The 70,531-nt window shown below is 37.6% G+C and overlaps 6 protein-coding genes and 1 non-coding gene across 10 annotated transcripts; 3 read left to right on the plus strand and 4 right to left on the minus strand.

The window, feature by feature from the left end:
* Window positions 1-9,388: 9,388 nt before the first annotated feature.
* Window positions 9,389-17,007, plus strand: LOC122036902 (amino acid transporter AVT1A-like). Of its 2 annotated transcripts, none has more exons than XM_042596334.1 (12): window positions 9,389-9,752; window positions 12,203-12,477; window positions 12,671-12,885; window positions 13,009-13,032; window positions 13,129-13,309; window positions 13,388-13,607; window positions 13,700-13,835; window positions 13,927-13,946; window positions 14,048-14,193; window positions 15,881-15,924; window positions 16,431-16,493; window positions 16,717-17,007. In XM_042596334.1, the coding sequence occupies exons 1-12, from the start codon at window positions 9,580-9,582 to the stop codon at window positions 16,807-16,809; spliced, it is 1,590 nt and encodes a 529-aa protein (XP_042452268.1). In that variant the 5' UTR covers window positions 9,389-9,579; the 3' UTR covers window positions 16,810-17,007. The 2 variants fall into 2 exon arrangements, with proteins under 2 accessions (XP_042452268.1, XP_042452269.1); XM_042596335.1 differs by having other exon boundaries at window positions 13,765-13,835; window positions 14,046-14,193.
* LOC122036899 (glutamate receptor 2.7-like) lies at window positions 16,987-20,186 on the minus strand. Of its 2 annotated transcripts, XM_042596332.1 has the most exons (5): window positions 19,816-20,186; window positions 18,486-19,740; window positions 18,109-18,422; window positions 17,637-18,040; window positions 16,987-17,559 (listed from the first exon to the last, which is right to left on the minus strand). In XM_042596332.1, exons 1-5 carry the CDS (start codon window positions 20,081-20,083, stop codon window positions 17,098-17,100), a joined length of 2,703 nt encoding a protein of 900 aa, XP_042452266.1. In that variant the 5' UTR covers window positions 20,084-20,186; the 3' UTR covers window positions 16,987-17,097. The 2 variants fall into 2 exon arrangements, with proteins under 2 accessions (XP_042452266.1, XP_042452265.1); XM_042596331.1 differs by having other exon boundaries at window positions 18,109-19,740; window positions 19,816-20,185.
* Window positions 20,187-22,516: 2,330 nt separating this feature from the next.
* LOC122036901 (protein ecdysoneless homolog) lies at window positions 22,517-29,316 on the minus strand. The gene is made up of 7 exons (XM_042596333.1): window positions 28,978-29,316; window positions 27,564-27,629; window positions 26,043-27,458; window positions 25,463-25,792; window positions 25,062-25,198; window positions 23,260-23,423; window positions 22,517-23,027 (listed from the first exon to the last, which is right to left on the minus strand). Exons 3-7 carry the CDS (start codon window positions 27,188-27,190, stop codon window positions 22,833-22,835), a joined length of 1,974 nt encoding a protein of 657 aa, XP_042452267.1. The 5' UTR covers window positions 27,191-27,458; window positions 27,564-27,629; window positions 28,978-29,316; the 3' UTR covers window positions 22,517-22,832.
* A 9,961-nt stretch (window positions 29,317-39,277) lies between these two features.
* Window positions 39,278-41,610, minus strand: LOC122036910 (WASH complex subunit 3-like). 2 transcript variants are annotated; one of them, XM_042596345.1, is made up of 3 exons: window positions 41,390-41,608; window positions 41,218-41,300; window positions 39,278-39,617 (listed from the first exon to the last, which is right to left on the minus strand). In XM_042596345.1, exons 1-3 carry the CDS (start codon window positions 41,525-41,527, stop codon window positions 39,488-39,490), a joined length of 351 nt encoding a protein of 116 aa, XP_042452279.1. In that variant the 5' UTR covers window positions 41,528-41,608; the 3' UTR covers window positions 39,278-39,487. The 2 variants fall into 2 exon arrangements, with proteins under 2 accessions (XP_042452279.1, XP_042452280.1); XM_042596346.1 differs by lacking the exon at window positions 39,278-39,617 and adding an exon at window positions 39,842-41,080 and having other exon boundaries at window positions 41,390-41,610.
* Window positions 41,611-42,076: 466 nt separating this feature from the next.
* On the plus strand, window positions 42,077-42,147 carry TRNAG-CCC. The gene has a single exon. It is a non-coding gene; the product is annotated as a tRNA-Gly (tRNA).
* Window positions 42,148-45,253: 3,106 nt separating this feature from the next.
* On the minus strand, window positions 45,254-49,155 carry LOC122036905 (NADPH--cytochrome P450 reductase 3-like). The gene is made up of 17 exons (XM_042596339.1): window positions 48,695-49,155; window positions 48,548-48,607; window positions 48,375-48,451; window positions 48,156-48,297; window positions 48,014-48,050; window positions 47,801-47,870; window positions 47,504-47,698; window positions 47,318-47,410; window positions 46,944-47,172; window positions 46,770-46,853; window positions 46,543-46,694; window positions 46,362-46,458; window positions 46,119-46,268; window positions 45,957-46,034; window positions 45,753-45,875; window positions 45,555-45,668; window positions 45,254-45,464 (listed from the first exon to the last, which is right to left on the minus strand). The coding sequence occupies exons 1-17, from the start codon at window positions 49,028-49,030 to the stop codon at window positions 45,384-45,386; spliced, it is 2,118 nt and encodes a 705-aa protein (XP_042452273.1). The 5' UTR covers window positions 49,031-49,155; the 3' UTR covers window positions 45,254-45,383.
* A 19,236-nt stretch (window positions 49,156-68,391) lies between these two features.
* Window positions 68,392-69,231, plus strand: LOC122036903 (fasciclin-like arabinogalactan protein 3). Its single transcript, XM_042596337.1, has one exon. The coding sequence runs from the start codon at window positions 68,392-68,394 to the stop codon at window positions 69,229-69,231; it is 840 nt and encodes a 279-aa protein (XP_042452271.1).
* Window positions 69,232-70,531: the final 1,300 nt, after the last annotated feature.

The raw sequence follows: 70,531 nt of genomic DNA on the forward strand, positions 1-70,531 counted from the left end.
AGTTAGAGCTTAGCAATTGACTTTGTTAGTTGCTTACCAAAGCTGAATCAACTAAGGTAATCGATTAAGCAGATTTTGTGAAGTGCACAGAGATGTTCGTAATCAATTAGGTCAATCGATTACGAATGCTTAATCTATTACGACAATCGATTAAGCCTGAATGTTGTGAATGCACAGAGAATTTGGTAAGCGATTAAGCAGGGAAGCTTAATCGCTTATGAGCTGTTCTTGCATGAACAGAAGCATGCATAATTGATTGGAGTAATCGATTACGATTGGAAAACTAGCTGTTGTGCTCCCAATAAAAGGATTTCACGTGCACTATTCTGAAATATAGCTCACCGGCTTTCTTCTCCACTCTCTTCGCCGAGCTCACCAGTTCTTGAAGCTTCTTGGAAACAAGTGTTGTTGCACTTCCAAGGTCAAGAGGTGTTCCCAAACAAGAAGAAAAAACTAGCTAGGATTTCATTTGTGTAAATCTTGTAAGATTTTCCTTGTATTTGCTTCTTTCTTCCTCTCGTTGTATTGAGAGTCGTGTACAAGGTTTCTCCACCTCTGGAGTGTTTCGAGAAGGAGTGTATTCTTAGTGGATGTGTGAGTGAGGGTCGGGTCCTTAAATTAGTCATCTCTTCTTGAGGTGGATATCAAGTAATCCTCTTGTTAGCCTTGGAGAGCTTTTGTGTCGAGTTTTTATCCGCTGCAACATCATCATCAATGAAATGCAAGAAGCTATTCACCCCCCTAGTGTCGAAGTGTCCCAACATAGTAAAGGTATTTATAATATTCATATCTGGTTCTGACATCCCTACGATAAGTTATGTATATGTATCAGTTGACTTAAATTCATAAATTTTGACCTTCTAATCATTGTTGTTAATTAATTACTTCAAGCTAATATCTTTAAGCATATATAAATTACGGGACACTTCATAAACCTGTAATACTTGGAATGAGTATAATCGGAACTCTTTAGATTCATTAATTGATTTCAACTAAAATCCATTAATGGACCTAGGAGATTTGGATTTCTGAGAAGTTAACATGTAATGAAAGAGAATAGTGCAATGAAGGTATTTATGATATACATGTTTGGTTCTCCCTAAGATAAGTTATATATATGTGTGTCAATTGGCTATTTCTGAAAATCATAACTTTTGATTCAGGTATCAAAACAAAACATTCTACGCTCCAAATTGAAACTCGTTTAGAAATTTACATTTGTTCCTAGGTGGAACCCATAACAATCCATGTTTCAAGCCCAAAAAATATCGTTTAAAGCCTATTCGAAGGCTCTAAATAATTTTCAAAGGCGCCTTTTCAACCAGTATCTATTGATGGGCTTAGAGAGATTCGATTAGACTCATCCCAAAGTCTAGGGTCGCTTTTCTTGTTGACGGTGACGCGGTCCACTAGCAAAGAGGGGTTTGGAATCGGCTATTGGCATGCTTGTCACTTGTCACGGTGCTAGTCATACACTGTTACGGTGGTCCAGTGGGCTCTATCATAGCGAGAGGCTGAGAGGTAGTAGATGAAGTGACATTAGCAAGGGTGATGCGCCACGGGGCAAGTATTGAAGGTGTAGGTGGTGTAGTTGGCATGACGATACCAGTTGAGGAAGGTTCATACCATCATCTCCATCTCCTGCGATGAGTTCACTCTCCATGACACTAGCACGGATACAGACACCATCCACAGCCTATTGGTGTCATAGCAGATGGATTGATGCATAAGGCTGGCAGGGTCGAGACTAGCAAGGTTGTCGAAGAGGTGGTGGAGCGTGGCTGCGCGAGAGGCGGCTGAGTTGAGGAGTCAAAATCCTTGACTCATCAATCAAGCCACATGAACTCACACATCTGGTGGGGGCACCACCACAGCTTGATGTACTCCCTATGATGTAGAAGGTAATACTCTTTTTTCATTACGATTCATCCCATCAAATGAGTACATATACAAGAAGGTTTCTTGTCTTACAAGAAATAATATTATAGTATATTCTATATTACCTAAAATAGAATATTCTAAATTATATATCTTCTATAATTTAAATATACAGCTTGCACTTTCTATATTCTATACTCCCCCTCAAGTTGGTGCATAGATGTCTATCATGCCCAACTTGTCAATTGAGCTGTCAAACACTTTTTGAGATACCCCTTTAGTGAGAACATCAGCTAATTGCTCCTTTGAAGTTACGAATGGAAAACGAATAACTTTTCTGTCAAGATTTTCTTTAATAAAATGGCGGTCAACCTTCACATGCTTTGTTCGATCATGCTGAACTGGGTTATGTGCAATTTGAATAGCAATTGTATTATCACAATGTAGATCCATAAGCCTTTGAAGCTTAAAACCCAATTCCTTCAGGACATTACGAATCCACAACACTTCACAAACTCCATAAGCCATAGCTCGAAATTCGGCTTTTGCACTTGATCTAGCAACAATTTTTTGTTTTTTACTACGCCAAGTTACAAGGTTTCCACCCACAAAAGTGAAGTACCCTGATGTAGAGCGTCTATTAGTTTTATCACCAGCCCAATCTACATCCATGTATCCAACAACTTCCAATGTATCATTTTTCTAAATAATAATCCTTTACTAGGTGCCATCTTTAGATATCTCAAGATATGAAAGACTGTATCCATATGTTCTTCACGCGGACAATGCATAAACTGACTAACAACACTTACATCGTAAGCAATATCAGGTCTCATATGAGAAAGATAAATTAACCTTCCTACAAGACGTTGATACCTCCCTTTATCGGTAGGAACTTGATCAGGGAAAATAGCGAGTCCATGATTCACCTCAATAGGCGTCTCCATCGGTTTGCAGTCCAACATCCCTATTTCAGTAAGCAGATCAAGAACATACTTCCTTTGTGAAAGTGAAATTCCTTCAATCGACCTTGCAACTTCAATACCCAGAAAATACTTCAATTGTCCGAGATCCTTCATTTCAAATTTCTTCGACAAATTTTTCTTCAAATCATTTATTTCTTTTGAATCATCTCCTATAACAATCATGTCATCAACATACACAATTAGAGTTGTAATCTTACCATTTGTGTTTGATAAACAATGTATGGTCAGAATTGCTTTGTTTGTACCCAAAGGCTCTCATGGACTTTGAAAATCTTCCAAATCAAGCTCTGGGAGACTGTTTCAGACCATACAAGGACTTCTTCAATTTACACACCTTATCAACTTCTCTTGTCTTATTCTTCATGCCAGGGGGCATATCCATGTACACTTCTTCCTCCAAATCTCCATTGAGAAATGCATTCTTCATATCAAGATGGTGCAAAGCCCAATCTTTATTTGCTGCAAGTGAAATTAAAATTTGGACAGTATTGATTTTTGCTATAGGTGAGAAAGTCTCCTCATAATCAATTCCATGGCGCTGTGTATACCCCTTAGAAACTAATCTTACCTTGTATCTATCAATTGTTTCATCTACATGAAGCTTCACATTAAACACCCAACGACATCCTACAGTCTTCTTTCCAACAGGCTTGCCTACTACCTCCCATGTAACATTCCTTTGAAGAGCCTCTAATTCTTCATTCATTGTTGTTGTCCATTTTGGATCCTTCAATGCATCCTGCACATTACTAGGAATAGATACAATAGATAATTGAGTAATAACAAGTGCATGTGATTTAGAAAGTTTATGGTGAGATATAAAGTCAGCTATAGGGTATTTAGCTTGGGCTTTGGTGTCTGGTTCATATTGCCTTTTAGGAACTCCCTTAGTAACCCTTTGTGATTTCCTAGGTTCAACACTTTCTAACATAGAAGACTTATTAAAGATTAAAGGTACCTGAGGTGGATCATTCTGAGCAAGATCTTCAGTTATTGATGTAGAAGGGGGGATGTCATGAGTTTCAGATACATCCTGATCATTTGTTTTTGCCTCATGAGGGAATTGATCGTCAGGAACCAAGTGATCGATTGCCTACTCATCGGACTTGTTTATTCCTCGAGATAAGTCATTCTGGACTACTACTGGAACAGTCTCGGCTACTGCAGGAACTTCAAATTGTTCCTCCAAGTATTCCAATTCTTCAAAGACATCAATATTAGAAATATGACAAGGATTTCCTTCACTACCACCTTCCCCTTGAAGAGAAGACTTGGAAACTCCCCCTGCGTAATATGGCTCAAATTCATGAAATGAGACATCAAGAGAGATGTACATTTTGTCAGTGAGTTGATCGTAACATTTGTACCCTTTTTGGAACTCTGCATAACCCACAAAAATACATTTCTTCGCACAAGGATCAAGCTTGCTTCATTGTGATTTTGGTATGTGTACATAAGCGGTGCACACAAACACTCGAGACTCCAAATTAGGTATAAACGGATGGGCAAAAGTGTATGAAGCTTCTGATGAGGATTCTTGAACTCAATTACTCGTGAGGGAGTACGGTTAATGACATATGACAATGATTTCATTGCTTCACCCCAATACGATCGAGGTACATTCATACCAAATAGGGAAGTACGAACAACTTCTAACAACTGACTGTTCTTCCTTTCCGCTAAACCATTCTGTTGAGTACCAGAATTGGAGGTTTGATGACGAATTTCATTCGATCGGCAAAACTCAGTCATAAGGCTATTCAAAACTCTCCACCATTGTCAGATTGAAAAATTCTGATGGATTGTTGGTACTGTGTCGCCACCATCTTGTAAAACTCAGCAAATATCCCAAATACATCAGGTCATGCGGGTGCAATCATCAATAAATATTACATAATACTGAGCTCCAGAAAATGAAGAAATTTTTGCAGGTCCCCAAGCATCGGAGTAAATTTTCCTAAATGGAATAGGGCATTTATTAATACTTGGTGAATATGAAATACGGTGGCTTTTGGCCAATTCACAAATATCACAATGAAATTCTGAATCATTAACAACTGAAAACAAATGGGGATGTAACTTCTTAAGATAGCCAAAGGACAGATGTCCTAAACGGCGTTGCCATAGCCACGCCATTTCCTTTGCATTATCGACCCTTATGACTTGATTAGCTTGTCCCAAACGATGCTTGCAGTTCTCCCCAGTCTCAGTTAGATCCAAGTAGTATAATTTCCTCCTTCTAACACCATAGCCAAGAATCTTTCGAGTCAGAATGTTCTAAAACACATAGAAAGATGGATAGAATGTCACAATACATGCAAATTTTAGAATAATTTGACAAACAGACAATAGGTTATAAGATAAAGATGGAACAACTAAGACAGATTCGAGAGTTAGGGTATCAAATAACTTAATAGAACATTATCCGCTAACCAGAGTTAGAGTACCATCAGCAGTAGAGATAGAATTTTGAGGAGAAGCTCTAAAATTTTTCACAAGGTTCGGGTTGTTTGTCATATGATCAGCTGCACCTGAATCAATTATCCATGTGCTATTCGAAATAACGATATCATTCATACCTGATTGTGCTACATTAGCAGAAGCACCATCAAGATGTTCATTCCCAATATTAGCAATGGCCACCTTGCTGATATTCTTTCGTGGCTCATTGGTGAAGTCCCATCAATCAGGATAACCAATCACTTCATAACATCTCTCCTTGCTATGGCCTAATTCTCCACAAACATTACACTTCTTATTTGCTTATGGATTTGATTTACCTATAGGACGACAAGAAGGAGGATCAGAAAAAATCGACAGAGCAACTTCTCTTCTCTGAACAGAGAGAACAGAGGATTCAGTAGATATCGGACGCCCCATAGCTTGTTTCTCATATTGCACCTTGCGGATGTAAGCATAACTCTGCTCCAGGGAGAATTTAGTCCTTGCGTAGGATCTCTCCACGCACCTAATCATATTCTGAATCTAGTCCACTCAGAAACATATGAACATGCAATCGAGACAACATTGAAGTCTCATGGACTACAGCTGCAACATCATTATTCTGAGAGACCACCCTTTGATCAATCTCCTGGAACATGGTCACCAATTCGTTGAAGTAGGTGGGAATAGGTCGACCATTCTGCGTTGCTTCAAAGCACTTCTTGTTCAATTCAAAGATCAGAATCATCATAAAACGTTTTCTCCATAGCTTCCCAAATATCTTTTGCATTAGGAAGACGAATATATCGGTTCATAAGAGAGGTATCCATGGAATCAATAAGCCAGCTTTTTACCTTTTCATTATCTGTGCCCCAAACTTCATATCCTGGAGAATTCATCTGGGGTTCAGATTTTTTGCCAATTAAATAACCTATCTTTCCTCGTGCTCCAATACACATCCGCATGAGGGGAGCCCATATTGTTGGATTTTTCGGGCCGCGAAAACCGCTTTTTCGCGTCGCGGAAACCCCGAATCACCCATGCCACTGGATCTCGTGCGAAAAATAGATTTCAAAATTTCTTGTACGAGTTTCTACTTAGATCTACACTAGATCTACAAGGGAAAAAGGTTATACCTTCGATGTGTGCCCTTCGCAATCCCGCAAGTCCAAGGTACGCCGGATCTCGAAGTTGTCAACGTAGACAACTCTCTAGTGATATCCACACGAACAAGATGTGTTCTCTAATACTCAAGGATGGAGAAGAGAGCACCCCAAGTGTGCTAGCACTTTCTAGGGCTCTCGGGTAGGATTTGAAAGAGATAAAAGAGAGAAAGCAAAAAGGAATCTTATACACTCATTAGTAGTATCCTCCTTTGTGACCTTCACTTTCCCTTATTCTCTTGGAACACAACTCACACACCTTCTCCCTTTCTTGAAACCCACGGCAACAGCAAGAGAAGGAGGAAGAAAAGACCCAAGGAAGAAGATAACATTTATCACACATAATTGCCACAAAATAAAAACCCCCTCTTCACATTAGTGTGGTCGGCCACACAATGTAACTCCCTCATTTAATGTGGCCGGCCACATTAAGTTGTATAAGATGTGTAACCTCCATGAGGTGGCACACCATTATGAGGTGGAAATGATGTGGCAAGGTTAGTCATGCCATGTAGGATGAGTCAACCTTCATGATGTGGCAATACATCAAGTCAAACTTGATGTTTCAACTTCCATTTAGTCAAGTCAAAATTGACCAATTATCTTCCTTGTTGAGTTAAATCCAACCTTTGATTCAAGTCAATTTGAATTTAATGAATCTCAATTCATTAATACAAATTGACTCAATGAATCAAATTTAAATTAGACTTATTCAACAATTGAATCTAATTGAGTCTAACTCAATAAGTCTAATTTGAATTAATCTGAATCCAATCCTTTGTGCATCATATGAACCTAATCTAATTGGTTCATCATATGAACCTAATCTCCATCCACTTGTTCTTTGTGTGTGACCCAATAGGTTCTTGTAACGTTGGCAATGTTTCTAAACTCCTTTAGAAACATAAATAATGAGCGGCATCTAGCAATACATCATTGCTACCCAAGTTACAAGAATGTTGAGATCCAACATCACCTTGTGACTCCTCACAATATATGATATTGTCCTTCTATCCTAGACATCTAGATTGATCAATGTGAGGCATAGACCGTGTCATCCTCATCAATCTAAATCTTGAACTCCAAGTAGACTCACTCGATCAAATGAGCTCAACATCTCATGTTGACTCATTTGGGCATGGCCATGCACTTCGTGGTCTCACTCTATCAAGAATATCGATGTCACTCCTGTCATATGGGAGGGATAGATCCCATCTACATCACTCACATCCCTCTGCATAATTCGTTATATACCCAGAAATCGCCTTTATAGTCCACCCAGTTACGGGTGACGTTTGACGAAACCAAAGTACATAACTCCTTATGTAGGGAACCATGGTGACTTCAGGTCTAAGGACCAATAGTCATACTAATAGTCACATGAGAAAGTATATGACACTCATATAACGATCCATGATACTTTCTCATAGCGGGTCATTCAGTATATATTCTCCAATGCATACCCATGTGTCAACTTGATATCTATATATCCATGACTTGTGAGATCAAGTCATCGAGTTGATCTACATGCTAGTCTTATTGCATTAACATTGTCCCTGAATGTTAATACTCGACTAGGAATGATTAAGAGTAGTGTTCCCTATATCATCTCACTATCGATTCAACCAATCGATTGATATAGGTAAGAACCTTCTACTCAAGGACGTTATTATACTTAGTTTATTTGGCACCAATACAAGTAAGTATAATAACCAAAAACCAAATGTCTTTATTTATATAGAATATAATACAACAAGTTCAAAAATACAATCATCAAATGATTGGCTCTAGGGCTCTAGCTAACACATATGGTATAGTTGGATTCATCTAATAAAATAGTTTTTTGGAAACGCAGAGTTGTCTAGTTGGGTGTAGTGATGAATGACTTGTGAGGATGATTGAGAATCATCAACTACAGACCCGTCCATTGAGGAATTCAGGTTTGAGATTCAAGGATTTGGGGATCAAGGGAAAAAAAGAGGAAAAAATTCAAAACAAGTTCAAAGAATTGAACCTGGGATTTGGTGGCTCTGATACCATGTAGAAGGTAATACTCTTTTTTCATTACGATTCATCCCATCAAATGAGTACATATACAAGAGAGTTTCTTGTCTTACAAGAAATAATATTATAATATATTCTAGATTACCTAAAATAGAATATTCTAAATTATACAACTTGCACTTTCTAAAATAGAATATTCTAAATCATACACCTTCTAAATTATACACCTTCTATAATTATACACCTTGACTCATCGATCGAGCCACACGAACTCACACATCTGGTGGGGGCACCACCACAGCTTGATGTACTCCCTATGTCACTCCCAGAGTTTAGCGTAGACAACGATGTCAAACACAATGTGCTACAGGTTGGTCGCGATTTTCAAGTTGCCAATGGATGAGGAAGATATAATCTTGTTATCGTTTGATTATAGGAGTACGTGGAGGAGAGGTGGATGGAAGAGGAGTTGTCGGAGATGAAAACGGAGGCAAGAGGTAGTGGAGAGAAAGACATTGGCCGGCAGAAAATGTAAACAAAGAGAATGTAAGGAAGAAGAAGGGGAGGGGATAGAAAAATAGAGAAAATATTCTGGTAATTCAAATTATATTATATTATAATTTTAAAATGTATCAAATAAAATAATTAAATTTATAATGTAATTTTGATTACGATTACCCCTCGCCAAATCCTACGGAATTCTTAAACCTTACTCAAGAGACTGCCGATAATGCAAAACGGCGTTAGAATTATTATTTTTTAAATAAGAATATATTTTAATGTTAGATAAATGTGTAAATAGTTTTCATACAGATTTATTTATTTGTTTATTTAAAGAATAGGAATTTCAATAATTTGAATATAGTGAGTAATAATTTAAAGGCCAAAAATAATAAAATTAGATTAGGAAGGATAATATCGCGCTGTCGTCTTCTTCTCGAGCGTTCAATTCAAGTGTCATCGAGGCTGCTCCTTTCTCCTCCTCGCCCTTTCGCTTCGCTGGAGCAGCTGATTTCCGAGAACTCATCCCCGCTTCCGTCCATCCTCCGCAGATTACTCACCTGCCATTACCAAGTCAGTGCTAGGTTTTGACGGAGGGGGCATCGATGGAGAGGGAGAACTCGGCGATCGACAGGGAGGAGCATGACGTGGACTTCCTCTTCGGCGGAAGCACCGACGGCGACAGCGATGCGGGGGGCGGGTCGGACAATGGAGAAGAGGAGGAGGGCGTGGAGCGGTCAGGTAGCATATTCTCTCAGCAGTGGCCAAAAAGCTATAGGTATCGTTATTAGACATATGCTTCTCTCTCTCGCTTTGTTTGTATCAGTGCTTTTCTTTTTTGAAAAAGGTACCTCCTTGGGAGTATTGAACTGAAATTATTTGTTTCTACTGTCCCATTGATCTGTGTAACTGGCTAAGAAGGTAAGCAAGAACGCGGACGCTTTTCGATCTTTCTTTTATGATTCAAAATGATGGAGAAGGGTCCCAGAAAACTTGATTTAATTATTATATGAAAGATCTTTTCTTTTTTTTTCTCCCACTACTTCGAGCAACAAGTCCTGTTCACTGACGCACGATTTTGCAAATTAAAAACATGATTTTTGTTTCCCCAAGAGGACGTCATAATCTTTGGGATCCTCTGAAGCCTGAACTTGAGGCTATAATGTGCGGATGAATGGATTCAATTGATATAATCCATTGAGATGCTTTCCGTAGTTGTCGATGTAGCAATTTTCATTCCAGATGGTGAGCTTGTTGTATCGTTGGGGACTCACTATGGCAGGATCATCGATATATCAGCGTGGGTGGATTGCATCTCTTCAAATTTTTCATCACACTCCTTTGCAGTGTCAAGGCACCCCCTCAGTCAACATACCCTGATAGTTAAGACACTCTTAGATTAGGTGTTCCCTTTCAGTTAGTCACTGAACTCTCTAAGTCACCCTTTAGGTTAGTCGTCTCCTATGCACAGTCGTCAACCTTTGTTAGTACACTCTTTCTGGTAGTCAACACACACTTCTGGGTAAGTATTTTTTAACACTTAGGCATTAAACTTTGTTGGTTTACCCTCATTCAGGTAGATTGACTTGCCTATTTGGGATGGTTGTCACCAATGAATTTATCGTTGGTCGTCAAGCAACCCCTCGGATAATTGACACATGCTTTTCAAGTAAGGTCAGCTAAGGCCTCTTTCTTTAAGACAATATTGCCATTCCTGGGTGTTTATGATTTATCAGTAATCGTCCCCCAAGATATAACGATCTCTTCAAGATCTATTGGAGAGTAACGAAGAAAGAATTGAAGAGGAGATATTACAATTTGAGATTAAGTGATTTTAGTGAGAGATCTAGGGTCCTTATCTAATGATGGAAAGACCTTTATATAGTGATAGTGATGGAAAGGTAGTCGAAACAAACAATGTGGATGAAATATTTTTATTAATGGGAGAAAAGACAGAATTATCTTCTCTTCTCTTTTCTCAACCAAAAGGGGGAGTTGATTTGTTTCATAGTGTTGTTCATCATTGTCATTATCTAACGTGCAGTCAACTATCATATCAGTGTTTACTAACTGAGGAATTTTTTACCCTCAACAATTTTGATCAATAATGAAAATCTTAAATCAAGCCCATTGAGTTAATTAAAAACTTAATTTAATCAATTTAATCTCCTCATATGACATCCCAAATATTGATCCTAAACTAATATATTCTAGCTTAATTTAGGTCCTCCAATTTCTCGCTTCTTCGATATTCCTTGACCTTGGCCCACAAACTAATATTCACGCATACGGGAGTTAACACTCATGTGTTTGCATATGTGGATTGTGCTCATACATGAGCGATGCACTTGATCAATCAAGCCAAACTAAACCAATGAATTTCATGGTTTTCCTTCATCACTCGAACAATTTTGAACATTAATTTCTCATTCACAGCTTGATAGCCCGTTTATGTCTCTATTTGATCACTTTATTGCGAAAATAAATTCCAATTTTCCAATACTTCCGTCTACATTTTTTGTCCATTTTTCTCTTTCTGGATGCTGGAATCATTTTCACTAATTTGTAGTCTATATAATTGTGTCAGACAACTTCTATTTGTTTTTCAAATATCTCATTTTGAGAACGGAAATTACTAGACATGACTCCTTATGAGCACACAACAGAGTGCACTACTTGGTGCTTTGTTTCCTCCTTAACTTGTTGATTCAAGGCTAATCTTTACGCATTGTCCTTTTTGTTAATGGTATGACAGATACCACCAGAACTAAATCTACCTAACTTCATTGATCAAGTTCTCCTATCTGCATATATATCAGAGGCTTATGACAGTTTTAAAAGGCTAAACTTTTACTAGTAAACAACAATTTCAAAATAAAATAGTTTGTTATTTTTTGTCCTATTAGGTTGCCATATGATACAAATGCAACTTAAATGCTTGTGTTGGTCAGCAACCATCTTCAAACCAGGGGGGTCTAATCTGTCTCCTAGTTTTTAGCAGTTGACCATATTTCTGTCATCGACACCTAAAATTTTTTAGGGAAAGCCATTGGCTTGAGGTTTACAAACTATCAGTTAATACAATGATATAGCTTTTTGCCATACTTGAACTCATACTCTTAATGCCATTTTTTTTTTGTTAAATATTCCTTCGTACATTGTGGATATTTTTTGACATTAATGGTTCTCTTGTTCTTTGTAGTTGAAACCTTTTGTCTTTTTTGACAGGGAAAGTGTTGATTCATACACAATTTCGGCATCACCAGCCTTCGGTTATCTTGGGCCTTTGCGTAGTCTTAGACTATCTAGCTCCCTTAGTCAAAGTGGACAAGATTCTGAATTGAAATTGCCTCTTCTGTCCAGTGGCATAAGTGAGAAGCAAGAATCACATGAAAGCATGAGGAAATCTCTTGATTTGGCATCAAATAAGTCAGTATCGTTTTCATTTTCTGGTGAAGGATATGCTCATCATGGATGTAGTGTAACTCAAACAGTCTTTAATGGTAAACTCATCTTCTCAACCAATAATACTTCTGTTAACCTTTCTCTTCTTTTTCTCTTGATATGTGATCTCCATTAGATCTAATTCAACTGATGTAAATTACTCTATTTTTTCAGTTTGTGCAAAATATATTTAGACATATGTTTCCGTATTAGCCATCCTGAAAGATTCTTGTTTTTGCTGATTTTGTTCAGGAGTTAATGTATTGGCAGGAGTTGGTCTTCTTTCTACTCCATTTACTGTGAAAGAGGCAGGATGGGCCAGTTTGGTAATGCTAGTTGTATTTTCTGCGGTTTGTTGCTACACTGGCATTCTTATGAAGCATTGTTTTGAGAGCAAAGATGGCATATTTAGCTATCCAGATATTGGTGAAGCTGCATTTGGAAGATTTGGACGCCTTTTTGTATCTGTGAGTTTTTAGCATTCAAGTTATGTTAATTAGCAAAAATAAAATAATGGTGTCTAAGTAAAGTGAAAATATTTTGGTTTAACATAATCAAGATGACCTAATGCTGATATCTGGATGATGCAGGTTGTTTTATATGCAGAACTATATGTAAGTTTCACTCAGTCAGAGGAAAGGAATTTGCTGTTCTGCATGATTTCATTGTTCTTTTTAGAACATTTACATGTTCTTCTTTTGATGATACAGGCATACTGTGTAGAATTTATTATTTTAGAAGGTGATAACCTTACAAATATCTTTCCTGGGACTACTTTGGATTGGGCAGGGATTCATGTTGATTCTATTCATTTGTTTGGGATACTTACTGCTCTAATTGTCCTACCGACTGTCTGTTTACGAGACCTTAGAGTAATCTCTTATCTTTCAGGTGTGGCTTTGATTTTCTTCTTGCATTTTGAGACTTTTCTGGAAGAACTACATCATGATTTCTTGAGTCTTTTTACAGCTGGTGGAGTGGTGGCCACCTTGTTGATCTTTGTCTCTGTAATTACCGTGGGTTTTACTGATGGAATTGGTTTCCATCATTCTGGTAAAGCTGTGATTTGGGGTGGCCTTCCATTTGCTATTGGTGTGCATGGTTTTTGTTATTCTGGGCACTCCGTGTTTCCAAATATTTACCAGTCAATGTCAGATCGAACAAAATTCACAAGAGCATTGTTAATAAGGTATGACATCTCTTTGTTTTTAATTCAGTTATTTGGAAGTATTCTTCATGTCGTTTCCTGAAAAGAGTATTTCCTCAACCAACTCAAAACAGTTTTACTCTGGTTACATTGATTTATGGTTTGCTTGCTGCCATTGGATATCTCATGTTTGGCGAAGGCACATTGTCCCAAATAACATTGAACTTACCAAAGAATTCATTTGCCTCAACAATTGCAATATGGACAACGGTAATTCTCATATTTAAACTTTGGATTCTTGTATTATTTTAAATTCCTCTCTCACCATTCACCAGTATTGAAATTATATGACTGTTATCAGGTCATCAATCCATTCACCAAATATCCTTTGAGAACTTATAATAGTTATTACTCTATTGGGGATTTTTTTAGTTTGTACTATTTGCTTTGACAGTCATTGTTGTATCCTTAGCTAGAAACAGGTATGCATTATTGCTAAATCCCATAGCTAGGTGTTTGGAGGAGCTGCTTCCACAAGAAACTGCTGATAAACTTTGGTGCTCAATGATGTTAAGAACAACACTCGTTATATCTACAGTGTGTGTAGCTTTTCTTCTGCCATTTTTTGGTACGTGCATTAGACATCATTGAAACATTGATGGCTCAAATTATGTATATTTCTTATTACTAGTTGGTGTTCAGTCTCCATTCCTTTAGTTAGGGACTAAATTAAGTCGATACTGCACTGGTCTAACTCAGCTAGAAACCAATAAAGTGCATCCTCTGGTTGTTTATACACAGTCCATTTCTTTCATTTATCGGATAAAGGTGCTTCACTTTAGGACTTCCTTACATAACCAAACCCAAACAACAGCGTTAACAGAGAATGTCTTTGACTTCTCTGCTTTTTGTGGAGTTTTTATTATTATGTCAAATTGAATTACTTCAGTTCAATGTATAATTTTCTCCAACCTTGCCAGTCCTAGGTGCTGGCATGGTAAAGTCTGGTCAAATTAGGTTAAAACAAAAGTTTTTGAGTTGGTCCATTTCTCCTACTGTAGTCAAACTTTCTTTGCTCTTCTCTACTTCATTTCTATTATTGGATATTCCAGCAAGATTTGTTGTTTCGGAAAGGTCCTTGGATAATTGTGCTTGAATTCGTTAGTGGATGTATGGATTGAAGCAATGTTATTTTAAGATGCCGGGAACTCCCAGGAGCCAAGGTCCTCTTATGGTATTTCCAGATTCGAGAATCTATACCATTAGTTCTTAAATAATGGTGAAATATATTAAGAGATAAATATAATCAGTGAAACATTATCCTTAGTCCTTGGATGAGAGGAATGATCACAATATGATAACACTATTTAACTTATATAATCTGGAATTCTGGAGTACATGTTCATTGCATAGATTGAGTGCTTTGTTTCATAGTTCTAATATGTTGATAATTTTCTATAACTTAATTGACTTTTGAACTTTTATTCTGGTACCATAGCAGGAGACGAAATATTTAAATGAAAACTTACTGCAGTGTGGAGCTCAATCAAGACATTTAGTTTCGTAGGCATGAAAACAAAGTAGATATATATGAGTTTCCTAATACGACAAGGGTTTTTAGTTTAGGTAGGTATCATTAACCGATAGAGTTTGTTATTACAAATCTATTAACCAATAGAGTTTGCTATCACAAATCCAACTGAGGAACTTTACCTTACAAGAGCAGCATATGGCAGTAAATATCAGTATCAGGGAACAGTTACTCCATCCACCTCTTGAGAGAATTTAGTAAGCAGATTGCACTGAACATCTTTTCTCAAGAGAGAAATGAGAAGATGTTGTTCGGTTTGTGGGTATGGTACATTTGTAGGAGGCTAACAAGGTAAGAAGCTACGATTGAATATGGGTATATGACCATGATGTTATGCATGTAGAATGTGGCTAGCCATGGCATTTTTGCAGTTGGCAACTATAAACATTAGGGAAGAAATTCTGTAGGAGGGAAAATCAACTCAAATTGTATGACCAGAAACTGATCCTATCCCCTCAACTAACCTTCACACTGAGGAAGCAAATGGTGCAAAAATGGGGTTCTTGAGGCAAAGTAAAGAGTTAAGCTAGTAGGATGGAGTCTTTCATTCTTCTGTAAACAAGCACATCAATGACATAATTTTAGTTATGATTTCTGTTTGCTGAGCATCTAAGTATCTCCTTTTATCCATCTCTGCATACCTATTTTATTGGGATTAAAAAAATTAATTGTATTAAATTCTTCTTGAACCATATCATTCTAATCTTTCATGTCATGATTGCAGGTCTAGTGATGGCATTAATAGGTTCACTTCTCAGCATCTTAGTGGTATAGTTTTTTTCTACTTTTGTATTTTCTGATCCATCTTAATCAGGCTTCAATTTGAGTTTTTATTTTGCCATATTGTTTAAAGCTGAATATATATCTTTTCTCATAGAAGAACGTAGTTCTTTATTCCACAGAATATGCTATAAAAAAATGGCATCACTAAGCTAATCTACAGTTTGATTTTTCTGCCTTGCATCAAAATATTTGGAAAATGTATGAAAATAAGATCACTAGGCCAATTTAATTTTTGTTGCGAAATTTGGCATGGATGACCGCTGACCTATGATATTAGCGACATACTGCTATGGAATAACTCTAAATAGAATGGTAGCATAAATCAGACAACAATAAAGAGTATGAACTTTCACGAGAGATTGGTCCACTTTACAAACTTCAGTTTCACTTTCTTTTCTTGTTATGAAACCCACATTCTCTTTCTCATTTTTTCCACCAGGAGATTCATTCTTTCATTTATCATAACTCTCTGTTTCTATGTACCTTCCCAGGCCATCATAATGCCAGCCCTGTGTTTCTTGAAGATATCTAGGAACAAAGCTTCACTCATACAGGTACCATGAGCGTACTTCATCGTTCTCATTGTTTCCCAGATCACTAGTGAAGCGACTAAAGTCGATAGTTCAAAAAAGTATACTCCAACCTAAGTTTTAGTTTGAGGCAGTTTAGTTCCACCAGCCTCATCGCGAGATTGAGGAATCTGTTATTCTTCTCAGGCAGCAGTTCTGTCAGCTTCACTATGAATTATTATTATTACTTACCGTCTGCATCTTTCAGGTTGTATTGAGCTTCGCAACTGTGGCAATGGGCACAGTGTGCGCTATCATCGGGACATACTCATCCCTGTCAAAGTTATCAAGCAATTACTGAGGTGCAGTACATGCACTACACCGATCATTCTCCGTTTGAAATGTTGTTGCATTTCAACCATTTCCTTTGCTGCAAATTTACTTCTGTAGTTGAGTGCATCAGCACGCAGAAGATGTTTGATAATACGATTTGTTTGCTATTTTCTAACGAACATGCTATATATTGCGATGCTCTCACTGAATGAAGAAATTTCTACCAGTAGGAACTCTGTTGGTCGTTTGCTTATTTACAGATTAATTCTCCTATCGAAAGCATCAACATCAAGTATGAGAAATGCAGACTTCATCTTCATCTTGCTTGTAAGGTCTCAGCCATGTCATCTGATCTCCTATCTCCAAATGAAGTGTCTGATGGGGTGCTCAAATAAGGCGACCCTACGCTGCCATTGTCTTCCCTCTTCGAAGCCAATGACTGCTGGTCTACATTGTGGTAGAGCTTTGCCACCGCAACCATCTTCTTCCACATGGAGCTCTGTCTGCGAGTCGCAGCTCTGAGCTCATCCCATTCCTGGTAGATGAATTTGGCCAGGAACAGCAGCAATGCGAGCGCTGAGACGGTGCCGGTGATGAGGAAGAGACCGCCGAAGCTCTGAAAGGTAAGGCTAGGTGAGTTCAAGTTGTTGCTCTGACTCGGGCAGTTGGATGGATCGCCAAACCATGCCTTCTCAATCTGACCCATCTTCTCCCCCTCTGTTATGGACAGAATTGCTCTCGATATGTCCGGCACAAGGGAGGAACCCAAAGGGAAGACCTACGAGACGAAAGGTAAAGATCCATGAACAATCCTGATAAAATAACTATTTCTGTGTTTTGGGTACCGAAGCTTACGAAGCCAAATCCGTCGGTTTTGTAGGTCGGGCCGACCATCGTGAAGTCGGTGCAGTGCTCGGAGAGGAAGACCTTGAGGTACGGTATCTCGTCGAAGATTGCGTCGACGCCTCCGTTAGCGCTGCCTTTCAGCAATGCCTCGGCGTACTGACCAGGCGTGCTGTAGTTCTTGAGCTTCTGGACATGGAACATCTCCTGCAGCATTCCTTGGACGAAAGACCCGTCTTGGTATCCGATGTTGACCTTCGTCTTGTTCAGCTGGCTCATGTCGGCCACCGTCGGCTGCAGCTGCTGCACGGTGAGCATCGACGTCAAGCTCGCGGTGTAGCTCGATGACAGGATGAGCACGACGAAGAACCAGATGATCACCGCGAACCTCGTCAGGTTGCTGGTCAGGTTCTCCTCTGAGACAGCAGAAAACAGAGACGTCAAGTAGAAGACGAGCGTGATTTTGGTTGGAAATTGAGCGTACTGTGTGAGAAGACGAGGGTGGAGAAGGCGAAGTAGAAGGTGGTTCCCAACTGGTTGGGCAGATCTCCGGCGAACTCTGTGTTCCCCCGGTGCTCGATTGCCCACACCACGAAGCCGGTGAAGATGAAGAAGCAGAGGCTCCCGAGCCACAACTCCGTGGTCAGTGGCAATAGGAAGATCCATATGTTCTTATCGTTCGAGCCCCGTATCGGCACGATCATCGACACGCCGGACTCTGTGAATGGCATAGTGAACTCGACGTGCTCCGATCGGCGGGCGAGGATCGTCGTGTCCCCCACTACCGCATCGAAGTTCCTGAGGAAGACCTGATCAACAAGGAGATCGTAAGACTGAGAGGAGTCCTCGAAAGGGATGTACTCGAAGCTGACAGCGTAGGGCAGCTCGTGGACGACGGCCTCAAAGACGTCAATGCAATAGCCGGTCACGTGCCTTCGGTTGGTCGTCGGATCGGTCTCCACCTTCACGAACTGGTCGAAGCCATGTTTCACCGGCACGGCTATACGGAGTTTCTTCCCGTTGGTTGGGATCTCCCAGCCTCTTGGCACCGCGCCGGCGTAGCCGGGCCAGAGGACGGGCATCAGCCCGGCTGGTCCGCTGGTTTTTGAAGTGAGCTGCTTAGAGAGGCCGTTCGTCGGAGTCCAGTACCCGATCGACCCCGCGGTGCTGCCGTTGACGTTGACGAACTCGAAGGCGGGCGAGATGAGTTCGCCGTTGAGGAGCCGAAATTCTCCGGCCAACCCTTGGAATCGACCGGCCGAAATAGCATCGCGCAGTGCGAGTCCTGAAGGGCTCACTCCGAGCCGGTCCAAGTCGGTGGAGTACGAGTTGCCGCTGGATTCCGGCCTCCGGAAGGCTGAGTTAATGAGCTCTGTTTTCTCGACGGCCATGGAAACCGCCCATGCTGCATCGTAGGCCCACAGTTGGTAGAACGTAGGATCTGTCGGTTCGTCTGCGGGGTGGTCGATTCGAAAGCGGCGCTTGAATCTGGCCGAGAAATCGGAGATCTTCTCGGAAGTTCTTATGTAAGGCCGCACGCCAATGACGCCCTGCATGGCCTCGGTGTCGTCGACGCCGAGGAGGTCGATGGCGTTCGTTATTCCGTAGGTGGCGATCCAAACGTACCCGGCTGCCATCATTCCGAGCTCGTTCGCCCGGCGGAACAGGCGAACTCCGAGGTCGGAGACCATGTGCACGACGAAGACGCGCGTCTCCATCGTCATGAGCTTGTAGAGCTCGCGGTCGAGCTCTGTGTCGGAGGCGGCGGAGCCAACGATGCTGCGGTAGGGGACGCGCGCGTCGGCGCCGTCCCGTAGAGCGTCGACAAGGTAAGGAAGGACGCCGGCGCCGTAGTTGGAGTCCTCGTAGACGGGGACGACTTGGCGCCAGCCGAAGTGGCGGACGAGCGCGGCGATGGCGGGGACCTGGGCGGAATCACTGATGGTGGCGCGGAGGAAGAACCGGTTGTGGGCGGGGGAGAGGGCCGGGCTGGTGGCGGAGAAGCAAACCACGGGGACCTGCGTCTTGTTGGCCAACTGGACCACAAACTCTGCCTCGCCGGAGGTGAGCGAGCTGATGATGGACTTCACCTCCACGTTCTTCAACAACTCCACCGCTGAAAATTAAAAAACAAAAAGAAGTCACCATGAGAAGAAATGAAAGTGGTCGACAATTGGCAGCAGTCGCTAACCTGCAGAGGCCGCTGCAACGACACCGCCGCCGGAATCTCTGACATGCAGAGCCACCCTCGTCGTGTAATTGCTGTGGCCGGCATAGAAGTCGTCGACGGCCATCGAAATGCTAGTCTGGCTCCGTTTTCCGACCATGGTCCCGGAGTTCAATATCACGCCGACATCCACCGCCCGTGGTTGCGCCGCCCAAACTACAGCGTCATCGCCGGCGAACCACAATAAAAAGAAGAAGAAGAAGGAGAAGAAACGGAGGATCAGGAATTCCATGGTCGAGTCAGTCGTCCTCTGCAAGAATTGTAATAATTGACACAGAATTGAGAGGAAGAAAAAGAAGAAACCTTGAACGAGTCAAACTAATGGCTTGGACGGCGACGTAGAAAGTCAAACAGACGGCTTGGAGCTAAAGCAGAAGACCTAGATTCCTTAGATATAAAAATAAAAACGCGTGAGTTGTCAAATTGTAGTAAATCGTTCATAATAAGAGACAGGCAAAGTAAATTATGATCACCTGGGGAATCGTGAGTGGTTAAATTGATTACGGTAAAAAGGCTAATAACCTTACTGTTCCCGTTCTTCAGGTCTTACTATAAATATGAATGGGTGGTTAAATTGATGAATCCTGAAGAAGTGGACGTACGAAAGAAAATCAACATGTCTGGTATGTGAAAATTACCATCGGAGAGGGATAATTATGTTGATCCTAAATGTTCTTTATATTCCTTTTTTAAATTATGTAAAAGTTGATAAATTATAAGATTAATTTATAGTTGACTGCTAAAGTGCTAAAGCGATGATCGAAAATTGATCCTGTGCCGTTATCACAAATCTAACCTCCTCTAATTAATTAATTAATTAATTAATCATCAAGTGTAGACTAATACGTGTCATCTACAAATTGATAACGAGAGGAGAGGATGTATATATCAATAGTTATTACTTATTAGACGGAAAGAAGACGTTGACTTATTCACGTCACACGCTAAGGATTACTCGTCTATACGTTACTCACCTTGAATACTCTGCCGGAGAATTTTAGAGAATTAGTTTAGTTGAAATTATATAAAATTAAATTCAATTAATATTTCGAGATGATCTCGACAGATAATTTCATGCTGCTAACAGAGCTAATTTTTTTTTTTTTTTAAAGCCCTGAGCGCAGATTATAAAGTGATGGAATGATAAGCCGTCAAGTGGTAGAGTAATCGAGCGGCTAGCAGATAGAGTGTATAGCAGTCGAGCAGACAGGATGGTCGAGGCGATAGAGTGATCGAGCGGGTAAAGAAGCCAAGTAGCAGAGTTACTGAGCTGTAGAGTGGATTGAAACCCACAATAGATGTAATTTTCTTGAAACAGATTTATCCCACCTCCAGCTATACTTCGAGATTTATAATTGTACTTCGATATTTTTTTAGATCATCTGTTTCTCAGAATACAACGATTAACTGTAATACACATCAAATATTAGTGGTCATGACGAACTGAAAGATATCCAATTGTTATCACGAGTATACCATCAAGCAAGAGATGCACGACAAAAAAAGATAGAGGAGGAATGTAGATGGAGAACTTCGGTTTTTCTTTTCGTGTGTTCTTCCTGTGATCACAACCTAGGTGCTTAGACTAATGGATAACATTTAATTATCATTACCTACCGAGCTATGAAACGCCAACGTTTAACTCGACCGTTTATATATTCTATATTAATCTTCAATTTAAATACATTTAAATAGGTAGCAAAATAATTTATGTGACAAAATATTGGTTCATTAGTTTAGGTAAATTTTTATCCCGACCGATCCAACATTCGACATGCGCAGGTCATACTCGCATACAAGTTAACTTATTTCAGTACAATCTGAGCCCTATATTTGTACCTCTGTAAATCTACGCGTGAGAAAAAAATCTCTCCTTATGCATTGTTCACATCATCAATACACATGAATCAATATAAACCAACTAATATACCTTAAAACTTCTTAAATAAAACTAAAATTTCATTCACAATTAAATTTATTTTCTTCTACCACTTCTCCTTAACATATATTTAATAGATTATTATTGCCAGGCGTCCTATAATTTATACTCCAGCAAGGGGTTTGGAATATAACTGAATTATATGTTATTGGTCTGGTAATTCCGATAATAAAATTTTATTATATATTATTGACCCTTTGTAACATTACATTATAAAATTATACGAAACAAAATAATTAATCTTGCAATATAACTCACCAAACATAGCCTAACATTCTGAAATGAATCGTTATCTTTTACCACGTATTAACGTCACCCGCACCACGGGATATACTTAATGATTATTTAATTTAATAAAAAAACAGAGAAATTGGAAGGTAAAGATGTTTAAATATATATTATAATAATAATATTTTATAAAATTTATTCGAACTATTAAAAAATAAATAAAACAACTACCAAGCAAAATGCCAGCAAATTTTTTCTAATGACTATCAACGATTACGACCTCACTTTACAAAGACAATTGAGTAAAACTGCCCCCCATAATCATGATGTGATTGTGAAGGATTTAAATCAAGACTTTTCGTAGGATCAGATGAATCTCCTATAATTAAATTATAAGAATTGAATAAAAAATATATACTTTGTATATATTTCACAAAGACAGTTTTCTCATGTTTCTTTCAAAAGACTAAAAGTCAAACAATTTGCTAGGATTCCATCTAACCAACATTAAATTCTGTTTGACTGTTAATATTTATTAAAATGTTTGTTTAATGTAAAGAATATACAATTTGATAAGCAAAGTAGAATATAAAGGTAACTATCACTAGTTGAGCTCGATAAAAGCTCAAGCTCAACTTGAATTCGATAAAAAAAAAAAAAGGCATAAACAAGTTCTATACGATAAATGATAAAGTTTAAACATCATCAGGCTCAACTTGACTTGCTTGCAGGCCCTTAATGAATCTCTTGAGCAAACATTAATCTACTTCACAATTCACCAAAGTCGAAACGTTTCAGATTGCACCAGATATGTCTATGTATCCTTGGCGTCAGGAGGAGGAACTTTTACACCCATGAGTCCAAGTAGGTTAGATGCTGGCCCTGGAAGACCTTGTTGAGAAGAAAATGAATCGAGAAAACTCTTAACAAGGTTGAAATCGACATCGACAGGGGTGAACTCATCATGGTTATCATTCGCAATATTTGATGTCGCGGTATTTGAAGGTCCCTGTAGAACAACAACTCATTGGATGTCAGTATTCATCATCTACGCTAGATAATAACCCAAATGATGCTTAGACAAGAATGGATAACAATAACGATTTCACAAGTTTCGAAAAGAAGAAAATTTTACTGAGACTGCAGAACACGAGCATCTGGCATCTTGAATAACATCAATAGCAAAGCACAAATGCATAGGTAAAACAAGATTAGTCTTGAAATTTAGAACAGAGTATTACCGCATTAATATTGTTGGCCTGTTTACGTGCATGCAAAAAGCTTTTTCTTAGAGTTGTCGCAGTAAGTTCTTCATTAAGCGCGTCGGAATAAAATTGCATGAAACCGTCCTCTGAATTCTCATCTTCTTGTTCTTCAACCTCGTCGTCATCATATTCAGAATCATCTGGAATTAATAGATAATGAGTGAGAATTACATGTGTTTTCACGAAGTAGGTGCCGAATATCTAATGAAAAAGCTATTTTTATCTATCATAGAAAGAAGTAATCAGATAAACAAAAGTAAGCATGACAAGCAATTGCTATTCTTATTAGTTGTGAGAACTAACTGATTAGTTAAGTTGTAACAGACACCAAATAACAAAGGTTCGTTTACTTGCATAGAAGGTGCAAAATGTCTATAGATAGTCTTCTCATTCCATTGTCTTTCTCTTTTCATCCCCTTCCCCTCTATGTCCTATTAATAAATCAAAATAAACAAGTTGTATAGCGTACCCTACGACTAAGACTACTATGTTCAACACTGCCCATTCTTGTAAAAAGACACATCAACATCATCAAACCTGTATTTGAACCAAATATTCGGGATCTGCTATATAAACTGTATTTGGGTTCTATAAGGCTATATCAATAGCAATATTCAAATTAATTAAACATATTATTAATTTTGGAATAAAACACATTCTTGTTTTTCTAATCCCTTCTCTCCTCTTAATCATCTTTCTACTTGATTTTCTAGAATCTCTACTAGATATTAATTCTTCAAACCCGGAATGACTTGCAAACAGCCAATTTGACAGAAATATATACAAAATAAAGTAGGAGGACAATCAATGAATAAGCTCATTTACTGTCTTTTTTTATTTTGCTCATTATGAAAATAAAAAGATACAAGAACATATTAAATATATATAACAAATATATACATATAAATATAAAATAAAGATGTAAAATATTTCATAGAATTTTATTGCATGCATATGAAAACCGCATGAATAAATTTTGTGGTAAAGCATGCCCATCCAAGAACAATTTCATGCATCTCAGTAATTCGAATAACACTGGCAAGCATATATCCTTCATAGGGTGAGAATATCAAAGGTTGACCCTCATAGATTAGACAAACATAAATACACTATTCATTTGAGCACCTTGATCATAATACTTTCTAGACAAGTTAACCAAAATTGAGATCCCACATACAGAAGGCAAGGGATTCATAGTGTATGATCATTTGATCCTACGACAAAATTTTTTGAAAAAAAAAATATTAGGCATTTATTATGTAAACATGTATGAACTTTCAATATGAACATTTCAACCTTTACATCATTATGGGGATATCAAATATAAATGAATTTATTGGATATAATATTTGGCTACATAAATTCTATCTTTATATCGAGATCTACTATATTACTAATAACAATAATATAATATATAAACAATCTAGTATAACTGTCAAGATGTTGTCTATTTATATGGCACTCACAAAGGGTAACTTCCATGAGATGGAAGGAAGACAGGGTTCTGTAAAAAGAATTTTACATTTAGAAGTGTAGAAGTGCCAGTGTAACTATGTTTCATTAAGGCTGTTAGGATCAAGATCTGATCTAATTCTAGATTCGTTAAATGTTAGTCTAATTCTGATAATATTGGAGATATATATCATCTCAGTAAATTTGTATTAGTCGTAAAATAATAAGTAAAGTCTGGTCACAGTTTTGACAACCATGCATAGCCCAGATAGAGGTCACAGTAAGGATTCCAAATGAGCATGGAGATTGATTTATTGAAAGAGTACCAAATTCCATATCCGACGATGATGAATGTCCTTCAAGTCTAGCAGCAGATCCAACATCTTTGCATGAAGCCTCACCTAGCATAGATTGCATAGCTTTCATGAATTCATCAGTATCAAGTTCAACTGACTTTGAGTTCCTGTTTGAATCAACAAATATCATTACTATAGATAAGTTCCAAACTAAAAGAGAGTCAGTAGCATGCATACAAAATAAGTAGTATTCATAAAAATAAAATGAACTTGTTTATTCATGTTGTGCATGCAAAAGATTCAAAAATGAGAGAGTAACAAAAATTACAGATATTTTGGTTTACTAGAATGCAAGAGTGGCAATGTAAGTGATGGTTTGACATAGAGTGGCAAGATAATTACACTTGAATAAAATATTCACTAACACAAACCTGATCTCAGGAACCTCTGCTCCTTCAAAGCTTGAAAGTTTTTGGACAAATGATTGCATAGTTTCAGAAATATCTTGAAGGTTGAAATCATCAGCAACTGAGCTACAAGCATTATCCATGCCTTTCTTCTGCTTCCTTTGTTTCTTTTCAGATTCATAAACTTCCATTTCCTTCTGTCTCTCCAGAATAGCTGAATTTAACTCCTCTTCACCATCATACATCCAGGAATCATCATCGTTTGGAGGAAGTTCAACACCCATGAATTCATCTAATGAGTAAGACATTGAGAGAATTTCATCTATACGTTGAACTGGAGCATTCATGATCTCCCTAGAACAAGGCAAACTTATGTTTAAAATCAACCACCAATGATTTCTGCTGTGTAAAGTAGCCTTTCTATTTGTTATTGTACATTGTTCGGAAACACTTCTCTCAACTAAGAGAATGACTCAAACAAAAAGGCCAAAGCTCGTTTTTCATGGCAATACCAATTTGTTAACTGAATAAGAATAACATTATGCTAAACCTAGAAAAATAAACCACGGAGCAAGGAAAAAAAAACACGAGAATGTAACAGTACCTTGTGCGAGAAAATAAAGAACTGTTCTTATAGTACTCAAATGCACTATCCATTATCCGTCGGTATTCCTCAGATCCAGGAAGAAGACCACTGAAACATCCACTACTCTCCAGACTCTGCTCAAAAGCTTCCCAAGTGTTCCCCTTACCTTCTTCACTGGCCTGCCTCCTTTCCTGATACATCATTTCAAACCCACATGCTATCTTCATTCCCAGTTCAGCTTCCATGAAAACCGCAGGTCCCTCTTCCCTTGATGGCATTGTATAGCCCCTTGGTGCCTGGAATTTCTGCTGCACTAATTGGCCATACATGGCTCTTGACAGCCGAACGGAAATCCTGACCATCTCAATATCCCCATTGTTACTCCTCAAGAACCTCTCCATTTTGGCTGCGTGCTTCATGGAATCTACGTCACGGTCATAGAACCCCTCTACAGCCAGCGCGATTAAGGAAGGCTCCTCCTTTAGTACCTGGGCTACTGGCAGCGGAACTCGAACCCTGACTCTGTGCATATTGGCCCTAGCCTTCTCCGGATACCCAGAAATCTTCCTAAAGATCGCAGCTTGAACCTCGTAGGGGGCTCCGGTATCGATCTCCTCACTCCGGACCGCTGCAAGAGCGTCTAGGAGAGATGGTACGTCCAGGAAGACCTCTTTTGGAACGATGTGCAGCTTGCCACCGCGGATAAAAACGCGATTGTCAGACGTATCCGGTTCGAGCCAGCGGGGAAGAGCAAAGGCGGCTTCGATGAGGAGGAACTCACCATCGGAGTCCCAGACGCGAGCGGTGAGGGAGGGAACGGCGGAGGTAGCGGCGAATAGGAGGGCGACAACGAGCCATTCGTCGTCGAGGGCGTCGCCGAAGCGGAGCTTGCCGTGGAGGTGGGGAACGGGGGGAGAGCGGCAGAGGGCGCATGGGGCGTCGAGGGAAGATGGGAGGGAGAGGGCGAAGGGTTCGTGTTGCCAGACGTAGTCACTGAAGAGGGGGGAGAGGAGGGACTGGAGGTGGAGGTGGAGCGCACGGAGGGCAGAGAGGGCCTCGGGCAGGGGTAGGGCAGCCTGAAGATCGGGGTAGACGGCGTAGAATACGGTATCGTCGGGGACACGGTGGGATCGGTGAGAGAAGAGGGCGGCGGAAGTCGCCGCCATGGATGGAAAGCGGTGGTGGACGGCTAAACGAGCGATTGATTTTTTAGGGGCGTTTCAGTAAAATGAAACGTATACAGAAGAAGGTGGAAGCTTCATGGTATTTAATTATACAGGCTTGGGCTTCATGTCAACGGATTTAATGGGCCGTAAGAAACCCAATTAAAACCCATTTGCTCTATAAAGCCCTACACTTGAACCCGACATTATTAGCACTTCGATCCGGCACCACTCCAGCCTCATCCCAGTCTTAAGACCGCGAGGAATAAAACTGTATGAAAAGAAAATAATATTTCAAAATATTAATAAAAAAACTATATGAATATGAATTTATAATAACATCGATCATTTAAAAATACAATGCAAAAACACTTACTTATCACCAATAATTTTGAGTATAATTAGCCATCTTGGTCCCTTGTAAGATATACTGCAATGATATCTACAAAATAGCATTCTATCATACAAGTTTCAAATATTATTCAAATCAATACAAGTTATGGTTGTATCCTATAATGCTTTTGTATATGTTGAATTTTAACATCATATTTCGAGTCTTAACTATTGCTCACACACATAATATCAAAAATATGCTAATGACAAATAAAAAATATATAATGAAAAGGTTATATCCCATTTATAAACATAATGATGCACCAGTCATCACGCACCAATGTTTTAACTCATCCACCAGCGTCTATGTCAGCGAGCTTGATTATTTTTTTCCAATGTTAACAAAAATGTTAATTGGGTTTCCAGAATAGGAAATATACATCTAGTTTAGATGACAACAATTGAAACTAGGAACAAACTTATTGCACTGAATACTAAATTACAATATGTTAATGCCCAGAGTGGGTTTTGACAAGGGCAATTTTGCATGATTATACCAGCATTAAACCCTAATTAGGTTCATCATCAAGCTTAAATTTGGTTAACTTATACACCTTATGTCACCCTACTAAATCCAAAAGCGCTGAGATGTATGGTATGAGAGCTCATCAAGGAAGAGCACATAAACACCCTGAAAGTAACATGTTCAGTCTCAACAAAGAAACATAGAGTTTAAGAGGGCATCATCAGAATAGGAGCCAAAAACTTATAAGCGTTGGGAAGTACTTCATCCTTTCATCTTGGCTTGTCATATCTATTATAAGTTCAACTGCGCACAATAAAGCACGTCCAATTACTAATCTATTGTGAACAAAGTAAGTACCTGTGTACCTCATCCACAGTATTACATGTAAATGAACAAAAACACAAGGTAATCAATCAAGTAGCACATTTTGCAGAAACCAAAGGCTTTTAATTTATTAGGTAGATAAAAGTAATGGAAGCAAGTTAACATTAAAGTAAAAGAAACAACAGTAAGCTACAATTAATACCATTGCAACTGATAAACTATATTTTTTAGAGAACGCTACAAGTGATGTCTACTTGGCCAAGGGTTTCATTTTCAAAGTTTGCCTCCTTGACCATAACTATTAACAATCCAAATTATTTATTGTTACCACCAAATCACCCGATCAGCAACCAGTAATGGAGGCTTGTCTTCTAATTAGCCCTAGCTAACTTCATAATTGCGACATTTGGTAGCGTAATTTAGATCGAGACACTTTGAACTACAGAAACCATCAATCATGCAGAAGAATGAAGATTAAAAACATAGAGTTGTGGATGACAAAAATGATTTTTTGTTCTAGATTAGATCGTACTAATTACATGTATTTGGAAACATTTTAACCTAAACGGGGAAACAGGGTATACAATTAATCAAGAGGCGGAGATACCTAGGCCGATTCGGTGACGTCAAGTCGGAGAAACAGGGGAGAACTGACCGTCGTCGGCTGGGAGCGCTCGGAAGAGCTCCTCGAGGGCAGGATCGGTGGCAGATGCGGCGGCGGAGGAGGAGCAAGCGGCGGAAGAGCGGTACCGAGCACGTGTTCGCAGCCCGGTACCCGTATCCGTACTCCTGGAGCTCGACGAAGGCCGACCGGGACGCTTCGCGCGGGGGCAGGGTCGCGCCGTCGCGCGAGGCACCGGAACGGGATTAGGACTGAGGAGGTCGCGGCGTCGCGCGAGGTAGCCGTATTCGCCCCGAAAAAAAAAAAATCTAACATGGTGGCTTGTGACCGTGAGATGGAATTTTAAAACTATCCTTTTCTCTCAAATTAAAAATGTGGACGGATAAATTGATACCGTAGTAATTAATACATTCCATAATACACTCCATTGATTTACTGATTTACTCCAATTTAATATGTTTGCAGGAATGATGAGGTTTGAAGGGCTGTAAAGAAATAAATTGAGTTTTAGAATGTTTAAATTTATTTGATAAGATAATTGAGTCAGAGTCGAGTTGAGTCGAGTCGAGTCGAGCTTAAAATAAATTAAATTTTTGAAATGATTATTTAAACTTGGTTTGATTTATTTTTTAAGAGTTTGAGTTTATTTGAAACTTGATTTATTTAGATATTATCGAGCTCTCAATTCAAATTTATTTAATTATTTAAAATTTTTATTTGTTTGATTGATTATTGAATTGGATAATTTAATTTATTTATTTTATTTTATTGTTTATTTAGCATATTGATAATATAGTTCGTGAAAACGAAGTTCAATTTTGTTTGTTTAATTAATTTTGTGTATATTGAACAAACATAAATAATCTTTTACAAAACTGAACAACAAACTTATCCACAAATATTTAGTTCATTTAGAACCCTAGCGATTTTCAATAATAGGGACTCCAAAATAAGGACTCGATATAAAATATACTATAATTACATTTAAGATGGTAAATTAATTAAATATTAAATACAACTTATAAATTAAATTTAAAAATCATAAATTAATTAATATATAAATATATTATATTAAAGATTATATTATATGTGAAAAGTTTAATCTCTATAATTAGGGCATGAAGACATTAGAAATTAATTTGATAGTAAATTAAATCAATTTTAAAATTTATCCAAAAATTTATTTAGTCACTAATTTAATAACTGATTTTAAAATCTAATCATTAATTTACATTGGATAATTTTATTAATTTTTAATTTAACGATCAAACATAATTTCATAGTTAATTTATCCTTAAAATTTTATTTGGATGTTAATTTAACAACCGATTTTAAAATTCCGTATTACTTTATGATGAAATAATTTAATTGGTCATTAATTTAACGACCGAAATTATATTCATCGTTAAATTACAATTCAAAATTTAATCGATTGTGAATTTCACAATCAAAATAAAAAATTTATCAAATTTTATTTGATATAACCATTTTCATCATACAGTCCAAGGGTGGAGCCATATATGTGGCTACCCGGGGACTCACTGGAGATAAGAAAGGAATTTATGTGGGAGGAAGAAAAAAAAAATAGGAAAAGAGAAGGTTAGCCCGGGTTGGCATCGGCGGAAATAGGAGGCTAGCTAAGTGATCGCTTTGACATCAACAGAAAAAGGAGATTGGTTTATGTCGGTATCGGCCTCAAGAAGCACATCCTGGGTAATCTACACGGGCGTGCTCCGCCATTGATAGAGTATCAACCTTAAAATGTCTTGGAGCAGAAGAAAGATTAAAATATTAATAATGCAATAATGGTGAGAAACTAATTTACTTATTTGCATGTATACAAGTATTATTTATTTAATCTAATGTTAGCATGTATAATTATTTATCCGGTGACGTTACATCGAGTCTAATGAAGATTTATTTAATTTTGTAGCAGTTAGAGAAATATGATCTTTACAAGCATCTGTTGTGTTCAAGATGATGTACCAAGAACAACTAAAAAAATTAATAGACTTTCTCTTTTGCATTTGGATGTGTTTACCATCTTTTTAATATATATTTATTTTTCGTTTTCACATCATATATTAGCTAGTAATTTTTATATATGCAATTGATATATACAAATTTTGTTATCTATCCATGCAGGCATTTGGGCTGAAACATATGAAATTTGAAGTAGGTCAGGGATCTTTCATTGGCAAACTAATGTAGATGATTCTGAGATTAATCCTAATGTACTGTATAATGAAAAATTGTGTAATTGGAGTGATTAAAAGTTCAGTTAAATAAAATTAATGCCAAATTTAAAAATTCAATTTGATTATTTTGAAATTTTATTTTTTTAAAAAAATTGTTATTTTGGACCGTTTAATTTCAGTTTCAAAACTCTTAAATCAGTTAAATAGGAATTTTAATATTAGTTTTAAAAAACTAACATCACAGCAAGTATCATCATCCTTGTACTATTGATTTTTAAAAAATCAACACCATACAAATAAAAATCAACATCATTTGCTATTTTTTTTAAAACTGTCACCGTAATTGTGTTCATTTTAAAAAAAAACATTATCACAATGGTTGAAAAATGATATAAATATATTATTGTTAAAAAGTTGGTTTAATTCGATTGGAAATTAAATTAATTGATATTTTATCGATGTGATTTTTATTGAAAAATGTGATTAATTCTATTAGTTCAATTTTTAATTTTTTATTTATTTGAATTTAAATAAATTCATTCAGCTTTAAACTGATTGCTCAGTACTACAAATTGAGTAAGCTGTAAGCTAAGGTGAATTTAGTTAAGCATGTTTTTCCTAAGGTGAAGTGGATAATATCTTCTTATGTTTGTTTGTTTTGTTTGTTGCAATGATATTGTAATATTTTATTACATGATTATGAATTTTGTTATCATTTTAGTCTATTTCATGTGGATAATATATCATATGAAGTTTTGTGTATTATTATTTTTTTCCCTTCCAATGTCAGGTATTATTATGCCATAACAATTTTTGATTCGGTTGCTATTGCAAATCATCTTTATGATGTTCTTGATACGATTGAGTTTGAGAACACTTGCAATATAATTATATTGGGCTGCATTTTGTTCTGAATCAATATAATTTAAGCATCATCCCTAATTTAAAATTTATTCAAAAATTTATTTTATCGCTAATTTAATAAGTGATTTTAAAATTTATCAGTATTTTACATTGGATAATTTAATTAATCTTTAATTCAATGACCAAAAATAATTTCATAGTTAATTTGTCATTAAAAATTTATTTGGTTGCGTCGCTATTTTATCGAATGAAATTATTTTTTCATCAAGTTACAATAAAAAATTTAATTAATCATTAATTTAACAATCAAAATCAAAAATTTTATTTGATCATTATTAAATAATCAAATTTTATTTCGGTATGGCCATTTCTGTCTTGAAGTATAAGATTAAAATATTAATAATGCAATGATGATGAGAAAAGTAAATTTTATAAACCGGTAAGAATTGTTTATTTAATTTACCTGAAATTTTCTAAACGTGTAAGAACTATTTATTTAATTTAATGGTTAGACTGTATGGATTATTATCGGGTGTTAGCATCAAGTCTAACGAAGATTTATTTAATTTTGTGGTAGCGTTTAGAGAAAAATTATCTTTATACTTATCTTTATTTATTCAGGATGATATACCTAGAAAAATTATCTTTTATTTTTATTTCAATGATATTGCAGCTATATTTTATTGCATGGTTATGTATTTTGTTATCATTTTAGTTTATTTTATGTGGATAATATATCATTTAAGTTTCTGTATTATTATTTGTTTTCTTTCGATATTTTATACCTTAACAATTTTTTATTCATGTGCTACTATAAATCATCTTTATGATGTTCTGGATAGTATTGAGTTTGATTGCACTTCTAATATGATTGAGCTGCCTTTTGTTCTGAATCAATGTACTTTAAGCATCATCCTTGAGCTAAAGTCAGAGAGATATTTATTTTTCTGGTACGTTTTATAAAGCCAAGAGCAACTCTTTTACTTAATGCAAATAGTTTTAGGAGCGAGAGAAGAGTAACGAACAACTAGAAATAGCATTCAAGGAGAAAAGAAAAGGTTAGTAATTAGGTCGACTACAAGAATAGCAATAGTTGAGATATCATTTTATAGTTAGGGAAATTGTAGAATTGATAGGCTCAACTGTTAAGGATAGATTTTTAGTAGTTTTGTAGTCATTATAAAATACATTTGCTTCGGGCGACGGAAATCATAGTTAGCTTAATCCATAGCGTAAAAGATTATTAAAAGTAAAACTGAGTGTATATCAATTTTGTGTTATTTATTATCTTAGCATGTTAATATGATATCTTTTAAGTTTTTCTTTTGATGCCATATTTGTTTTCAGTAGTTCACTAATATCATTAAAAGTTTTCACCTAATACATGAATATATCTGTTTTCCATATAGTTTGGTGAATACAATAAATACCTAGCTTCAAGTAGTAATGAAGAAAGTTTAGCAGAGAGCATAGAAGCACATAAGTAAGAGTGAGCAATCCGTTCAAAACTAAACAGACCGAACTAAATAAATCAAAATCCATTAAATCAATTTTTTTAAGAAATCGAACTGATCGAACTTTAATTAACAATAAAATCCAACAAATCTAATTGAGATAAAATCGGTTGATTAGGTTGATTACCAAATTAACCAACTGATACTAAATAATCAAAGTTCATTCAAGTATACTTGTATATTTATAGTAGTCAATTGATAATATTTTAGTTTCATCTGTTTTGTTGATTTTAAAATCAAAATTAATCGAATAAATAAAAAAATGATATTATAAAAAAATTGAATTTCAAATTAAAACTTATGGTTCAGCCGGTTGTTTTTTTAATTGAATTTCAAAAAGCCGATCTTTTATTTTATGCAAATACTTCTCAGATCAATGAGCTAGAAATAACATGGTTTGTAACCGATATAGAGGATGAGAGGCTAGAAGATTATTAAAAGTAAAACAGTGTTATTTACTAATACGGCGTTGTTTTTACTTTTTCTTTGGATGTCATGTTCCAACCCATATTAAATTGATTAATTCAGCCGGTTACATAATTAACTGATTAGTCAATTGATAATCATCAATAGATTAATATTAAGTAGTCGAAATTGTCCAATTAAAATATACCAATCGATTATTATATTTATAGTAGTCGACTAATGATATTTCAGTTTGATTAGTTTAATTGATTTATTAATTTTAAATGAAAAAATTGATATTTAAAAAATAATTTTTAAAATTAACTAAACTTTCAAATTTAATCTGTTAATTTAATTTAATTCATTTTTTACTGAGCTCCTACCCATAAGGCCAGAGCAATACTTAATACAATTACTTCTGGAGGGATACGACACTAACGACCGAGAACTAACAAGAAAAGAAAAGGTTAACAGATTACTACACCATTGATTTCAAATAGTATTTTCATAATTTTATTACTATTTAGTAAAATATATAAAAGAATACGACCTTATCAGTTCTATTTTCTATTTTACATAAGTGTTGTCTTTCTTAAGTAACAATCTCGGGAGCAGAAGGGTTCAGTGAGCATGCAAGATAATAATGATCTCGAGAGCAAGATAGCTAAGAAGAGCAAGAAATATACCCACTTAGAGAAAAAAAATTGATTATTGGTGTAATGGTTCTTGGATAAGGTTGATGAATTTAATTAAGTTTGAGTTCATTCCGGTATGAATTTTTATGTTTGATAATATATAAGAGAGAAATTATGTAGATTAAGAGAGGATCAGATTTTTATTTAGGAAAGACTTAACTAGATGTTAGATAATAGAAAGTCTTAACTGAAGGTTAGACAATAGAAAATCTTAACTGAAGGTTAGACAATAGAAGTTCTAGCGGGGTTAGATAGTGAAGATCTAATTGGTAACTAGACAATTGAAGTCTTAGTGGAGCTAGACAGTGAAGATTTAATTAAGAACTAGACAATAGAAGACCTAGTTGGGAACTAGGGAGTGCAAGTCCTAGTGAGGCTAGGTAGTGAAGACCTAGTTGAGAACTAGACAAAAGAAAAGTCTAAGTGGGTCAAAGGTTGACCGGACACTTAGTGATTAAAAATAAAGTTCACACGAGATAGAAAGTCCAAGAAATTCGTACAAGATGGAAAGTCAAAGTGGGTCAAGAGTTAACGAGAAAAACCCTTGCAGGTCAAGGTTGACCAGATGCTAGATAACAAGAAGTCCCAACTAGTCATGGATGACTTTAAGGTTAGACAAAGAAACCATAAACTCAAGTTTAGAGTTTAGGGTTGGCAATTGATTAAGGCTAAGGCAAAGGTTGATTCGCGAAAAATAGAAAGTATTGAATCAATTAGGCAGATTATCTAATCGATTAAGAGATGTTCCAATCGATGCTGATGGGAATTTTCATGAAGCAAAGTAAGTCACGAAATCGAATGGGTAATCAATTACGTCTTATAATCGATTAGGGTAATCAATTAAGAATTTTCTCTCGAGTGAATAGAAAGATGAGAAATCAATTATGGTGATCGATTGACTCATAATAATTGATTAGCCATGTTTTCTCAAGAGAACATAAAGCTTCAAAATTAATTGGACAATCGATTAGAAGTTAACAAATCGATTAGTATGACTCATCAATCAATTAGGCGTTCGAAAAAGAGTCATTCTGTATGTTTTGAACGGTTGAGCTAACACGACAATCGATTAGGAGCAAACCTAATCGATTAGGAGGCGTCAAAGGAACCCTAGAAAAGTGGTTTTCATGAGATTTGAAGCAGAGTTGCTTATACCAGTTCTTAGTGACTCTGGAGTGAAGTGTTACTGTATTTCTGAATCAATAAGAGACATTTTCGAGTGACAAAAGATCAAGAGCAAGGTGTTCATTGTATTTTATTTACTTCCTTGTTCTTGTTATATTCTCGTGTTCTCTTTCTGTATTCTTGTGCTTGAGCTTGTACCGTGTACGAGAATTTTCCGCCTCCGAGAAGGAAATTTTCATAATGCATCTATGGGAATGAGGGGCGGACTCTTGAATTAGTCATCTCAATGAAGTAGATATCAAGTAAAACGAGAAATGTTAGCATTGCTTCAAAATTTCACTGTAAATCAAGTCCAAAGAAGTGATAGAAGTTATTCACACTGTAAATCAAGTCAAAATTTCATGAAGCAAAGTAAGTCACGAAATCGAATGGGTAATCAATTACGTCTTATAATCGATTAGGGTAATCAATTAAGAATTTTCTCTCGAGTGAATAGAAAGATGAGAAATCAATTATGGTGATCGATTGACTCATAATAATTGATTAGCCATGTTTTCTCAAGAGAACATAAAGCTTCAAAATTAATTGGACAATCGATTAGAAGTTAACAAATCGATTAGTATGACTCATCAATCAATTAGGCGTTCGAAAAAGAGTCATTCTGTATGTTTTGAACGGTTGAGCTAACACGACAATCGATTAGGAGCAAACCTAATCGATTAGGAGGCGTCAAAGGAACCCTAGAAAAGTGGTTTTCATGAGATTTGAAGCAGAGTTGCTTATACCAGTTCTTAGTGACTCTGGAGTGAAGTGTTACTGTATTTCTGAATCAATAAGAGACATTTTCGAGTGACAAAAGATCAAGAGCAAGGTGTTCATTGTATTTTATTTACTTCCTTGTTCTTGTTATATTCTCGTGTTCTCTTTCTGTATTCTTGTGCTTGAGCTTGTACCGTGTACGAGAATTTTCCGCCTCCGAGAAGGAAATTTTCATAATGCATCTATGGGAATGAGGGGCGGACTCTTGAATTAGTCATCTCAATGAAGTAGATATCAAGTAAAACGAGAAATGTTAGCATTGCTTCAAAATTTCACTGTAAATCAAGTCCAAAGAAGTGATAGAAGTTATTCACACTGTAAATCAAGTCAAAATTTCATGAAGCAAAGTAAGTCACGAAATCGAATGGGTAATCAATTACGTCTTATAATCGATTAGGGTAATCAATTAAGAATTTTCTCTCGAGTGAATAGAAAGATGAGAAATCAATTATGGTGATCGATTGACTCATAATAATTGATTAGCCATGTTTTCTCAAGAGAACATAAAGCTTCAAAATTAATTGGACAATCGATTAGAAGTTAACAAATCGATTAGTATGACTCATCAATCAATTAGGCGTTCGAAAAAGAGTCATTCTGTATGTTTTGAACGGTTGAGCTAACACGACAATCGATTAGGAGCAAACCTAATCGATTAGGAGGCGTCAAAGGAACCCTAGAAAAGTGGTTTTCATGAGATTTGAAGCAGAGTTGCTTATACCAGTTCTTAGTGACTCTGGAGTGAAGTGTTACTGTATTTCTGAATCAATAAGAGACATTTTCGAGTGACAAAAGATCAAGAGCAAGGTGTTCATTGTATTTTATTTACTTCCTTGTTCTTGTTATATTCTCGTGTTCTCTTTCTGTATTCTTGTGCTTGAGCTTGTACCGTGTACGAGAATTTTCCGCCTCCGAGAAGGAAATTTTCATAATGCATCTATGGGAATGAGGGGCGGACTCTTGAATTAGTCATCTCAATGAAGTAGATATCAAGTAAAACGAGAAATGTTAGCATTGCTTCAAAATTTCACTGTAAATCAAGTCCAAAGAAGTGATAGAAGTTATTCACACTGTAAATCAAGTCAAAATTTCATGAAGCAAAGTAAGTCACGAAATCGAATGGGTAATCAATTACGTCTTATAATCGATTAGGGTAATCAATTAAGAATTTTCTCTCGAGTGAATAGAAAGATGAGAAATCAATTATGGTGATCGATTGACTCATAATAATTGATTAGCCATGTTTTCTCAAGAGAACATAAAGCTTCAAAATTAATTGGACAATCGATTAGAAGTTAACAAATCGATTAGTATGACTCATCAATCAATTAGGCGTTCGAAAAAGAGTCATTCTGTATGTTTTGAACGGTTGAGCTAACACGACAATCGATTAGGAGCAAACCTAATCGATTAGGAGGCGTCAAAGGAACCCTAGAAAAGTGGTTTTCATGAGATTTGAAGCAGAGTTGCTTATACCAGTTCTTAGTGACTCTGGAGTGAAGTGTTACTGTATTTCTGAATCAATAAGAGACATTTTCGAGTGACAAAAGATCAAGAGCAAGGTGTTCATTGTATTTTATTTACTTCCTTGTTCTTGTTATATTCTCGTGTTCTCTTTCTGTATTCTTGTGCTTGAGCTTGTACCGTGTACGAGAATTTTCCGCCTCCGAGAAGGAAATTTTCATAATGCATCTATGGGAATGAGGGGCGGACTCTTGAATTAGTCATCTCAATGAAGTAGATATCAAGTAAAACGAGAAATGTTAGCATTGCTTCAAAATTTCACTGTAAATCAAGTCCAAAGAAGTGATAGAAGTTATTCACACCCCCCCCCCCCCCCCCCCGGCTCTCTACAGGTACTAACATTGATGACTCTAAAAAAATGAAGCTCAATTGTAACAAAAGATGATTACATTTACTTCGGATATACTTCATAATTCGTCTTTAAATTATGTGAAAAAAAGTAAATCATGAGATCAGCATATAACCGACCGTCAAATAATTAACGACGGAAAGAATTTTTTTTCAAGCACATGTACCCGTCAAAAATTATTCCGATTAGGAAAGCTCTAAACAAAAATGAAGCTCAAGAAACTGGCATAAGCTGCCACAATTGACACTCAATCTTCTCAAGGACTAGGGACACACAGACCTCATTTGTTCGTGCATGCATTCAATTTTTGGAACAATAAAGAATATGCAAAAAAACATGACTTGAATGATTTTAGGCATATGGCATAAATAATGCTGTTGCCAAAGTTGATGATGATGCATACATGTACATATAAATATACCCCAGGGCGGAGGAAGGCTAACGCATATCTGGACTTTAGCTGGGGGTATTTTATTTTATTTTATATGTAATTATTCACTCGGTTCTAAATTTTTAAATCAAATTCTACCATGAATCTTTTATATATATATAAAATGAGCAATAGATCACCGGAATAGAAAGGAAGCAAAATACTTTTGAATTTAGATTCGCTCTCAAGATCTAGGAAAATCTACTAAGCGAGAAGTCACACAATACTCTTCCTTCACCTGCTGGCGTAGTTGCAACTTTCCAAAAGGAAGAAGTGACGCACTACTCTACCTTCAACTGCTGGCGTAGTTGAATTTTGAGTAATTGAGCATGAAATAAATTCTTATGTAACTTGTCAAAAAAGATAAAAAGTTACAATATTTAATAATTAATTAATAAAAATTTGATCAATATTTTATTCGATTTACCCTTATACACTACCAGTAATAAGGAGGCTCATGGTCCAAGCAGTGCACAACATAGGGTGAGGGCAAGACGAGGCCGTAGACATTTAGAGCTACAAGAAGAATGAGTATCCAAACTATTCATCAGATTTGAATGCTGGATTTTCTCTCATCGAATGTTTGCACTTGTAGAACTTGAAGCTTCTAAGTTGGATTTATTGTCGAACTCATGAATGTGACCTCTGCTCTGCAATTGTGCTTCTAGAAGGGTCAGATTTGCATCTAGCTTCAATATCCTTCTGGGAAATACATAATGAAACCGAATCAGACTTGACAAACTCGACGAAACAAAATGTATTTCTTTACTTGATTCATTAATTATTTTGACATACATCTATCTCTCTTTCATACTATTTAGATTTTAGGAAGGTGTCAGCTTACCAAGTTTGTAAAGGCCTTGAAAGTTATTGCCAGGGTCCTAAGAGACTACACTGAAATGGAGGCTTGTTTCTTTAGAAAAAAAATAAAACAACAACAAAACTCCAGATTAGCCTACAAAGAAAAAGAAGGATGTCCAAGGGAAGGGAAAGAAAACAAAACCAAGCAGGAGGATATGCATTACAGTTTGTTGCAACAACAGTATTTTACTATGGTACTTGGACTTGATATATCATATGATTGACAAGGGTGTGGGCATAAGTGTCCCACACATTTGGTTCTAAAATTAATCCTAATACCAATCCTACAAAACATTAAGTCAAAGAATTGAAAAAAAAAAAAAAAAGTCACCTAGTGCAAAGCATGAAGTCAGAGTTACAAAAAAAGGGAATTAAATGCATTGATAAAGACAACTTAAAATTCCTCATCGAAATTTTCTATAAGAAACTCATACTTGGCTAAACAGGCAAACAGCTCATTTATAAAATATTGATTTACAGTACAAACTCATTTGTTTAGCAGTGCTTGTGGCAATCAAGATTAAAAATGATATATTAGACAACAAATTAGAAAACAAAGTACTAACGGATGGATACCGACCTGTTTAGCAATTCCATCCCAAGACATGGAACAAGACTTTCTACGGCTATTTATTCCAGTGCCATCATTGCACCGAGAATATAAGATCGATGGATAATTTCATCCAAAAACTTTGAAACATTAAAATCCAGTTTGTAAGTTACAGCTAAGGTCTGAAAGGGAAAGAATCATAGAACAAAGAAAGGGCTATAGAAGAAGTGACAATTTTAAAGAAACACAGGAGAATGCTAGTCCAAAGCATGAACCTAAAGACAGATAGTTTCGTAATTTTAGATAGGATAGCATACAACAAATGGCTTGGGTATTGCTAGCTGCAACATTACATAGAACCCCATGACAGACTCAACACAGTCAAGCCTGGTTATTTTCGTGGAAACTTACTAAATTGCTCTTACTTAAGAAAACTTTAATTATTTTTGTCAGTTGTTGAGGATTCAAATCATCGAACTAACCAATGTGAGGTAGCTTCTCTTTTATCATATAAATGTTGCGATACTGTATTAGGAGCTGAATAGTCAGGTAAACCACTAGAAATTATAGCATACAAAAGATTGCTAGCTTAAGTCATATAAAGAACCACTTAGCAAAGATTTGTTGACTGTTTTATAAAAATGAAAGATCAGACTTCAAGAGTTGATGATGCTGATTCCCACAGCACTATTTCGGTAAACTGTGATGCCAATATGTTGCTCCCATAAAGCAAGAATGAAGCTTCTTAACAAATCTAAGCTTGGCAAAAATGAAACACAACTGAATTTTCCTTGAATTTTCACATAGAATCTCTTCAATTGCTAGTTTAATAGAACAAAAAAAAATGTTCTTTTTTCACGAGTATTGAACAGAAAGGTGCTAAATCGGTACCTGTGGACCTGGGCGAGCTTGTCCTGGCAGAGAGAGGCGAAGGAGTTGAGGAACCGGGCGGTGTTTCCGATGAAGATGTTCACCTGAAATGCCACATACGAAAAATGGCTGCTATCGATCGCTAATTTCCCAAACAACAAAGAGAGGGCGGATTAGGAGAGAAAATACGGACGAGATAAAGAGTCCTTTGATCTGAAATGGAGAGCTCGGCGTGCTCTTCATCCTCTTCCTTCGCTGCGGGCGGAGGGGCCTCCGGAAGGGCGTTCCGGCTCCACCCCGCCGCCGCCGCAGAAGCCCTCGTTGGGATCATCGCCGGCTTTAGTTCCGGAAAGAGGAAGACCTGATGAGGAAGTAAAACATTATCCAATTTTTTCCCCAAAAATAAAAATTCTCGCCTTTTGTTTTGTCTTTATCTTTTGCTGCTTAGAATATTAATTAATAATATTCCCCAAAAATAATAATACTGTTTACGAATCTAAAATTAAAAAGGAACGGAAAAAAAAAAAATACACCAGCTGGTTCCGGATCGCGCATCATTTCTCTATGCTCGTCGCTGACGCGGCGGCGGCGGCGGAGGCGGCGCCGTGGTCGCCTCTTTGCCGTTGGATTTCCGTAAGCAGTGCAGGAGCGGCGCGGAGCCTCCGGCCGGCACCATTACCTAGCTGGCGAGGAGACCCCATTGGCCTAGGGTTCTCCGCACCATTACCGAGCTGGTGAGGAGACTCCATTAACCTGGGGTTATCGGAAGCCCAAGCAGCCTCAACTCCAATCCATCGAACTTGCTCTTCGGAACCGGCGCGATGAGATTCATCATGTTCTATCTCTTGATCAATATTTGAATGTTTACTTTAAAACGAACGCGCATCTGGTGTAGTGGTATCATAGTACCCTCCCACGGTACTGACCGGGGTTCGATTCCCCGGATGCGCATTTTTTATATAAATTTAACAATTAGCCCTTCTTTTTCTTAAAAAAGTTAAATTACCGTTTTTTTTTAAAAAAAATACCTCTAGGTGGTTGTAGAGTCTTGTAAAAGCTAATTTGTAGTTCTACGTGTCCAGGTATCCGCTAGCTTAGTGGCGTCAAAATTGGACCGATCCGAACTAAGTCGATCTGAACAAATATTGTATTAGAATAGGAGGTCTTTAGGTTTGGGTTGGAGTATTTAAATTTGGATTGGAGCTTTTGATTGGTTTAGTTCGGGTTAGATTTAGGTTAACCTGGATTTAGGATTTAAGGATTTTTTTTAAGTTAAATTTTATTTTAAAAATTAAGATATTTTAGATACATAAATAATATAATATTAGTATAATAATGATTAAATATTGAGATAAAAGTGAATAATTATAAGAAAATAATAATGATAGATTTTTTTCGGATCGAACAGATTATTCAGGTTGGTCGGGTTATCTGGATTCGGATTTAGAATTTTTTAATTGAGTTTGAATTGAGATTTTTTTATAATTTTCTTTCTTCAACCCAACCCGAATCCATCAAAATTGACACGCCTAATCTAGCTTCTACAACGCTTGAATTCAACACTATTGTAAAAGCTAGCGTGTAGCTTCTACACCCTCGCATGTAGAGTTGTAGAAGTTACATGCTAGCTTTTACATGGTCAATTGTCATCCGATAATATTCATTTATAATATAATAAGTGTCATGAAGTCCCAATTATTTATTTTGTTTGTTAAAATATTATTTTAATCAGATTATCACTCAAATAAGTAAAATCAAAATGATACGAAGTCCCAATCATTTATTTTATTTGTTAAAATATTATTTTAATCAAATTATCACTCAAATAAGTAAAATCAAAATGATGCGAAGTTACAATTGTAAAAGCTAACCACTAGTTTTTATAACGTATATGATCCTATCTAGAAGTTAAGTCAGATGGGGGAGTCAGTGACGAGGGTAAGGACGTTGACGAAAATAGTACCTGACTCTAGGGCCTGTAGGGGTGTTGCAGGCTTTTCCCCCTTACAGCGGAGCAGGGTGGGGGTGAAGGAAAGATCGCCGATGGTACTCACAAGCTTGCACACATACAGAGAGATCACACTATATGTTAGAGCGAGAACAAGGAAAAGGTCCTTGGTGTAGACCCTCTAATGTTTAAGTCAGGAGCAGCACAAAAGGAAAAGTGCAGAAAGATGATGAATAGTAATACTATAATAGATGCGTATGTGTGCGCATACTTGGCCAATGGAAAAAACTTCCCATTTTATATGGCCTCTAATAACCTCCGCAATGATGAAAGATCAGAGAATGTCAGGTGTCAGGGTATGTCAAGGTGATGACTAAAGTACGACAGATTCCCATTGAGTAGAGGAAGGTTATGTGTTATGTAGGTCGTTATTCTCTAACAAGGTATTGTGATTCTCTGACAATGATATCTCTCGACAATAGTTTGACCAGCTAAGAAGCCAACCGGCTGTAGACTGGGGTGATGCCCAGGAGAAATGAAGGGACTGAGCCCGGGGGGACCGACCAGTTGAGAAGTCGACTGGACGTAGACTAGGTTGGTGCTAAGAAGAAATGTGGGGGCTGAACTCTGAGGGCTCGACTAGTTAAAAAGCTGACCGGGTAGATTAAGGCGGTGCCCAGGAGGAAATGAGGGAACCGAGCCTTGGGGGCCCGACTAGCTAAGAAGTCAACCGGGTGTGAACTAGGGTGGTGTCCAGGAGAAAATGAAGGGATCGAGTCCTAAGGGGGTGTTTGGTTGGGGGTTATCGTTGATAACCTTGGTAGGTTATCAATAAAAACATTGTTTGGTTTGGGTAATCAGGGATTCTTGGTAATAAGCGATTCCCACCACATCAGCAAAGTCGGCATGCAACTCATAATTGCATTACCTCCGAAATATAAGGTTTTGTACGATTCCGGGGTTATCATTTTTTTTCCAAAAATTATCCTCCACAATTCTCTCCCCTCTCTCCTCTTTGCTCAAAGCCATAAAGATAACAGAATTAATTTTGTTTTCCTTCGTCTTTGATTCTGCTGCTAGCCTTCTTCTTTGATGGGAGCAGCAGGCTTGGACGGCAAGCTAGGCTGGAAGAGGGCAGCTTCTTTAGAGGAGGAGTAGCAGCTTAGAAAGCTCTTCTTTGGTCGACGACTAGAAGAGGACAGCTTCTTTAGAAAGCTCTTCTTTGGTCGGTGGCTAGAAGAGGGCAGCCCCTTCCTTTCCTTGGTATTGCGTGGCGACGACAACCACTGCTGGTGTGGCTGGTCAACGGCGACAAGAAGAAAAAGGGGAAGCCCCTTTTCCCCTTTTTATGTTCAGCGGCGACAGCAAAGAGGGGGAGAAGAGAAGTCACGGGAGAGAAGAGAGAATAAGGTTTTTATTTAATTAAATTAATTAAAAAGGTCAATGGATAAATTAGTAAATGTAAAATTAAGTGGTTGCATAACCTAAGTTGAACCAAACACTTAATAGGTTATGTTTTATTCTTGATCATCTTGATTATGTGATTACTTGATAATCATATAACTAAGATTATATATGATGATTTGAACCAAACACATCTTAAAGAATTCTAATAAGCTAAGAAATTGACAGAGTATATCAAAAGTCATGCCTATGAAATTGAAGATTTCTTTTTTGGACCTAGCCAAAAACTTCCCCTCCTAACTGCCACCCCTCTTTTATTTTTAACTATCATGTTACCTTAATTGTTGACCTCCCCATTGTGCCGGGCCATATCAGTATAGAAGCTTACATCTAGCTATGCTAACCTCTACAATTGTAGACCGAATAATTTGTATTGTATCGTAGAAGGTAATTGCTCGCTTGCACACATTCCACCAGTGTAGAAATGAGTCATTATTTTTTCACGGTCAAATAATTAGCTATTATTAGGGTATTTTGGACGGATTACCCATATGACAAAAAGGCTAATGATGAGCACCGATATAATTTTTTCCATATATGTATATATATACCATCGTCGTTATACAATTGACTCAGGAACATAAATTTTATATTAAAAAAGAATATATTTTTATTTACTGCTGTTGCTTGCAATTGATGCTACACTGCCAAAAGAATCATTTTTATCTGTATAAATAAATAATAGAGGACAAGGCGACCAGCCTTATTCCCACAACTCTGTTATATAAAAATAAAGGCCCCCCCCGACTCAACCTCAGGCGTCCTCAGCAGCCTGTTACCACACATCACGTAGGTACCTCCCTTCCATTTGCAGATTCTTCACATAAGCCTCAACCTTGGAGCCTTCAACTGATCCCTGTGATCGAATTCAAGCATTCATGTTATAACCAATCATTTAAGGAATTGATCTTTCATAACAGAAATCCAAATCCATTCTTAATTTTACCTGCTCTTGAACAATGGTGTGAATGACCTTGTGCACGTCCTTAGCCATTCCCTTGGCATCACCGCAGACGTAGACGTATCCACCTTGAGAGATGATGTTCCAAACATCCACAGCCTGAGGCATCAAAGATGTACACCATCAGAATCGAGTTAAGCAGAACGAATTAGCTTTATGTTTTCTGGATTTTCTGTGTTCGACCTTTTCAGACAGCTTGTTCTGCACGTATTCCTTGCGCGGACCTTCGCGAGAGAAAGCTACGATGAGCTCAGAAAGAGCCCCTTGCTTTACGTAGTTGTCCAACTCATCCTCATAGATGTAGTCCTGCGTTATTGTTCGATATATGATTAGATGATGGATCAAACTAGCTGCTTGATTTAATTGGTATTGGTGTTAGTTGATTACTATGTTTCGGTTCCTGCAACCGAAGAAAAGAATGGCAGGGCCAAGCTCAGCTCCAGCTTCTTTGAGTGCAAGCCTTTCCTAAAAACATCAAACCGCAATGTTTAGCAAGTATCTAGATGAAATGCTTGAACAAGAATTAGAAGGCATTGATGTTAATTGAACCTGTAAAAAGGCTCTGAAGGGTGCTAAGCCTGTGCCAGGGCCAATCATTATTATTGGAACTGAGGTATCGGAAGGCAATCTGAAGTTTGATTGTCTCACAAAAATAGGAGCCTGGCTACATTCTTGATTCTCTCCTTGTGGAATTGAGTTCTGCCGATCAAATAGATACCGTTGTGAAGATAAAAGGAAAGGTAATGACCTTGCTGTGAGAGATCAGCCATAGGAATTGAGAACAAACCATACCTTCATCCAAGTCGAACAAACTCCTCTGTGAATTCTTCCTGTTGATGTTGGTCCATGCACTAATGCACATGTGACATGAATTCGAGAAGGCGAAACCCTGATTTGAAGATAATCTCAGTGAATTTCATGGTAAGATAGCAAATTGTATATGCAAATATTATCACATAAAAGAAATCATTACCTTGAAGAAGATGATATCGAATAGTAACGGGCCTGTAAGCGAGGAGCTATAGCTGCAAAGAAAACACCTAGAGGAGGCTTGGCTGAAGGGAATTCAGCCATGACTTCCAGAAGACTCCTTTGACTTGCCACAACCCATTGATTATATTCATCCTGAAAGCCAATGTCGATCTAAATCGATTGATCATCACAAAAGAATCATCTATCCAGAGAACAACAGATGCAAACCTTTCCATCTGTCGAAGCCAGGAATTTGAGCCTTTCAGCTTCAGTTGGTTCCGAAGCATGAGCAGCTAGAGCAATTAAAACCGCCTGGATTCAAGATATGCAATCTCTCGATTAATATTTAATAGAATGTATTTGCAAATGAGTGTAACTTAATAATTTGATTACAATACATACCTTTTTAGGAGAACTCAAAAGGTCAGCATATTTAGCAAGTGCATCTCTCAAAGTAATAGGCGTTTCAAATGGAGGTGGAATAGAGCTACTGCTAAGTGGTGTTCCGTCCTCTTTTTCCGCATGTAGGGTGAAGTATGTATCTTCTGGATATCCTAAGAGCCTTGCAGCCTCCTCCACAGTCTCAGAGGTATTCTCTGAATACACGCCAACATGATCTCCAGTCTCATATCTGTTAGAAAATATTAGCCATCATTAATTTGCATCAGAAACAAAACATTGAGAATCTTTCAGCTAAAGTCTCTTCCAGGTTATTAACCAGAAATCATGAGTACGCGATATATGCACTAGTATGTAGATAATGTAGTAAAACTTACTTGAGACTAGTTCCAGAGATGTCGAACTCCAGATGAGTGCAAGAACGATCAGATAATGGGGTATGAAGCTCTCTCCTAACAGCCACATTGACCCTATAAATTTGGAATTCAACCAGTATTAGCTTTTTTTTTTCCATCTCGGTAATGCATCTTATAGAGTGAACAACCCTAGCGTTTGATATATACCTGCAAGGATTTCGGAGGTCGTAAACAGAATGGCCATTGGCAAGGCTCGGTTTCCTCTGCATCTGGGATTCGTCTCCATGGTTTAGGAAAACAACACGGTATTCAGGTATGCTGGCAACATACTCAGCAGATAATCCTGCTACATCATCCTCATCACAGAGTAGCTTGTCTAGCTCTAGCCACACGAGATCTTTCCTGCAATAATCAAGACTCGATGATTTAGACATAGTTCAGAAAAAGTACAATCTTTTCAATTGATCATAGATTTAGCTCTTTTGTTTCTTCCATTGATCATACCATGCGGTAAAGTCATCCTCAATGTATTGTTCATCATCACCAAGCCCCAAAGGAAGTATACGTTTTGCACCTAGAGTACGATAACAAACCGAATCAGCAAAGCTTGAATTCAATAAGTGGAAGAAAGAGTGCATATATAACTGATCGAACTCAATATTTCTAGATTTTGTAAACTAAGCCTGATTATAATAAACAAAGTCCACTAGGAATTACCTTGCTCAGCGAGAATTCTATCTACCTCTATACCAATCTGTTGAAGCCAAAACATAAACAGTTTCAAAGATTAAACTTCGCCAATCAACAATAGTTTAATTAAAATACAAATAAGAAGGGAATTGGTGAACCAAGATCGAACCTTGTTAAAGTGTTCATATTGTCGGCTCCCCAGGCCAAAAACACCATACTGGAGGTTATCCAAGTAAACGTTCCTCTCCTTCGCCTCAAAAAACCATTTATAAAACCTCGCGGCGTTATCAGTTGGTTCGCCGTCTCCGTATCTGTAATTTACCACCACCAAGTCAGAAATGGAGAGTAGTTGTAAAGAAATATAAACAATCAACAAAAGTTGACTTACGTCGCCAAGAAGAACAGGGCGAGAGACTCTTTCTTCAACTTTTCTTCGTATTCATGATTCTCATACGCGTAATCATCCTGAGAAACAAAAAGTGGGGACCTTTTTTAAGTACAGTAAAATCGCCCAAATTTTGCAAATTACTTGAGATCGTAAATTAACTTCACGATACTCACCAAGTCAACAACTTTGAAGACGGACTTCTTGTACCTCGCATTGGCCTCATCCGCCAAAGTCTGCTCAAAGAAATCGACTTTTAGATCGAACTAATGCGATTTCAGTGATTGGGAGGTGAGAAAGGATCAAAAGGTCCAAAACCTAACCTTGGCGAACCTCTCGGCGGTTCCGGTCTGCGAGCCAAAGAACAATGTCACCTTCTTTTTCCCCAAATCGACAGATTCCGCATCCCTCGCGATCTTCTTGGCCCGCTTAGGCGCTGGAGCCGGCGGCGCCACTACCCGGGCCGGCTCTTTGTCGCCTGATCTCTGCCAGAAAAGAAGGAACGCCGCGAGGCATCCCACTAGAACGGCCACCTCCAGAAACCTAGGGTTCTCGTACAACTTCGAAGCCCACTGGAGCAGCTCCGACGCATCGAGCTTAGCCTTCAGAATATCCGCCATGAGGTCGAGAGAGGAAACATCCACATCACCGAGCTGCATCTTCTCCAAATGATCAAAAAAACCCTAAATTATCCCTCTCTCTCTCTCTCTCTCTCGATCAATCTCGATCAATCGCTCGCTCCTTCTACCTCTCGCTCACTTTCTTCCTTCAGGGAATGAATTTGGACGTCGAATGAAGGGAGCCAGGGGAGGCAATTTATAGACGGAGGACGAAAGTAAAAAAAAAAACGGCCCAATATTCCTAAACCGGGACCGGTCTCAACTCAACCGGTTCACTTGAGACGAGTCAAATATTGAGATCACCCGGTTGACCAAACTCGGTTGGACAGAAAACGAAACCAAGGACCGGTTCAATTCGCATAACTTTAATTAGCATGTTTGGGAAATAAAATATATTTTTTTCAAAATTTTTATTTAAAAACAAGGTCAAATTGGGCGGTTGACTAACACTGTTCGGTCAAAATATGACAACAACATCAAAATTAATGCGAAGAAGTCAATAGCGTTGCCAATCGGGCATCGCGTAAACCATACGTTTGTTTCGACGTGATAATAGTTGACCAAATCAGGTAATAGGTTGACTTTTGGCACGTTTTTATGTGGATTGTATTTTTCCTAATTGAATGTGAAGCGGCGCTGGCCCTTACATGAAATTAAATGGCCTAAACGTCACTTATTATCATTATGCACTTCACTCTAAAAGAGATATTAAAACAGTCTAGGATTTAAAGCTCTTAACTATACTATTCTATAGAAAATTTTTCTTTTGATGGGAAATGTAATAATGATTATTTATACGAGCCTCTATGAATATTTTTTAAATTATTTTAATAACTGATAAAAGAAATTCTATAGATTAGATAGATCTAGGGCTGGAATTTTTTATAAAATTCCCGACCCTTCCCGACTCCCAACCCGTTCCCGTCCCGAATTTTTCCCGACCCGAATTTTTCCCGACCCGTATGGTCGGGATTTTTCCCGACCCGACCAAAATCGGGAAAAAGATCGGGTACACTAGCTCTACCCGACGGGCTTCCCGACCCGACCCGAATATATTAATAATAATTTTTAATTCAAGTTTTTAAAAAAAAATAATATAGAAAATTAGGTTTAAAAATTAAAAAATCTAAAAACTGATTCAACTAAAGTATGATTTTTAAAAACACAAAAAGAAAAATATAAAAATAAGTAAATAGTAAAGTAAGGGTTGTTACTTATGCATCTCAAATTCTCTCGTTCACTTCACGCCACGCCATTCACGCCCTTCGCCCTTCGCCCTTCGCCCTTCGCCCTTCGCCCTTCACCATTCGGCGTTCACCTTTCGCCGTTCAACCTCGCCCTCGCGGTTTCGCGGTTCGCCTTCGCCCTCGAGGTCTCGCCCTTCACCCTTTGCCCTTCGCCCTTCGTCGTTCGTCGATTTATTCCACTGGAACCCTAGCCCATACCCACACCGCCACTGGAACCCTAGCCCACGCTGCTTCGTCTTTCGCTGACTTATTCTTGGTAACCTTTCTTCCTTTAAAATGAATCCAAGATATAGTGAATAGGGATGTAATTTCTAGTTGTTCATTGTGCTTATAGTTATCAGATTACCTGTGACTGTGGATTTGGGTCCTAGATCATGTTGAATTTTGTATGGTTATCAGGTTATGGTAGTTTATAGAAATATCCAGGTCAATTTTTTTTTTTGTTATTGTATGACTAGACCACACCCACTTCCACTTCCTGATGCTTCTGTTGCGAATTAGATTGGAACAAAGTTGACGTACGTAGTTCATGGTGACAACGGTGCACGGTTTAATTCCTCGTCTGCTCCTCCTATGCATGCATATGCACTTGTCTAGCTAGCTACTTGTGGATTTATTAGATAAGAGTCATAGATCTAGTGTACTTTAATGTCCACGATCTTATTTTGTGGTTGATCTTATTGGCTAAAAACAGGTTACTAGCATGAGTATTACTGTTGTGAGTCATAGAACCAGTCAGACTAGTGTTCAAGTTATAAAATTATGTTTGATGTTGTACAGTATAAAGACTAGTGTTCAAACATTAAAGTATACCCGTTCCCGTCCCGAATTTTTTACAGTTGTGAGTCATAGAACCAGTCAGACTAGTGTTCAAGTTACTAGCATGAGTATTACTGTAATAACTTATGTTTGATGTTGTAATCTCTATTTTTCTTAACTGTGCAGCTAGGTGACCATACATTCTCTTTTTACTTTTTAGTAATATACTGTAATCTCTATTTTTCTTAAATCTTGCTCACCTAACATTCTCTTTTTAGTAATATTTGAATGTTTCTAACTGTGCAGCTATCTGATTCTGAACGATATTCATATTATTGTAGTCATTCATAAATTCATTCATGGATGCATCTAGCGGAAGTGGTAGCTCTCCAGCCTCTCCTTCCATCACTCAACCTCACACAGTATCTCCATCCAAAACATCAATCATTCATGAGGAAATAGTAGATATTGGAGGCAAAAGGAAAAAAGTAGCGGATGTATGGTCACACGCCAAGAAAATTATAAGGAGAAATGACAAAAATGAGGTCACTGCTGTTGTTGCTATTTGCAATTATTGCAAAACTGAAGTTCCTGCCCATAGCAAAACACATGGGAATAATGGCATTGACGGGCATGTGAAGAAATGCAAAAAGAATCCTCATAATGCGGTGAAGTCTTCTCAACCAATCTTAACACAGTCGTCCATGAATAATGCTTTGACACCCCACATCTTTTGCCAAAAAAAGCTTGAAGATAAAGTTGTTGCATTTGTTGTTAAAGATGAGATGCCATTTAGGGTAGTGGAAGGGGCAGGGTTTGTAGAGATGATGAAAGAAGCTCAACCTCGATTCAAGATTCCCAACAGAAAGAAAATTGCATCTCTTGTATGGGATTTATATGCACTGGAGATGGCTAAGATAAAGAGTGTCATTGGTGATCAAAGGGTAAGTATCACGACCGATACTTGGACCTCAATTCAGAATATCAATTACATGGTAATCACAGCTCATTTCTTGGACAATGATTGGAAGTTGCATAAGCGAATAATAAATTTCACCAAGATTACCTCTCACAAAGGAGATGACATTGGCAAAGTTTTAGAAACATGCTTGAGCGATTGGGGGATAGATAAAGTTTTCACTATCACAGTTGATAATGCTAGCACGAATGATAAAGCGGTGGAGTACATGGGAAAGAGGCTAAAGGAAATGGGCACTCTATTATTTGATGGTAAATACTTGCATTTGAGATGTTGTTGCCATATTATAAATTTAATTGTCAAGAGTGGGTTGAAGTTTCTTAATGAGTCAGTTGAGTCCATTAGAAACTGTGTGAAATATATTCACTCTTCTGGGGCACGGTTGGACCAATTTAGAGAGTGTGCTATCCTATTGAAGATGGATAAAATGTCAACCGTTCCAATGGATGTGCCTACGAGATGGAATTCCACCTATACAATGCTTTTTGTTGCATACAAGTTTAAAAAAGTGTTTGGTAGGATGGCAGAGAATGTTCAATTTGTTGAATACTTTGAAGAGGTAGATGGTTCGGAGAAGAAAAAGAGAGTGGGGCCTCCTATGGAAAAAGATTGGGAGAAGGCACAAGTCTTTGTGAATTTTCTCAAGAGGTTTCATGATACTACATTACAACTTAGTGCTACCAAGAAAACTACATCACCCTTGATTTGGGAGGAAATAGTTGCAATGAGGATGATCATTGATGAGACAATACTTGACACTACTGATCCTTCATTACAAGAAGTTGCTAAGAGAATGGAGAGTAAGTTCAATAAGTATTGGGGTAATCTTGAGAAGGTGAACAAGCTTGTTTTCCTAGGTCACATTCTAGATCCTCGTTATAAACTTCAAATGATTGGGATCCACTTGGGAGATATGAAATTGGATGCTAGTAAAATACAATCCTTTGTTGACGGTTTAAAGAATTGTCTAATGGAGTTGTATCATGCATATAAAGGGAATTCACCTTTGGATCATATTAATGGGATTGATGATGGCGATGTAGATAAAGATTTGATGGAAATGTATAAGAATGATCCCATTAAACTAAACTATCATCTGAAAATGGCTCAACTAAGAAAAGCTCAAAAGCAAGAAGAAATAACCAATGAGGTGGACAAGTACTTTTCGGATCCTTTTGTGAAATGGAGCTCAAGCTTCGATATTTTGGAATGGTGGAAAGGAAATACAACGACATTTCCAGTCTTGTCTAAGATTGCCAAGGATATTTTTTCAATCCCTTCATCTACTGTTGCTAGTGAGAATGCTTTTAGCCTTGGGAGGAGGGTTGTAGATCCATTTAGGGCATCATTGCATCCCAAAATGGTGGAGGCACTAGTGTGCACTAGTGACTGGCTTAGAGGTGAAGAAATTAACTTATACAAGGAGCCGACAGAAGATGAATTCAACTTTTATAAGGATTGTGAAGAAGTGATCACAAGTAAGTCAATATTTAACTTGTTTATCTTGGTATAGACTATAGAATATAGATTATGCTTATATGATATTTGTTGTTTGTAGGTACCGTCAATGCTTAATTGTGGATGCTCCTGCTTACTAGACATCTACTTAGTTATCCGTTGATATTTTCATAATCAAGTTACTAGTCATTTATGAACATTTGTATCTTTTTATTTCTGACTGTTGCAGTGTTGTTATAAAACTTATGTTGTTTGCTTGTAGTTATTTTGAAGGTTTATCTATTTGTTATAACACTTTTCTCTCCTCAAATGAGTGATGCCCGCATATCCTGGGCTAAAAACAGTATACTCACAACTGTGGTTGATGACTTCTTCGACATTGGAGGATCTAGAGAGGAGCTTCACGATCTTATTTTGTTGGTTGAGAAGTTTGTCTATTTGTGCCATTTTCTATTATTTGATCTTGTATTATATTGTTCTCTAAATGGTTCACAAGATAAATTTCCTTTTGCTATTGATAATAATTAATAGGTCTGTGGGATGCAAACTGGAAAAAGGAGACACATTCTGAACAAGTTAAGATCATTTTTTTTGCTTTGTTCGATGCTATCAATGAACTTGGGACCCAGGCATCAACATTGGTAGATAAGTCCATTCAATTTGTAGATAAGTCTTCATCCTGTGTTGGACAAGACTACATATCACCTTATAAACAAAGAGACGCTGGCCATCGTGAAAAAGGTGAGCCTTGTGCTGTATTTTCTATAAATAGAGAGCCAAGAAGATTGCCATATAATTGTTGGCCTCCTGCAGGAAGCAATACTGGTGAATGCAAGTCGAGGACCAGTTATCGACGAAGCTGCTTTGGTTGAACATCTGAAGGCAAATCCTATGTTCAGTGTCGGTCTCAATGTTTTTGAGGTAATTATGCGAGGATCAGTTCAGCACTTATGATTGGCGACATTGTCGAGTAAATTGAAAATATGTTTTGCTCTTCTGCACAGGATGAGCCAAAGATGAAACCTGGTCTTGCTGAACAGAAAAATGCAATTGTTGTGCCACATATTGCCTCTGCATCCAAGGTGACAAACAACACACAAATTGAAGCTTAATTCGGCCAACTTTGAGTAACTTAACTTATTTTGTTTCCTTAAAATTCTTGGTATAGTCAATAGTGGACGTGTGAAGGACTGACCACTCTTGCTGCCTTGAATGTTCTTGTAAGTTGACTATGTCACTTGCTTGTTTATTTATGACAAGGAAATTAGAAATTATATATAATCCTTATTAGAGACTCCTGTAGGAAAATTCTCCTTGATCCTGCTATATTATATTTATTGCATGCAGGGAAAGATTAAAGGGTATCCAGTTTCCAGTTTGGGGGGATCCAAATCGTGTTGATAAATTCTTGGATGAGAAATCTCTAGTTCCTGCAGCATGTCCAAGCATTGTTAATGTCAAATAGCTTGGTATTATTCCGACTTTTATCTTAATTAATTTATTTTCTACTCTCTTCTTGTGGAACACTTTCATTAATTTGGCAATTAATTTGTTTTGCAGGCCCGCCAGTTTCAAAACCGTGATGCGATACAAGATAAACACCGCAGAAGAAAGGCTTTGTTATTATTTAGACACAAAGGGATAAATATCTAGGCACGATGTATATGAATATGATTGCCACATAGTTCTTATTATTTACCGCAGAGAGAAGGTAAAAAAGGGAAGTTGAATGTTGTATCGCTACGCATTCTCCACAGTCACTGTTCGATATCTGAAGATGTTTATTTCTAGTAGATTTATAGTATTTCTAGTAGTTTGATAATATCTCAGTACTAATATAGACTCAAAATGCTGCTGTATAATAAAAATATTTAAACATTCGGGATATCATTTCCCTACCCGACGGGATCCCGAACATTCGGGTCCCGACACTTGTCGGGTACGGGATCGGGAGAAAAATTGATTCCCAATTTTTTATCGGGACGGGATTTGGGTAAGATGATTACGGGACGGGTCCCTACCCGATTCCACCCCTAGATAGATCATCTAAAAAATTTTATAGGTGCTCCGGAGTAATAGTGCAATGGTTGAATTCTTTGAGTAGTTAATCAGACATTTAAAGGTCATCTTGGTGTAATATAAAAAATTTTCTAATAAGATAATAATCCTTAAAATATTGACAACTGATCTTAAACTTATAAATCCAACTTCATTATAAAATCTACTGTGTCACATCATTGTCGGATGAAGGTGGACCTCGATGTACTGGAGATTGACGGAAATTCGTCGCGACGTCCGATCTTATCTTGCACTCGCCGGAAGGGTTCACACGGGCGGATGACGAAGGGTGATGACCATGATGATGACGCTAGGACTCTGCGCACACTCAGACGAGCCCACGAATCGTTAGAGACCAGAAACCAGGAAAAAAGTCCCCGGGTCAGGTCCTCCGACGCTCAAGTCAAGTACTTTTTCCCCGGAAGCACAGAGAAAGGACGAAAAGTAAAGACGAGTAAGAAAATAACAAGTGAGCGTACCTGCGTAAGGGACAAAGTATCCCTTTTTATACCGCAACGGATTCTTCTGGAGTCTGATGGGTGTTAGAGAACGTCGGATGTCAGACTTTGTCTGGCGGTGGGTGACACGTGGCGTCTTCTTATAGGTCTAGGAAAGAATCAGAGTGTTGTAAATACCCGACCATTAGCACTAACAAAATGCAAAGTATGGAAATAAAATGCAAAATGTAAAAACAAAGTGCAAATACAAAGTATAGAACCAAAGAAATGTATAACTAATTTATTAGAGAAAAACTAAACACAAAGCATGAATTAAAATGCAAGAGAAAACAAAATTGAAACCAACTCCCCTTTCATTTCTCGGTGGTTGAAGAAGGTTTAGAAGTAGAATCCACTCCGGAAGTGGAGTAATCATAGTTCCACACAAATTCGTCTTATTACTCATTTTTCCTTTCAAAATTCTTTCTGGAGGTCTTAATCGGTCAGTTTTAGCACCCACTCCAGGAGCTTGTGTTCTCCTACACAATCAATAAAAGAAAACACCTCCCACACACATGTGGGATTAAAAGAAAATAGGAGAATATTAGTGTGGGTAAAACATATATCAAGAAATGCATCACATCTAATAAAATTAATAAATGGTACCTCTATGAAATTCTTTGAAAAATTACACAAAATACTCACCTTGTCATCTTGAGAGGTACCTGGAGTGGTGTTTGTTACCTCTTTCTCCTCAAATAAATACTCAGACTCCAGTTCTGACGAATGTTCAACTTCATGTAGTGATTCTTGGGTGCTTGGCTCCATAGCACAAGTCCCTATACTTACATCCTCTATCCTTGGTGATTCTTGAGGTAATGTTTCCAGTAAGCATTCCCCTACACTTAAATTCTCTTCTGCAACAATACCTGCATCACGCACATCATCTAAAGCAACATCATTAGTAGTATCAGGAATTTTAACAACTATATCATCATCACAAATAATATTAGAAAATTCTTGTGAAGAAATAGAAGTAGGGTCAGGCCTGACAAGCGCTCCAAAATCCATCTTCTCACTGGAGTTTTGCATTTGTAACTGATTAATAGATGATGTTATCTGATCTAACTGACTCTGTATATTCTGTATCCTTGCAAATTGTTGCTCTTGATGCTCTCTCATTTGTTACATAACTTCATTGCATTTCCACATTAATTCTTCAATTTGTTCTTGTGCATCCTCATACCTATTCCGTTGCTCCATAGGTAGGTAGGACTGATAGAACTGAGTCTGAGGCTGATAAAAATAATTCTCCATCTCATCTCCAAAATACTGATGATATGGATCCATGGTCACATGAATTTCCTGTTCTTACACTGAAACACTAGCAAATCAGAAGACTCAGGAACAAATAAAATCAATACATGAATATATAATCATGAAAGCAATCAAAACAACAATCCTAAAATTAATAAACATTGCATATTACAAGTTCCCCGGCAACGGTGCCAAAATTTGGTAAGCTAATCTGTCACATCCGCTAAATCAAATTGTACAAATGTATTTCCACTGATCCCCTTAATTTTGCAATAACGTTGTAGTAACGAGCCCAGGATCGCTCTCGAGGAATCAACAGTATGATGTAATCTAGGATTGTCTTTTTATTCCTATTTTTGGGGTTTTCGATATAAAAATGGAGTTGGGGGTTTTAAAGCTTTGAATATAAATCTACAAAGGGAAACACAGAAGTAAAGAAATTAATCTAAAGCATAACTAAAACCTACCTATGTGCCAACAATCAAACTTTAACGCATTGTCACTCCTACATTGAGATTAAATCATTGACACACTCTTAAACTAAGGAATGAAATACAAAAACACAAGTAAATCTGATCTACAGCAAAATGTAAACCCTAACTTAACACTTAAACACTAAACAATTAACCAAACATCAAATAAACACAAATTAAGCTTCAACTATGAAATGAAATGCTAGATTACTTGCTAAAACGTAACAAACATTAAAAGAAATCTGTCTAAGCTATAAAACAGTAAGAAAAAGAACTAAAATGAAATAAAAAAGTAAACCAATCCATTCTCACAACCAATCTCATCAAACTTCACACTCAAGCCGTCACACAAGAGGCCGAAATCGAAACCACCCAATTTCGGACCTTAGTGGAGCATCTCAGCTGCGTCTCAGTTCCAGGTATACTCAGCAACGCCGACGGACCACCCCCGACGAGCTAAGAACAAGCCAAAAACCCATAAATGCTGAAAATGATGGAAATCTACATCCCGGAGCTCTCTGGATCTGAAGTGAAAATGTGGACTGCGAATGAGCGTCGGATGAAGCTCAATAACGTTGGCGGACCACCTCCAAGCGTCACTGAATGGAATCGGAGCACAGATTTGGAAGACCACCTCCAAATCTGGCGAAAACAGAGAAGTCACCGTGAGCAGATTTCCGCCGGAGAGAACACTCTCCGATGGCTCAAGATGATCGGGATGACACCGCCGAGAAGTTCTCCGCCGAGATTGAAGCTCGAGAAATTGATCGGAGAATGAATGGGGTCGAAATCTGATAGATGCCGCGCCGCGGGACGAAGAACAGTGCAGGGGATCGACCAAGAAGCTGGGTACTGTAACTACTCATTTAAATCAGATCTGGAACTGGAATGGACGGTTGAGATGATTCCGGGCTAAATCAACGGTGAAAAGTCATCCAAAATCTGATCCGAAAGTACTGATGTTGATCTAGGGTCTGGATCTACCCTCCCGTAGGTCAGATCGATCAGATCATCACTTGATGGTCCAGATCGGCCCAGTCTTCATTAAACGGCCCAGATTAATTCGGCTTGATCAATGGCTAGATGAACTCAGATCTGGATCAAAACTTCTGGGTCTTCACCAATGCCTTAGATCTGCTCCTCATTAGGTTGGATGGGCCAGATTCTCAACGGATGGTTCAGATCTCTCCTATTCTTGATGAACGACCCAAATCAACCCAAAGCTTGATCTTCTCGTTTAAATTCCGATTCGTGCCCAATTTCGGTCCAAATCTAAGATCTTTTGATGCCTATAAAATAAGAATCAAATATTAGCATCAAATAGCACAAAAATAAAATAATTTGTAATTAGGTCCAAAATAGATACAATGCACAAAATATTATGTAACCATGATTTAAACCTATAAAATCAACATCAAACCATGCATATATGAATCAAAATAATGCAGTAAAATCATGATTATCAAATCTCCCACACTTAGTCTTGAACGTCCCGTGAATGTAAAGAAAACTAAAAATCATCTCCATAGAAAATTCCCTAGCAATACCTAGAAGATAGTAAAAAGAATTTAACTAAGACTATCTAAAGATCACCAACAATCATGAATACAATCCAAACAATAATAAGTAGGTATGGTAGTTTCAATCCAATTGAAAAATTAAGCAAGTTGTAATCCCACAAGGGATTTACCTAATCTATCTCTCACACTCAAGCATGTGTATAAGTGGAGCTCTCTCAATGCAACGCACAATATTTCACTACCATAAGCTTGCTTATTTTCTAATTCTCCGCCACTATATACATAGCATACATGAATCAAAAGGATATTATCATGAAGAATTGAAATGGAAGCAAAAGGAGCAATTGAAATGAATGTTGTAGCAAAAGAAAAGACATTAATGAAGAAAATGAGAAGGTAAGAGTATTGGAGGAATATACTTGATGAGTTGACCAATTTGATGTGAAAAGAGTTGTATACCATTTTTCATTACCAATTCAAAATACCAAGCTAACCTTCCCGTCAATTTGATGTCAATCCAAGATTCTTGATACTCTATCTTCACACTTGATACTCTCTTTTCTTGCCACTGGTTTTTTTTTACCACTGTTTTCCACTTCAATTCTAGCATTTGGAGGCTCAAATAATCTCACTTCAACTTGTCAAGAAGAATTCCCTCCCTCACACTTAAAACATTGTCCGTCTCGGACAATAAAACACATCATGCTATTCACTTATTTGATACTCTTCTAACCACTTTTTCATTTGCATTCTGCAGATTCTTTCTGATCCTCTGTTCTGTTTCTGTGGTTTTCATTCAGATTCGAATTCATTTCCAGAATAAGCCAATTCCATCAATGAACCAACTAACCAAATCAGAAATCAAATTCCCAGTATCACTTTAAGAAACAGCAAAACCTTCTAACAATTCTGCCATTCAAACTGTTTAATTTGAATATATGATGTGCTGCTATTTCTGTAATCTGCAACAAAGATTCCAGTAACAAGGTATCACAGCTGGATTGCCTCTGGCATAGCTCTTGTAAAAACCACTTCTGGAATCGCAGCACATAAATCTCAGAATTCAAATACAGCAACAAAAACTGCTAGACAAATTCTGCTGGCCCAGTTTAAGTATTGATTTAATCAGCCTAATATCAGAAAAGTTGGAAGCAAGTCAACCACAAGTGATTCTACAACTTTTAGTCATCAAGAATTTATGATATTGTTTTCATCCACCCTTGTAATAAGAATTTCTAGAATCCCTTTCAGCAGCAATGTTGCAACAGGAAACCAAATCATTTAGCAGAATTCTCCCGTCGCTATCTCTGAAATTCTCTACAATATATTCTGATCTTGCCATTTGTGTCATCACAACACAGAACTTGATTTGAGTTTCACATTGGTTTTAAGGTTGTTCCGAAATTTTGATACTCCATTGATACAAAACAATTTCAACTTCCTTGTTTCTGCTTTCTGTGTTCTGCAGATTTTTTATTACTGAACTTAAGTTCAGAATTCACAATTCTAGGTGATCTCAATTCAAAGGTACATGATTTTATACATATATGCAGAACACAGATACACCATTTCTAGGTACTGATTTTGTTTCCACTCTGCAGACTTAACAGAAATCCACTTGAACTCCCATTGATCAGAAACTAGGACAAAGGAATCAGCTTCAAAAGGATCTTCTAGCCACTGTTTCTTCAAAGGAATCCATACACTTGCAACAAGCAGAATAAAATCTGCGGTTCTGTTAGCAACATTAAAATCAGCATGAGGTTGATACAAACTCCTTGTTTTGTTTAGTTAGAACTTGATATCATATAAATTATCTTTCGAAGAAAATACCAAAGGATTTCATTTTCCAAACTGACGTTACAATGAATCAAGCTACTGGAAAATTTCTAGAAATTAAGCTTGAGTTTCTGAATTATGATTCCAAGATAGCATCATTGTAAATCATTCTAGAAGAAACTCTTCTTTTCTTCCTGCACTGGTTCTTTTGCTGATTTAGTTTTGCAAATACTCCAATTTGACTCTTCCTTTTACTCCACTTCATTTCCCGTGCAGATTATGCAGTCCGAGTTTCATCCATTTCTGATAATCTCAGCTTCTGCACAGTGATGTTATGAATTTGTTCTTAATTTCCTGATTCTGCTTCAGCAACTTCACTCTAAGTATGCCTAGCTAATAAGCCTTGTAAGTTAACTCATTGAATCATGAATCAAGTTAGCTCCAATTTCATTCATTTCAAACTCGAAAAGCATGAGAACTTGGCTCAATTCAGCAGATTCCTCTTAGCACAGAACTGATCTGCCTTCACAACAGACTACAGTTTTAATTACAGATGTTCACTTTTTTTTTTTTCTTTACATTCTCTTCTGCATTTGACAAGCAATAAATCTTAACCTCTTTACCTGCATTGGCACAAAATTTCAGCTCTAAATTGAGATTTCTCCTGCAGCAATGACAGTCCAAAAAAAACACAAGCTACATATTTACTTGTCATCCTGTTAAGTATCAAATTTCTTATCCAAAGTCTTGTAAACCTTGGGGAAGAAAGTTATCCATTTATCACCACTCAAATAATATCTGTTTTTCAAAATTTTCTAGGAAACAATAGCCTGTGAGTTCCTTTTTGCCCAGCCAACTTCTGATTTCAGTTTGTCTTTCAATGCTAATTTTGTACCAACTTGCCCCTGTTAAGCCTTAAGAATTTCCAATATTTCTTCCTCTTACCTCTTCAGAACCTTTACAATGCATTACTGAAAAGCTTACAGGTTTCAACATCTCCAAATGGTTCGAATTCATTTCTCAATTTGGCACAAAGCTACCCTAATCTGCACAAACTACATTTGCTGAAATTTTCTGTCCTATACTCATCCCTGTCATTCCAACTCCATTTCCTTTCGATATTCCCTTGCTCTTCTTTGAATTAAGCTTCACTTCCCAATTTGAGAGTTGTCATTGTCTTCTTTTACTCCTCATTTAAGCACTATTCAGCTTATAGAAGCTGAATTCCTTGCCATTTCTAGCTGTCAGTGATTGATTTGCATTCTTGTAGAAGCTGTTTATGCTAACGTCCATTTGTTGCTCCTCATTTTAGCACTTCATTCTGAGCTTCTCTTCTCCTTGAGACCATTGCTGAATTCTTGATACTTCAACAGCTCTCAACTTCTTCTTCATAGATTTTCACAACTTCCTTTACAATTCTCTGAATTTTCAGCTTATACTTACTATCCTCAACTGATGTTGCTGCTCGCACTCCAAGCTTCCTCAATGCACTAATCTTTACAGTCATTTACATCAAAGGATAGCTTTATTTCCATTTAATTTCAGCTAACAACATCCTTAGAAGTTGCTGAAAATTCAAAATTTCAACAAATTTTCTTAATGTACCAACTGTTCTGGCTTCCTTTTTGTCACTCCCTTGTTTTGCATACCATTTGTTTCAACATCTTTTCAAAATTCCCCCTAATCTTCCTTCCCTTTTAATCTTGCATTCTGATTTTAATACAAAACTGATACGCATTCAAAACTGCATTTCAGAATTGCTTCTTTGAAACTGTCCATGCATCACATTTCGAATTTCAATCTGTTCATAAAATTTCCACAGCTAAATATTGAAACAATGATAATATTGTAACACAGACACACCACAGCTTTAATTCACTGAGCTTCCTCAACACTGCAGAATTCAATTCCTCCATCTAAACAAAAGAATTCAATCAACTAAACACCTCCCCCCACAATTAATCTTTTGTCCATCAAATCAATCAAACTCATCACGAATTCAACCAAAACTCTTAACAAAATGGACCAAGCAAATGTAATCAAAAGTTAAAATACTAGAATAAAATGTTTTGAGAAAATTTTGGGAAAAATGAATTGGACTTTGAAATAGACAAAAGAAAAGAATTCATTGATAATTATCCTTCTTTTCCATGCATCCATATGCTATTGTGACTTTGAAAAAAACTAAGCAAGTTCTAGAGTTTCAATTGTAAAAACAAAGTGCAAATGCAAAGTATAGAACCAAAGAAATGTATAACTAATTTATTAGAGAAAAACTAAACACAAAGTATGAATTAAAATGTAAGAGAAAACAAAATTGAAACCAACTCCCCTTTCATTTCTCGGTGGTTGAAGAAGGTTTAGAAGTAGAATCCACCCCGGAAGTGGAGTAATTATAGTTCCACACAAATTCTTCTTATTACTCATTTTTCCTTTCAAAATTCTTTCTGGAGGTCTTAATCAGTTCAGTTTTAGCACCCACTCCGGGAGCTTGTGTTCTCCTACACAATCAATAAAAGAAAACACCTCCCACACACATGTGGGATTAAAAGAAAATAGGAGAATATTAGTGTGGGTAAAACATATATCAAGAAATGCATCACATCTAATAAAATTAATAAATGGTACCTCTATGAAATTCTCTGAAAAATTACACAAAATACTCACCTTGTCATCTTGAGAGGTACCTGGAGTGGTGTTTGTTACCTCTTTCTCCCCAAATAAATACTCAGACTCCAATTCTGGCGAATGTTCAACTTCATGTAGTGATTCTTGGGTGTTTGGCTCCATAGCACAAGTCCCTACACTTACATCCTCTATCCTTGGTGATCTTGAGGTAATGCTTCCAGTAAGCATTCCCCTACACTTAAATTCTCTTCTGCAACAATACTTGCATCACTCACATCATCTAAAGCAACATCATTAGTAGTATCAGGAATTTTAACAACTACATCATTATCACAAATAATATTAGAAAATTCTTGTGAAGAAATAGAAGTAGGGTCAGGCCTGACAAGCGCTCCAAAATCCATCTTCTCACTGGAGTTTTGCATTTGTAACTGATTAATAGATGATGTTATCTGATCTAACTGACTCAGTATATTCTGTATCCTTGTAAATTGTTGCTCTTGATGCTCTCTCATTTGTTGCATAACTTCATTGCATTTCCACATTAATTCTTCAATTTGTTCTTGTGCATCCTCATACCTATTCCGTTGCTCCATAGGTAGGTAGGACTGATAGAACTGAGTCTGAGGCTGATAAAAATAATTCTCCATCCCATCTCCAAAATACTGATGATATGGATCCATGGTCACATGAATTTCCTGTTCTTACACTGAAACACTAGCAAATAAAATCAGAAGACTCAGGAACAAATAAAATCAACACATGAATATATAATCATGAAAGCAATCAAAACAACAATCCTAAAATTACTAAACATTGCATATTACAAGTTCCCTGGCAACGACGCCAAATTTGGTAAGCGAATCTGTCACATCCGCTAAATCAAATTGTACAAATGTATTTCCACTGATCCCCTTAATTTTGCAATAACGTTGTAGTAACGAGCCCAGGATCGCTCTCGAGGAATCAACAGTATGATGTAATCTAGGATTGTCTTTTTATTCCTATTTTTGGGGTTTTCGATATAAAAATGGAGTTGAGAGTTTTAAAGCTTTGAATATAAATCTACAAAGGAAAACACAGCAGTAAAGAAATTAATCTAAAGCATAACTAAAACCTACCTATGTGCCAACAATCAAACCTTAACGCATTGTCACTCCTACATTGAGATTAAATCATTGACACACTCTTAAACTAAGGAATGAAATACAAAAACACAAGTAAATCTGATCTACAGCAAAATGTAAACCCTAACTTAACACTTAAACACTAAACAATTAACCAAACATCAAATAAATACAAATTAAGCTTCAACTATGAAATGAAAATGCTAGATTACTTGCTAAAACGTAACAAACATTAAAAGAAATCTGTCTAAGCTATAAAACAGTAAGAAAAAGAACTAAAATGAAATAAAAAGGTAAACCAATCCATTCTCACAACCAATCTCATCAAACTTCACACTCAAGCTGTCACACAAGAGGTCGAAATCGAAACCACCCAATTTCGGACCTCAGTGGAGCATCTCAGCTGTGTCTCAGTTCCAGGTATACTCAGCAACGCCGACAGACCACCCCCGACGAGCTAAGAACAAGCCAAAAACCCATAAATGCCGAAAATGATGGAAATCTACATCCCGGAGCTCTCTGGATCTGAAGTGAAAATGTGGACTGCGGATGAGCGTCGGATGAAGCTCAATAACGTCGGCGGACCACCTCCAAGCGTTACTGAATGGAATCGGAGCGCAGATTTGGAAGACCACCTCCAAATCTGGCGAAAACAGAGAAGTCGCCGTGAGCAGATTTCCGCTAGAGAGAACATTCTCCGATGGCTCAAGATGATCGGGATGACACCGCCGAGAAGTTCTCCAGCGAGATTGAAGTTCGAGAAATTGATCGGAGAAGGAATGGGGCCGAAATCCGATAGATGCCGGCGTGCCGCGCCGCGAGACAAAGAACAGTGCAGGGGATCGACCAAGAAGCTGGGTACTGTAGCTTCTCATTTAAATCGGATCTGGATCTGGAATGGACGGTTGAGATGATTCCGGGCTAAATCAACGGTGAAAAGTCATCCAAAATCTGATCTGAAGGTACTGATGTTGATCTAGGGTCTGGATCTACCCTCCCGTAGGTCGGATCGATCAGATCATCACTGGATGGCCCAGATCGGCCCAGTCTTCATTGAATGGCCCAGATTAATTCGGCTTGATCAATGGCTAGATGAACTCAGATCTGGATCAAAACTTCTGGGTCTTCATCAATGCCTTAGATCTGCTCCTCATTAGGTTGGATGGGTCAGATTCTCAACGGATGGTTCAGATCTCTCCTATTCTTGATGAACGGCCCAAATCAACCCAAAGCTTGATCTTCTCGTTTAAATTCCGATTTGAGCCCAATTTCGGTCCAAATAGATCCAAATCTAAGATCCTTTGATGCCTACAAAATAAGAATCGAATAGTAGCATCAAATAGCACAAAAATAAGATAATTTGCAATTAGTTCCAAAATAGATATAATGCACAAAATATTATGTAATCATGATTTAAACCTATAAAATCAACATCAAACCATGCATATATGAATCAAAATAATACAGTAAAATCTTGGTTATCAGTACGCTATGTTTGTGCCGCAGGGCTAGAAGCCCGACCTGTATCCTTGTCCATGTACCTTGTCCGGCCAGGCTAGAATCTCCTACTTGTATCCTTGATCAGCCAGTCCCAACCTCTACACTACGTCCTGTGCCATAGGGCCAGAAGCCAGACCTGTATCCTTGTCCATGTACCTTATACAGCAAGGCTAGGATCCCCGACCTGTATCCTTGATCAGCCAGTTTCGACTTGTACTGTACGTCTTGTGCCACAAGGCTAGAAGTCATACCTATATCCTTGGTTTGCACATCCCGACCTGTACGCTATGCCCTGTGTTCCGACCCGCTTCTGTCTGCTGTTATCCATGGCTTGTACGTTCAGACCTGTACGCCAAGTCTGTATTCCGACCTGCTTCTGTCTGCTGTTATCCATGGCTTGCATGTTCCGACCTGTATGCCAGGTCTGTATTCCAACCTGCCTCTTTCTGCTGTTATCCATACTCGTATGTTCCGACCTGTACGCCATGTCTGTATTCCGACCTGCTTCTGTCTGCTGTTATCCATGGCTTGCATGTTCTGACGACAGGTCTATATTCCGACCTGTACGCCAGGTCTATATTCCGACCTACCTCTTTTTGCTGTTATCCATGACTCGTATGTTCCGACCTGTACGCCAGGTCTGTATTCTGACCTGCTTCTGTCTGCTGTTATCCATGACTTGCATGTTCCGACCTGTACGCTAGGTCTGTATTCCGACCTGCCTCTTTCTATTATTATCCATGACTCGTATGTTCTGACCTGTACGCCAGGTCTGTATTCCGACCTGCTTCTGCCTGCTGTTATTCATGGCTTGCATGTTCCGACTTATACGTCAGGTCTGTATTCCGACCTGCCTCTTTATGATGTTATTCATGCCTCGTATGTCCCGACCTGTACTCCAGGTCTATACTGCGCCAGAGGCCTTTCCTTCCGCACCTTTATCTGGCCTGTGGGCCCTGCTCTTAATTGCCATCGAGGCATATCTTTTGACTGCCCCGTCAACTGAGACTTTGACCGTGGTCACGCAAGCTTGACTTCTGACCTCCACAGGGGCTAGACTTCTGACCAGCCCATGGGCTTGACCTTTGACCTCATCATCCGTCGAACCCCCTTCTCATGCCCCGAATCAATAATTTTTATAAACCTCTTCCCACAATCATAAATCCCAAAAATAACTTTATATTGAGTCTTACTAATTCACACATCATTATCTATATTTTCTATTTATTATCTTTATTTATATACTTATCATAAATATATATTTATAATATACATATTAATTAATGTATTAATAATATATATTAGTTTTATTTAAAAAATTTTAAAAATTTATTAATTTAATAATTAATATATAATAATTAACTCAAGTTTTAATTTGTTCACTTCATATATATGTAAATTCTTACCGCAGCACCCTTTGTCTTGTCACTTATTCTTTTTCTTCTTAAATTATTATAAATTCATCGTCCAATTTTGATGCTGGATTTTTTTATTTATAAAATTCACCTCAATTATAATGCTATTAGATTTACATGACCCAATGTCTTAGGTTTGTAAACCTGACATTGCAATTATTTTTAAATGAGTCTCCGTGAATATTTTTTAATTTATCTTAATAATTCATAAAAAAAATTTTATGAAACCAAATTAATCGCCTCCAAAATAATTTGGTTTGAAAAGCTCAATAGCCTTACCGCTTTCACGGCATGGTACAATGGTAAACTGTGAGAAATAAGAAAAATAAAATTAAAATTTTAAATGAAAAAAATATTTTTAAAGTTATTTTCAAGTATGAATTAACTATGTTCGAACTAACAAAAAAAACCAATCTACTTTAATTAAAATCAATGCACCACCAGACCAAAGAAATTTAATCCCTAAAATCTATCACACAAATCCAAAATAAACCCCCTCCGACATTAAATTCTCTCCGAACACTCGTCTCTATTTGAACGATTAAAATGTTCTTTTCTAAATATAGCAAACCCTACAGCCCTAAACTACCCTCTCACATTTCTAAATATAGCAAACCCTAGCTACCCTCTCCTACTATAAATTACCCCTTTCTACCCCCCTGCATTGATAAATAATATTCATCAAGCCTTCAATAAATACAACATGGCAATTAGACTCCTCCTCCACCTCCTCCCCTTCCTCCTCCTCCTCCACTCTCCGGCCGCCGCCCATAACATCACCCGCATCCTCGAGGACTTCCCCGACTTCTCCACCTTCAACAGCTTCCTCACCGAATCCACCGTTGCCAACGAGATCAACCGCCGGCAGACCATCACTGTCCTCGTCGTCGACAACTCCGCCGCCGGCGCGCTCTCCTTCCTCGACAGTGACACTCTTAAGAGTGTCCTTTCCATCCACGTCATCCTCGACTATTACGACAAAGTCAAGATCCACTCCCTCCGCCGTCAGTCCACCTTCTTCACCACCCTCTACCAGACCACCGGCGTCGCCGAAAACAACATGGGCTTCCTCAACTTCACCCGCCTCCCCGACGGCCGCCTCGCCTTCGGCCCCGGCGTCCACGGCGCGCCCCTCAGCGCCACCTACGTCAAGCAGGTTGCCACCAGGCCCTACAACATCTCGGTACTCCAGATCAGCGGCGCCGTCGTGCCGGCGGGCATCACCGAAGCACCGCTCGCGCCCTTCGGCCCCCCCATCAACGTCCAGCCGGAGATTCTCGTCCCGTCGCCGGCCCCTTTGGATGAGGACTCGGAAGCCAACTCGCCCGATGCCGACGCTCCCGCGCCCGATGCTGACGCGCCGGCGGCGGATTCGCCGGCGCCTGCTGCAGACTCGCCGGGGCTAGCTCCGGCCGGCGACTCGGATGCGCCGGCAACATCGGAAGACGACACCAAAGACGACGACGAGAAATCTTTGGCCGGTCGGGCCGCCAGCGTCGGCGCAGGGCTCATCGTGGTGACCGCCGGCGCGCTCTTGCTATAAATATAAACCTTGAATTTTTTTAAAATTGGTTTGGTGTGGCCATTGAACGACTGATTAATTTAACAAATGATTATTTTTTCATATTTAATTGATATTGGAGGAGGATAATTGGACAATTGATCTGGGTTTTGCCCATCAATGAATTTTCTCGGGCTTTTTGAAAAATTATGAGCACAGTACGTACATTTATATCATTTGATATTTTGAAATATATTTTATTTAAATGTTTATATTTAAGATTAACAGCATTACTTAGGATCGACTTGACATAAAATTTTAAAGGACAATTGATATTTTAGGAGTGATCATTAAAAGGGTCGAATCTGGATAAAGATTGAATAATTATCCTCTCATTTAATGATTAATTTTTATCTTATTATTTACTCTCGTGGCAATTGTGGGAGGGTCAGGATGACAGATTTCAATTTTTACAGAAATACAAGAAGTTTAATATAAATCTGACTGTGAGAGACACCTAAAATGAATATAATCATATTTTAGTATAAAAGTAAAAAAAATTCAATGCCATAGATTATGGATTCAACTCTTTGAAGTAAAGGTTCCCTTTGTCAAGCGATCAATATGTTTAGATTGGGACAACAGATGAAATGAGCAGGGATCTCAAATACTTGGGTACATGAAAAATCATATTGTTGAGAAGCATGGAATCATCACAAATATGTTATTTGTTGAATATGTTTTTAGATCACTTGTATTTTATAAGAAATAAAAACTCTATCATCCTCCTTTAATAGCCTCAAGTGCTTAGTTAGGCGAACTTGGTGAGGTCCTATGTTATCCTTGCTTAAATGGGGATTTAATTTGGAGTACAAAGGACTATATATGGTTTAGTTTCCCCACGGATCCCACCCAATCGAAGTCATTACTATGGTTCATGGTCATTGCAGTCACCAAATTAAAAAGAACCTCATTAATAAACATCAGATCCTTTCATAATTAATTTTGATAATGTGAGTGCAACGTTGTTAAGCAAAAGTAAACTTGAATTGTCATGACTGTAATGTTTAGTTCCATTCTCTATATTTGTGAATACTAATCGTATATCTCTTTGTAAAAATACAAATGATATATGTGTTGGTGTAATCGTTTTAAGGTTAAAGTTGGCCAGTTTTACTAAGTTCGGATTGACTTGAACTCGAGTTTCAATATTTGATCATGTACGAGAGAGAAATCAAGTAGGTCAAGAGAGGACCGGATACTTAACTTTGAAAGTCTTAATTAGAGGTTAGACAAATAGAAAGTTCTAGTTGGACTAGGCAATGAAAAATCTAATTGGGAA

Source organism: Zingiber officinale, unplaced genomic scaffold, assembly GCF_018446385.1.
Source record: "Zingiber officinale cultivar Zhangliang unplaced genomic scaffold, Zo_v1.1 ctg223, whole genome shotgun sequence".
In the NCBI taxonomy this organism is placed as follows: domain Eukaryota; kingdom Viridiplantae; phylum Streptophyta; class Magnoliopsida; order Zingiberales; family Zingiberaceae; genus Zingiber; species Zingiber officinale.

What these genes read in the sequence shown, in the direction of transcription:
- LOC122036910 (XM_042596345.1), bottom strand. Translation starts at nt 41,527, where the DNA reads ATGATCCCAACGAGGGCTTCTGCGGCGGCGGCGGGGTGGAGCCGGAAC. An exon ending in ATCAAAGGACTCTTTATCTC is followed by an intron (nt 41,301 to 41,389) that starts GTCCGTATTTTC and finishes GTGGCATTTCAG; the next exon opens with GTGAACATCTTCATCGGAAA. An exon ending in AAGCTCGCCCAGGTCCACAG is followed by an intron (nt 39,618 to 41,217) that starts GTACCGATTTAG and finishes TGTATTTCCCAG; the next exon opens with AAGGATATTGAAGCTAGATG.
- LOC122036903 (XM_042596337.1), top strand. Translation starts at nt 68,392, where the DNA reads ATGGCAATTAGACTCCTCCTCCACCTCCTCCCCTTCCTCCTCCTCCTC.
- LOC122036902 (XM_042596334.1), top strand. Translation starts at nt 9,580, where the DNA reads ATGGAGAGGGAGAACTCGGCGATCGACAGGGAGGAGCATGACGTGGAC. An exon ending in ACAAGAGCATTGTTAATAAG is followed by an intron (nt 13,608 to 13,699) that starts GTATGACATCTC and finishes AACTCAAAACAG; the next exon opens with TTTTACTCTGGTTACATTGA. An exon ending in TTTTCTTCTGCCATTTTTTG is followed by an intron (nt 14,194 to 15,880) that starts GTACGTGCATTA and finishes TCATGATTGCAG; the next exon opens with GTCTAGTGATGGCATTAATA.
- LOC122036905 (XM_042596339.1), bottom strand. Translation starts at nt 49,030, where the DNA reads ATGCAGCTCGGTGATGTGGATGTTTCCTCTCTCGACCTCATGGCGGAT. An exon ending in ATCTCTGGAACTAGTCTCAA is followed by an intron (nt 47,173 to 47,317) that starts GTAAGTTTTACT and finishes ATTTTCTAACAG; the next exon opens with ATATGAGACTGGAGATCATG. An exon ending in CCTTCAGAGCCTTTTTACAG is followed by an intron (nt 46,035 to 46,118) that starts GTTCAATTAACA and finishes TGATGTTTTTAG; the next exon opens with GAAAGGCTTGCACTCAAAGA.
- LOC122036901 (XM_042596333.1), bottom strand. Translation starts at nt 27,190, where the DNA reads ATGGCGGCGACTTCCGCCGCCCTCTTCTCTCACCGATCCCACCGTGTC. An exon ending in ATCGTCGGATATGGAATTTG is followed by an intron (nt 23,424 to 25,061) that starts GTACTCTTTCAA and finishes TATTAATTCCAG; the next exon opens with ATGATTCTGAATATGATGAC. An exon ending in AGGCCAACAATATTAATGCG is followed by an intron (nt 23,028 to 23,259) that starts GTAATACTCTGT and finishes GTTGTTCTACAG; the next exon opens with GGACCTTCAAATACCGCGAC.
- LOC122036899 (XM_042596331.1), bottom strand. Translation starts at nt 20,083, where the DNA reads ATGGAATTCCTGATCCTCCGTTTCTTCTCCTTCTTCTTCTTCTTTTTA. An exon ending in CACCCTCGTCTTCTCACACA is followed by an intron (nt 18,041 to 18,108) that starts GTACGCTCAATT and finishes CTGCTGTCTCAG; the next exon opens with AGGAGAACCTGACCAGCAAC. An exon ending in AAACCGACGGATTTGGCTTC is followed by an intron (nt 17,560 to 17,636) that starts GTAAGCTTCGGT and finishes TTCGTCTCGTAG; the next exon opens with GTCTTCCCTTTGGGTTCCTC.